A 72,089-nucleotide genomic window follows, 5' to 3' on the forward strand; every position below is an offset into this window, starting at 1 on the left:
TGACAAATGACACCCCAAACACCAGTGTGCTGGAGTGTGATAAGAGCGATCAATGGAGAAAGTGTTAGGACTTGTCTCCTGATGCTAAGACCAAAGCTTCCCATTAACCTGTAATTACTGAGGGCCATTCATTTTCTGCTTGCAGATTAGATCACTATTGATAGGAACAAGTGCAGTCCGAGTAGTGGCTGAAAAGACCTCCACAGGTGGATGGATGGCTGGTCTTTGGGCCTCATGGCTGTAACATGGATTCCATAGATTAGTTAAATATTGTATTTCTCTTTCTATTTATCTTTTTCCCCCTTAACTTTACCATTCTCTTTAGAGACAGAAAACAACACCGTGATGAGACATGTTACAATTTAGTTTTCCGGTAAATTTGCTATCAAATTTTTTTAAGAGTTCTATTTTACATCATTGATACATATTTTTATAAATTATAATTGTGTCTGACATATTTTTCGCACTAAATGATAGCAAAAAGTACAGGCAGGTTGGAGTGCTGTAGTTGCTTAGGAAACCATGGCCATGTACTAATTTCATCCATTCAGGGTTTGAGCTGGGTGGAATTCACTGTCACCACCTATTTTTGCGGGAATGAATACCAACATTCCCCTCAGAGGACTTTCATCTGCAAGAGCTGAAGGGCTGAAAAGTTGTCTGGCTGCCTTCTGAGAGACACCTATGGAAGATGAAGCGTGCCTGTCAGTGTCAGGCCGGTTTGTGCTCCAGGTGATCCGAATCCATCAGAGAGGATGACGGAGGCAGCTGGAGATGGAGAATGCGTTCCTTCATCCCGTGATTTAATTAGATGGAGGCCCCCTGGAGAGCCACCTCCTCCACCCCCTACTCCGCCAAGCTCAAACACAAAGTGGTGGAATAATGGAAACCAAATTACTGGGTACAGCCGTGTAATTTAAATGTCATTACCACCCGAGCGATGAGCGCGTCAATGTAAGTCATAACCAAATTAAAGTTGAAAGATTGTGTGAGCAGCACCTTCAGGATGTGTTCAGTTCGACTTTCGAGTATTACTACGACTCCGAGTGCAACTACAGGCACTGATCTTTCGAGTATTACTACGACTCCGAGTGCAACTACAGGCACTGATCTTTTGAGTATTGCTATGACTCCGAGTGCAACTACAGGCACTGATGCTGTCATGCTCCCTAAGTGTACAATCAACCATCAGCGGGGCGCTCAGCCAAAGGCCTTACAGATTTATGTTATAACAACTGCCTAACAAAAATCACACAGATGATAAAAACCTATTCGCCTATCTGGCCATTGGAGTTGGAACTGCAGTTGTACCAGTATCTTACTTGGCCTTTGATTTAATTTTGATTTATTATTACCGTTTTCAATAAAAAAAGATGGCGTTTGGGTATGGGTTTTCAGATAGTGTAAAGGTATCTGAAGCTGTTTAAAAATGCATCAGCAGTGATGTGTTATAAAATATTGAAAAGTAGGTGTTTGGCATTGATCTCACCTCTTTGACTGCAACAGCAAGTACCACAGCTCACATTACATTATATCTTAAATAAATAACCAGCTAAAGTGATTTCAAGAGAGGATGAATAAGGATTTAAAGGCCATATGAAAATAAGCACAAAAAAATGTAAGAGTTTAGAAAAAATATTGATTTGTCAAGGACATGCTGAAAATGCACTGACAAGCTTTGTAGAAACTCTTGCAAACGGTGTCAGTGAGGGAAAAAATTTGCTCTAACTGATCGAGTGAAAATGTCAAGGCTTGATGAATTCAGTTTGAAGAGGAAACTTTGCTTTGTAAACTTTCCTCTCTGTCATTTACAGTGCATCAAGTGAATTTCCTCAGAGATCAAAAGCAATTTCCTGCTTCTCAATGATAACAGTTATTTTTACAGCAGCATTCTTCTGCTGTGGCTCCCTTTGATGATTGATAGTCAAGTGATATGACTGTTTTGTCAACAATATTCCGTAATAGCAAAAACAATACCCTTTGAAGTTAATCCATCTATTCGACCATAGCTTCTGATCTTAAGCTATATGTCATTTTTAAATTAAGAATCAATAGTGAAGCTAGGCATTGTTTTATTAAAACTGCCTTCGCTGAATGAGGAACACTGTCTGGTACATGTACTGCATACCTGAAGGCAGAATCCTATGAGGGCGTCTGCACAACCTATTGATTTTCGGGGGTCCTCCCAGAGGGTTACACAAGGGGCATTGTGCTTTTGACAGCTCCCCAATAAACGTCTTTTTCATTTGATTGGAATGAACGGAAATGGTGTGGATGGAAATGGTCTTCTTTGATAAAATCTACACGAAAGCAACATTTTGGGGGGCTAAACCAATGGAAAAATGGGCATCTCATCTAATTTGACTGCTTTTAGTGCGTCTTCTTTCGGTTCTGTGACCTACTGACCTTGGTAAGACTATTATCCAACACATATGTGCAACATTAGAGTACTACTGGCATTTCTGGCAAAACCCATGTGCAGCACAGTGAATCTCCCTTTCCCACAAATGAGATTCAGATTGGCGGGTGCAATCAAATGTACCTGTTTACTTTGACATGTGGCTTCATCTGACTGACCTAACTAAGTTCTTATGGCTGGCTGATATCATGGCCCTAGTATTCCATGACCTCACTGTAACGTGTCTGAAATGTATAGCACCACGACTAATGTAACTCTTTCTGTGCTTGCACTGTATCTGTGTGCTGTAACTAAGCCACTTCTGAAAGAAAGGGTGTTCATCCGCCGATGTGTTGAGCCCCATGAGTGCAGCTGTGCTGCTCCAGTGTGCTGTGAGCACCATGCAGCTCCCTGGGCTGCACCCAGCGCATGGTGTCAGTGGGCAGATGGAGCTGGCGCATCATTAGTGCAGTCCGACTGCAGGAGAGTAGGGCTGCTCAGCCTGCTGCTCTCTGCTTCATTACTGTCCTTTTCGCTTCGCTTGTCGGCCTAATCCCCGTCGCCAGAAGCGCCGAAGCCTCACGCACCCCCAGTCCCAGAGGCCTGACACACTTCTCTCGACCCCTATCCTACCATCGCTCGTTCCTCTCCACTGCTATCTGTTGCTCTCTCTCTTTCTATCTCTCGCTCTCTTTATCTGTCTCTTTCTGCCAGTCTCGGCTGTGCTCTTTTTTTGTTCTGTTCTCTCGTGATTTCTCATTTTTCAGCTCATCTCTTGTCATCTTTTTATGAGCCCCCTGTCCTGAAAACAAGCATGTTCCAAGTGAATTTTATTTTGACTTAAATTTAAAACAAATTGATTTATTTGGATAATCCTCTTGTACCGAATGGAATTCAAAGGCACAAATCAGTGGTTAATCCCAAATATTTTCACAGGAGTAGTAAATATTTTGCTGCTCAGTTTTTGTGCCCAAAGGACACTATACCCACTGATAGACTCTCTCTCTCCACTGACCCAGGAGGTCATTCGCTGATGGTCAAACCACGGCATCCATCTTGTGGCAAGCTCCCTCCATCATCCATATCAACCCTCCCTCATAGGACAAATACATACACATTCTCTTTGGTACACCACCGCACACTTAGACTGAGTCTCACTCTCTCTCTCTCTCTCTCTGTCTCACACACACACACAGCCTCTTTCACTAATTAATTGTCTAATACACATTCATACACTGTGATGTGTATAGCAATTGCTGAGTGTAATTTATTTTTGATTATTATTTTCTCAGGTTACATTGAGCTTTTAACTGGATAATCCTCTTATATAAATTCAATTTGTGACAGGCTAGAGAGCAGTGCAGAGCCAAGAGAGTGAAGTACTGTCCCCTGTGCTTCTCCCTCTCAGTGTAAAAGCATGACAAACAAGCCAAACTAAAAAGAAAGCCAACTGGCTCAGATGTTATGAACATATGATAATACAAGCACTCACTAATCATCAGACATCTTCATACAGCTGATACTATTTGTGTATGATCATTTTGAACAAAATACCAGACCAGTTCATTAGCAAAAAAAACATTTTGTTTTCATGGGGAATAAGTGTGCACAAGGTGCAAATTAGTGTGGAATGGAAAAATGGTCATCACGGTGTCCAAAGTCATTAACTGATGACATGAACTAGTAGTACTCCATCAGCCATCAGGGTGTGTGTGTGTGGTTGTACTGCCCCTGCATCCATTTTTCAGCAACTGCATTTCACATGTTCATCTGTGTCTCCTCATCCGTTTTCACTCAGATTTTTTAGTGCTGAATTATGACCGGAAAGACTTGACCAGCGCTGGCACAGTTTCTCTCCATGTCTGCACACAGACTTTATGAGCTCCCAAAATACGTTTTAAAGCCGTAACGTTTCAGCCCGGAGGGGCCCTCCGAGTCAGGCCCAGGCCATGAAGTCAGAGAGCAGATATTCTTGCTTTTCATGTTCAGCAACATTTTATTATGTTCCTGCACCTGTTTCCAACCTCTAAACGTTTTAATGCGTTCATTTCTACCTTCTTGCCTGCTTTCCTGTGGTATTTCTGTACAATATTCAGATCTCCACACTTCTAAAGGACCTCTCATACCTCATACCAGATACTATAATTGAAGCTGATATGATAATTGTGATGTATGGGTTTGATCACACATCTATGATCAGTAGAGCCTGTGAACCATGAACATCCGATCATTTATACACACCAGTCAGCACCAAAGGCCAGTCAGAGGAGACACGTAACTCGTCTTCCTGGTCTGCAGTGGACAGAGACGTAGAAGAGTGCAGGGTGGGACAGAGGCGGAGTAAGATGAGATGGGGGTGTGGTGGGACTGTGATGAGCAGGATGAGCTGAAATGCAGCGGAGCCACGCTGGGTTTAATCACTAGGCTGTAATTAGAATGTGTTTGCAGAGGGTGCACTCGAACTGCATGGCTGGACCTGTATTATTCTAGAGAGCGTGTAAGTCAAATAATAATGTGTACTCTCCACATACCTGCAGAAAAATTGTATTTCACTAAATTTTGCATATTATATTATTATATGAGCCACACTCATAGAAGAGGGAGAAAACCAAAAAACCAACCAGTTTAAAACCAAAGCAAAATACTGACATAAATGTAGACCTGAACTTAACATATCACAACCAATAAAGCGTTATAGACAGGAACTGAGGTTGGCTCCTGAACAAAATGCTATGATAATTGTATTCGTCACTGAGAACAAAGTTTGACTTGATTGTGTTTTTTGTAAATTGGAAAAAAAAAATGTTACAGTGCACTGATCAGGCAATCCTACTGTGAAATCCCCAAAAGGATATTGAAATATGAGGCTGAGGGCTCTACATGGTTATAACCATATATGGTGTAATCTAGTCTAAACTTGTCTTACCTCCCACGCAGATAGTTCCAGTTTGACACGGCTGGCATAGCAAGATGAAGGTATGGATCTCTGTGTTTGTCGAGAATATTTCACTCAGCACTTACGTACATAGTTCATACATACATGCATACATAATATGAATAAATTAATCAGAATACATGAGCACACTGCCAGCTCTTCACTGACAGGTCTACATCACACTGGTGTCTGGTCCAGTGATTTTGTGCTTTCGAGAATTTTATACGCCATCTGGCCTGCAGAGTATCATGATGTGAAATGGCCATCTCTGTCTTTAAGCGCCTTGAGAGTATCATGATGTGAAATGGCCATCTCTGTCTTTAAGCGCCTTGTAAAAGCTAGATGGAACAGATCAAATGTCTTTGTTCAATCACCCATCTCAACAGCTCCTATTCCATTCTAATCAGACTCTATTATGTTCCTCACATTGGCTTCAGGTCAGTCTGCCTGAGGAACACAATGCAGACCAGATTAGGTCATTTCAATGCAGGACCTTTATTGAAATGGACAGGCTGGCTCACTCCCTATGATTTTTTCTTCCACTGCAGATGGAACTGAGATGCAATACACACTGGAGACATTTAAGTAGGGTGGATGGTGTAGGCCTGACACATTTTTGTAGGGTGGATGGTGTATGCTGGAACTTTCTATTTGAAGCAACATTGGAAAATGCTGGAGTTGACTGCCACACAGAGACAGGTCATTTCTGACCGTACACTCCTTGCATTCATCAGCATTGTCAACATTTTTCTTTGACAACATTTCCTCTTTTATCATTTTGAACATCATCTTTGTGCATCATCTTTATCTCTGCCATATCATCTGGTGTCATCATCAGCCATTCAATTTCTGTCTCTGACATCAGTCTGTATTGTGATCATCCATATTGTGACCGTCATCATACACACTCCAATGCAGCTCACATCCAAAAATGCTTTTACATAAACACACACACACACACACACACACACACACATACACACACTCATGATACACTACAGTATAGAAACAGCTCCAGCAAGACACAATAATTCAGACATCCTCATAGGATGTCATAGAGCTTTGCTCATCCTCCGCTGAAACAGGATTGCTTTTTTCTTTTTTCTCCACACCACTAGGATGCTACTGACTCAGGGGACAGATTAACCATGAAGCACAGTCTGTGTTGCCAATACACTGCTCATCCTACGCCATATTTAACGAACGTGGTTGGAGCTGCGGAACAAAATAATGTTTGGTTTTTCCTGTGGATAATCGGATGAGTCCCATTTGCATAATTCCCAGTGGTGGATTATTAACGTGTATCACAGCGACAACTGAAATGAAATTTTGGACACTGCGTGGGATTTGTGGGTAAGAGCTGTCATAAACTTGCCATGGCTGTGCCCTCCCGCAATGCCATGCCGTGAAAGGAGGTCTCACGTGGGTCTCAACGATTTCACATTCCTTTTTCTCACCGGTTCCCTCTCTCTCACTCACTCACGGACTCTCTCTCTCTCTCTCTCTCATGACCCTACTCTTCCACTCTTTACCTCTCCACACCTGTGCTCCTTCCCTGAGGGGAAAGCAGCCCTCACTGGGAAACTGTTGCTACATTATTATCACGTGAGACAGGAATGGTTTACACACTGCCTGCAGATAACACGTGTGAACACACACGCACGCACGCACGCACACACACACACACACACACACACACACACACACACACACACACAGATGCACACACTTGTTTCCTCATAGGTTTGGTGAACATGTTGGCCTATTGCATGTAAGCTGCAGAAGCCACATGTGATTCCACAGCAGATAGGATGCATCTTCAGCAGTACACTGGAGAATGGGAATGGTCCCCCGTGTTGTTTTCCTCTGAGCACCTGGTGCCATATCTTCTTCTCACCTCTCTACCTCCACCACACGTTCTCTCTCTCTCTCTCCAGCCTGTCTTGACTTTCTCTCACAGTTTTAGTTTTGCAGCATCTCTCTCTCTCTCTCTCACTGTCTCCGACTTCTTCTTTGGATGTGTGACAAGTAATTCGAGCTGAAGGGATATCTCTCAGACATGTGTGTCTCTGCTGTGATCTCTGTGGGTCTCAGAGGTCATTCCTCTTCCTCCTCTACTCTCACCAGTGGATGGGTTGAGTAGTTGCTTTGGCACTCCGGCACAGGCACGTAAAAATCCTTTCCCATCATGTCCTGATTCATTCTGCTCAGCAGTCATCATCTGAAAGCAAACACATTTACCACATTCATCGTTCAGTATCAGCTTTGCACTGAGGGGTGTGTTGTCATTAAACATTTTACATTTAAAACTGACCAGTATACCTTCACTTAATAACTGGATACTATTATGGTAATTAGTGGGTAAAATCATGGCAATTAAATTATTTTGTTGTTTCTTACTCTTACCGTGTTTCCATCACAATAAGCTACAGTTTGTACGACAAATCAGTTTATGGACCAGCATTCAAGGCTACTCATAGCTATTACAGAATAGGAAATTCAGCATTTTACAGCCCTTTTACAGCCCATGAAAGCCATTTGTTTCAAGGTAATGACTGGAGAAAAAACTGTATCTTACCATTTCATTACAACATTTAATACATTTAAGAAGTTCCATATGTTCCATATCGTTCCACTTCCAGTTCCATTTGGTTACAGGCTTGTCACCACAATAAATGGTGGATTATTGTTTAGAAACAATTTGGCAACTAAAAAGTAATTTGTTGGTTGTTATGAGTTGTTATCATGACTTTACCTGTCTGTAAAGTAAAGTGCTTCCAACAAACCAAAGTAAAAGTTAGTGCTACAGTCACACACTGATAGACATGTGTCAGATAAATATATTAGCATTCACAGAAGAATGTGCTCTTAAAAAAAATCAGATCGGAATACAAGTTGATGAGCATGAAAATATTCTTGGAGCCTACTGTGTGGACACCGGCCTTAAAATATTATATGCGGTTACAAAATGATTAACTCTGCACACACATAAAACACGCACATACACAACTCAAAGTTTCTTTCCAGCAAGACAGTCCCCTATTACTCTTGCTATGGCCTCGCTCTTAGGGGTTTTAAGAGCTTGAGGTAATGCTCATGTCTAATGCTACCCTATAAATAAATACATTTGAAACTTGGACAACGCCTGTGGGGCCAAGAGTTCATGCCCTGCCTAGTTGAGGAGGCAAGGTGTTGATTGGATGGCCCGACACCTTACAGTAAAATGTTTCAAAAGGGCTTATTGGTGCCGTATAGATCCATATAGATCCTGTCCGTATCCTGTCCTTATCCGTACCGTATCTTAAGTTCTTGTCCCTTGCACTTCCTACAGTTTTCCAACATTTTTGTTTCTGTTTTAGTTTAGTTTAGTTAAGTTTTAGTTTTTATTCTGACCCAAATGCTGTATATAGTCGTCTTGAGTAAATGTGTGCTTGTGTCGTAGTCCACCTAATTCATGTAATTTTGCACTGAATTGATTGTACGGTTGCACAATAGTCCATCAGACTCAAGGACATTCCGTCCGTTGTGCAGAAAGGCCTGTGGTTCCCTAATAACCAGGCTGGTCTACTGTTGGCAGACCTGTTTGTCACAGCTCTCAGAGTGTGCAGCACTGGCAGGCACAGGAGACAGCTATGCTATTTCACATGGTCTGTGATGATTAGCAGTGGGCTGGTTGTAGCGTGTGATAGTGAGTGTCTCCCACAAAGACTGCACACTGGCAATAATGGGGAGACACAGTGTCTGCATTCCTGCAGATATTTTTAGAAGGAGAACAAATAGCCCCTGTCTCTCCCTGCAGAAAGGGGCGATAAGACTTGGTGTTTTTCTCAAGGCTGGCAAGGCTTAGCCATATTCCTGTTTTGTCTTTATTCATTTGTTGATTTATTTAGACTTGTCATATGCTAAAGTGCACCTGAGTCGCCATGTTTCCACTATTGGGCCAGTGAGAGCTATGACTATCTTCGGACTAACTGGGGTTAATGGCCTGGAGCTTCAAGCAACAAAAACAAAAATTATTTGCAGTTCTACTACTGGGTCAATAGCCACGCAGTAAATTGCCTAAAAGCCGCAAACAAAATGCCGCCTTGGTGTAAATTTCACAAGCAAGTACATGGGAAGTCAGACAGACATTACTGATATCATGCGATAAAGTCTGGATGCCAGGCACCTGCAACCTACAGCAGAAGTAGTTTTTAAAAAGGAATATAATGGAAACCAATGACCTACAGCAGAAGTAGTTTTTAAAAAAGAATATACTGGAAACAGCAGAAGTAGTTTAAAAAAAGGAATATACTGGAAACAGCAGAAGTAGTTTTTAAAACGGAAAATACTGGAAACTGGAGTGGCTGTTTGTTTGCTGTAGCAGATCTCCATTGGGTGGAATGCTCAGTGCTGTAACACTGAAATAAAGAGTGTCCTTCATAATGTCAACAGACTCATCAGACTCCTCTATTGCTTAAAACGGTCATGTACTGGAATAGTTCATTTACAGTAGAATCCATATCACATAATTCTTCATCTTTTTATTTATGTTAAGGTTATTTGGTAGTGTGTAGGTTATTTGATTTGATGGGTATAGTTATCTTGTTGTTTTGGTGCTGAACCTCTCTTACTCCGTTAACCCCACCTTTCACCACCTCAAGCACCAGTTTACCCCTGTCTGGCCCAAGTGATCAGCGGGCCAAAAGCCCCCGGCCGCTGGTCCAGGGAGAGCCCCGAGCAAGCACAAGCCCCAGAAGTGACAATGGGAACGCAACCGGCCTTGGCACGCACCAGTTCCCCCGCATTTGGCCTGATAATAATAATAATTATTATTATTTTTTATATAGGGCTTATCTAGACACTCAAAGACACTTTACATAGGGCAAAGACAAACAAACAATACAACAACAAACAAAAAATAAATGGTGGAAAACACAGCTATTGTGAAACATTGAGTAAGAGATAAAGGTTCAGAGAGTCATCAAATTTACAGAGATACTAAAGGTCACTGCTGTCCCTCGAACATCTTGCAAGGGTTTGTTGTGAATGTTGCAGCCAAAAGTGACTACTTTTGCTGTGCTCTCTAAAATCGCAGTAAAAATTGCAGTGATTATTATTAATTAAAGTTGAAATATGTAGGATTCAGTGGCATCTAAATCCCTCACCACTCCCTTTCCAAGTGTGTAGAAGAATGTACGGTATCAGTCAGGTGCCAGTAGCTACTTTCAAAATGATCTTGTCTAAAATCAATAAATTAGCTCCATGATTGACATGTTGTGTGTCAGCCATTAAGTTTCTTCAAATCGATGTCTGTCTTGTAGATGGCCACAAGCTACAAATGTGTCTTTACAACATAGGACCTTGATTTCACTATCTAGTCATTTCATTTACAACACATTATTGAAAAGTGATTGCTATATTCTGTACTCACCCCCACCAAGTCAGTGCACTGCAGTCAGCGTTGGTTTGAACTACTCAGATACAGATATTGGCATCTCTGTGCACCTCTAGCCAGTGCATCCCTTAAAAAGTCAGTCAGTGATATTTAATTTAATGTTGGAAACAACCGTGCTTCTTGAGTAAGTCTGTATCAGGGGTTGAGTCTGCCACTATACTGGCCTTTGTAGTCCAGGCCTCTGTATTGCATGATGTGTTTTAAGAGGATTATTCTGGACCTCTGGTGAATAATTGAGGCGGCGGCGTCCTGCGTGGTAGTCACTGTTGATTTCGCAGTGCTATCGTGGCCTGATTAGCCTGGCCTGTGTCATCTCCCGTGGCGAGCCATTAGTTCCAATTACCGTCACAGGGAATTCCGTGCTATTACACGCCTTTACATCAGATCAGGGGCATTCTCTGAGGGACCAGCCTTTATTCTCCTCCCTCTACCAATCTGACATGCCATAACCACCACCCATCTGATTTCAGTAAGCTTTACACTATTCCATGGACTGCACATGAATCTCAGTTTCTTTCTCTTTCTCTGTATCTCTCTCTCTTTCTCTCTCTCTCTCTCGCACGCTCTTTCCTTTGCCTACTCTCACTGTACGCCTGTGTCTTTCTCATACATGTACTTTTAATTTTTTTTCGCTATCTCTCTTCTTCTCCACCTCTCTCCATTGCACTATATCTTCAAAGGAACTACCGCAGTAGGACTTGAAGGATGGCTAAAGAGACTTAAAAGTGACAGTTAACTTAAGCTTTTTATTCCTTAATGTTCCTGGGTCTTGAAGGCATTTCTAAGCAGGAGTGTGCATTTGCTCCTATTCCTGCCGCAGAAACAGGAAGATGCTGGGTTCCATTTGCTCGGTGTGCATGCGAAGGACGCACGCAATATGTCCTATCGTGGGGTGAATCTCTTCACAGCCACCTAAAGCAAGCTGAACAAAGTAATACTGGAAATGGACGTTGAGGTTTTTTCCTCATCAGTGCATGTTAAGTTGAGGGATGTTGTGTAATTTGCCTTGCATGAGCCTCCCCATATGCATTATGGCGTGTTTGCTGGTAATGCCTCATTTAGAAGGGGGCCTTCTGACAAAGGAGCTAAGAGTGGTTTCTCATTAAAACCCGCCCATGAAAATTTCAGGGCCATCTGATCTACGTCAATTAATATTCATGAATTATTGAAATGCAGAGGGTGGGGTGGGGGGGTTATTGCCAAAGTGGGTTGCAATGCAAATGGAAGAGAGAGGATGGCTTTCATGCACAAGCCACTAAAAATAGATGATGAGGCTCTGAGAGCACAAGCATGGGGGAGGGAGAGATGAAGAGGTGAAGGGAGGAGAAGAAATGAAAGAGAGGAAAGAGGGGAGGGGGGTGAGACGAAGAGATTGAGGGGAAATGATTGGTGGAAGTTGGATAGATGAAAAGAGAGATGGATTTTGGGGAGGAAAGGGTTTCTTTGGTTTGATGAAATGTTCTGAGAGATTTAGGTCGTTCTTCTATTTTAAGAAGTTGGACAGGAGCACGGATTGAATGTAATGAAGGTCTGAGATACTCTGCTATATGTTTACGCAAATCTCAAACATGTGAGCGCAGTAGTTGAAGATGAGATAGTCGATTACATTAGTTTTATTTGTAAATGATTGCTTCATAGGAGACCAAGAAACGTTGATTTCTTGTAAACACATTCAACATTACAGTTTCATCCCCGATACTTTCTGTAGAATGTTTTCACATGGATTCACATGGACACCGTCAGAGCCCTGTCATTTAAAACATGTATGTTTAACAGCATAATAAACACCAGCTTTCAAAGTGATTCTTCTCCAATTCAACAAGAGTCTGACACATATTATTATTCTTGGGCAAGGCTTGTGAGGAGATGTAAATCTCACTGCAAGAAACACATTTATTTTGGTAGTTGAACATATAGCCTTGGCTATACATATGGAGGTTTAACTTAAATTCAAAGCCATTAGATCTTACCAGCAAGCACTCCAACAGAATAGTAGTATTTCACATGTGCCTGGCAAAACAGGAAATGCATTTCCTTACCAGCATCAGGACAAATAGCCAATCCACCTGCACAAGGTCAGCAAGGACATTATTTCATCAGTCTCAAACGTGGGCTTTGTCTCCTATCATTTATGTCAAGACAGAGATTTATTGGTGTCAAGTCATCAACTTAACATGCATCTGATTAGAACCCTCATTTATAATCTCACCAAATGAATCCTCCACAAGGACTTCAAAGGCAAATGTGAGGAGAGATCTAAATTGCCATCAATCTTTGTGCCAACTACCTGAATGCGGTGTTTTGCTAAGCTCAGAAAGGATTGGTATCCACCACTCACTTCTTCTTTGAGTAAACCTGATGAGGAGTGAACCTGATGTGTAATTGCCAGTGCGCCAGTACACAAACAAACTCAGTGGCACTTTGGGTAAAGCTCTGTGGGTGATTAATTCTAAAAGAGACATGATGTTGCATATGTGAACCCTGGGTCCTCATGTTTGAAATCAAATCAAATCAAATGCTCCATGAATATTCATATGGCACTGGCACCAACTACTGGTGAGGCACTATGCAAAGACTCCTGTTATCCTTTACCTATACTTCACTCTGGCACTCGCACACACCCAACCCCGCCAGTCCCTGTTCAACACGATGTAAACCAATCCGAATTTCACTCAGTGCTGCGGCAAAAAAAGGGGATTTTAGGGAACAATGTTGAACTTGTGGACACGCTCGGCCAATCTTCTCTCAGAAGGAGATTGATTTGAACCTGAGAGATTAATGGAATTGCATTTTCATTAAGCAGAAGACTAACATCGCACGGGCTGTTATACATTCGGGGTGAAACAGAGATTAACCAGAGATAATTAGCCTTGGTGCGGCGCTGACACACTCGACAGAGCCCTGCCAGGATGGACCGGTGTTTACTTTTAAGACAAATACAAAGGGCCGCATTGGTATTCCGTGGCTGGTCTCATAATGGTTGAAAGGACAATATTCTCTCTTTGAGAGGCATACTTGGAATTCAAAGGACTTTTTTTTGTCACAGCAAACAATGCACTGAGCTTAAAAAAAAACAGTTTTTGTAGTTGATAGACTCATTTTAGATAATACACCATTGTTTAGGTGCAGCTGTCTTTTGCAAAGTGTCAAGGCAAGGTCAAAAGTTGTTTGTTTATTTCTCAATCTCTTTGCCATATTTCGTAAAACTTCTCCTTTGATATCATGTGCACATAACCACTGACACACTGTATACAGCCTGGGAAGATCTGCAGAATGAACGCTTCTCAGCTTCACTGTAAACATAATCAAATCAAAGCTTCAGAGCATCGTAAAGGAAAACACACGTCATTATGGTGACGATGAATTTGAAAGTTTTCTACAGGATTATTCCCTGGACATTTTTTTATCCAAGTCTTTAGTACCTCCTTTACATAAGCACTGAGCATTGCAGCATGGGAATATATAATTCACTCCACAAATGGCAGGGACCCGAAACAGGCTAATTCAGAGGTACATTATGGCTCTCTGGCGTCCATTAAGATAGCATATCTGTTTCCTGGATGAAGCCTACTCCCACCTACACATTCACACACATTACACAGATGTATCCACTGTAAAACAACACACATCAGCATATCTGTATGAAAAACAGAGAGGGAGAGAGAGGGTGACAGTGGCTTCCTTAAAAATAGCTATATTTATTTACACAGGGTTATTTAAAACCCCAAAACATATCAACCCAAACTGAACAAACTAAAGCCCTATACCAGACAAGGCACAACTCTGTGCTTACAGGTTTTGTCTAGTACCTTCTCCAAGCTTTCATCCAGTATGTTCAGTCTGTCCTCTCCCTCATGCAACAATGAGGTGCACCTTAAGTAAGGCCGCCCATTGGGCTAAATTGGTCAAATTAAAAGGTAATTGGACCCCTCCACAGGGGTGGGGGAATCCGGACCCAACCATTCAGGTAGGGGAGTCCAGTCCTTCTTACCCCTTAGGGCCACAGTGAGAAGGGGGAGGGATTTCACCTTCTCACAGACATCTAAATTCGATTTACTGGTAAGATGTTGTATATATACCTGCTGATAGATTTGTCCTATCCAGCCAGGAGAGCTCAGGTGATCAGAATTATTTGGTTCAGCATTTTATTTGAGATTAATGGTAAAAAATTAAAAAATACTCAGTAGCCTTTTCCCCCAAAAGCTACAATTAGCATGTTAGACCAACCCAAGATGTACTGAAAAACTTATAAGGTAAACCGTACGAGTGATTCTTTTCCACTGTTTGTACCCCCGTTATGAGCCTACAATTTCTGTGCATCTCCGCGGGGTTCATCGCTGACTCCGTTCCAGCAAAACACATAAATCATCCAAAAGTGTGAGGTCTGGGAGCTAATAGGCAACAAGCACTGAAGTATTTTCAATTCACTCTGAACTGTCTGCAGGGCCCACACTGTGTCACTGATATGGCAGACTGACGACGACCCCCCCACCCCACCCCCCCCTTCTCTCTCTGTCAGTGGCTGAGATTAACGTGGGTGTTGTGCAGCAAGTTTCTGGCGTTTCCATTCTGAGATGCCCTCTCTGGTCCAATCTACACAGCCTTCCATCACCAGTCAGACAAAACAGAGAAATACCCTCTGCACAGCATGTCTTCTTGGGAGGTCACTGCATGGCATCAATACCCTACAGACATTTGGCTGAAACGTACAGTCTCTGATCGATTGCATCCAAATATAAAATGTTCAAAAAAGCTAATTCTACAAAATCTGAGCTATTACGAAAAGAAAAACAAAAATAATAAAACAAGAGTTTCCTGCAGAAGAGCAACAAAAAGCAACACAGTATCTGTGTTGTTGAGAGTCAATTCAATATGCATATTTTTATTTGTGAATGACAATACATTCTTTTAAACCAATTAGAAATATCAAGTTCCCTGTGACGTTTTGACTATGTCAGAAGGTCAGGTGACGAAGGACAAATCAAAACATTGCCGGAGTGAGAGTTTGGGTATGGTGGGAGTATTTAGAGAGGTTTGTTCATATGGACTTTGTATATCACACTAACTGATCAACGTCACAACCCACTCATTGCCATCATTTACAAGCACATTGAATGCACTGCAAGTTTGTGAGACCTTAGCAACGTGGACCATCTGGTCTCATGCTGTTTTATTGGCTCTGTCCGCTCTGAACTCCCTTTCCCACAATATGTATTTGATTTTCTAGGCAATGTTGGCGCAGTCTTTCTAGTGCCCATTTCAATTAGGCGAAATATCCATCTGCAATCATTGTCAAACGTGCCTTTGCAGGTTAACTGAAATAACAAAACCCTCTAGGATTGTAAAAAAAAAAGCTAATTGGAAAAAAATCATCTTTTGCAGTGAACAGGATTAATACTCTACAACAAAACTCTTGAAATGAAACATTGTCTCTTACATGAAGAGTTTACATGTTACAGGTACATCTCTCCAGTCGGTATAGACCAGTAAGCCAGTTTGCAGCTGTCTGCAATGTAGCAAACAGCACCAGCCCAGACAAGTTTTCTGAGGTAATTTGCAGGTCTTCTCTGCATTTACCAATGTAACAAAATGCGCTATCATTCTCCTCTCTTTATATAAACTGCAGCAGTGATCCCTGCTTGGAAAAGCTGTGACAGATATAGAGTTAAACACCCCCAACAACCTTTAACTGCAAGGTGTGATGGCTTGGGCAACTGTAGCGACAAGCTTACAACAGCTCCAAGTGGTAAATATGTCAACTTGTATGTCCATCAAAGAACTCATTGGGAGTTGATGTGAGTCAGAATGCACAAGTTATGGTTCCATTATTAAATTAATAAAAAAAAAAAAATGAAGGTACATTTAAAAGATACAGGTGTAGATATTTCAGGCATTGTTACGACTTTGTAAAGTGATTCAAAAATGTCTAAAGTACAGTCCTCAACAAGTAATTGTGCACTCTTTGAGTGCTCTTGCTTTTTTACAGTGACAGAGTACTAACAGAGTACTAAATTCACACAAATAGTGAATTCAAACTTAGAAATGAAAGAATGATTAAGCAGCATATTTTCAAATTCTAAACATCAGATATTCAAACTTACCAAATTAAAACATTTTAAAGGGTTAACGATAAGGAGCCCAATGACTAACAAAGTTTTCTTCATTTTATTCACAGACAAAACAAGTGAGAGTAAATCCTGAATACTACCTCTGACTACTGAACACTGCGTTACTGAACACTGGCTTAACACTGTATCCTAACAGTCATGCTAATAAAGCAACTTGAATGTAGTGGATGAGTGGGGGAGATGCGTGAGTAAGCGAGGTGTGTGTGGGTGATTGAATGAGTGAGTGAAGTAAGGGGTTGCATAGAGCACTCAAATATTTGAGTAATTGAGCAGCTACAGCAATTCTCGAGAGTCTACATGGAGTACCTATTAATCACGTGATACTATTGTAAGAACTGAAAATGGGTCTATTTCTAAATACTGCTCATTGTTAGTATTGACACTTCTGTGTTTGGAGTCTGGGGGTGGGGGGGGGGGGCAGGTTTTGGAGGGAGTTGAGAGCAGAGGGGAAGAGTTGATGTGGGTAAGAGTGTTTTGTTTGGCGCTGGAGAAGTTAAACATTTCAGTTCAGAACTCATCTGTCTCCGTGAAATGATTGCCTTATCACATAGTAACCCCTCCCGAGGATCTCAAGTTGTACCCTAGCTCTCACGCACACTCAGTTTTTAGTTAGAGCCCTGGGTAAACAACAGAAAGGATGGTGACAGCAGAAATCAATTGTTTAGAAGTTCTTTGAAATGCAGCAATAGTGAATTGTGGGCGGATTTCACAACGATGGCTCCAACAATGAGACTGTCGTAGAAAAGATTAGGCTACTACCCTAACGTGGCAAAACAAATTAATGTTGTTAAAAAAATACAAGCAGATATGACTGACAGACAGGCAAATATGATTTTTAATCAGTTGGGCTTACTAATGAGGAGCAGGTTTCACTGAATTTACAAAAACACATCCGCTATATGTTTTATCTTGGGCTACTGGAGAATGTTGTAGGTGAAACCGGGGTTGTTACATTAGTTTAATTAACCCTCCTATTATGTTTGGGGTCAATTTGACCCCATTCAATGTTTAACGTCTCTAAATAAATGTTTGACATCATTTTTTTTGCTTCATATTTAATGACTTTTCCTAATTTAATGGGGACAACTGGGTAAAGACAAAATTAACATGATGATATGTTTTCAATGTCCTGTACACATACTTTACGCATAGGTGTTGTTTGGGGTCAATTTGACCCCAGGCTGTTTTAATTGTATAAAATATACAAGAAATATCAACTTTTTTCATCACATTGTTACTTTTCTTGATAAAAGAAATAGTTTTTTACTCCAAATGTTATAGATAGCAACAATATGTACTTAGAAATAATATGAAGCCATAAAAACACCAGAAGGATATCTCTTTCCAATTTTAGGTCAATCAGTGAGATTTTATGGGGATCTGCATATTTCTCCATAGTCGCGTAACATGTATTCTGGATGTATAAAGAGGGTGGGTGGGGGTATTGTTTTATTTTTAAGGGCTATTTAGGTAGTCAACAAACAAACCTAAAGTACCTGACACAAAAACTTGGGTAAAAAAAAGAATTATAATAATTTTTTGGAGGTTTAAATTGCTGGGGTCAAATTGACCCCAAGCATAATAGATGTGGGTAAAATTTGAACATAATAGGAGGGTTAAATCAGTCTCATAAAATGTGTGAGTGGGTGCGTGTGTGGGTATTTGCAGTTGCGAGTAAACGCAGTTGCGCGCTCAATGGAGAGATGGGGGAAGTGAGAGGGAGGCTATGCGCAAGCGCACAGTCGATGGAGTAAACAGTGCGTCAGGCACCAACTAGATTGGGAATGGTCAGTCACTGGATGTGGCTGCGAGTCCGAGACCTGAACTCTGTGTTCTTAGGCACCAATTTAGTTGGGGGGAGGTGCACAGAGTGTAATGAATGCCTGAACAAAGGATTCTTGCCTTAAGGTCTAAATCCAAGCTAGGCCTTAACTCAATACAAGATATTTAACAACACTGAAATCGCAATGTGTACATGTATACAGTATGTTCAGGTGGTGATGTAAAGGGAGTCAGAGAGAGAGAGAGAGAGAGAGATGTTGCATGCACAATCTATCTAACAATAGCAAAAGAACAAAGCAAGATTATCAGCGGTCAAGGACCATGTAGACTGTGAATTTCAGATGGCATTTAGATCTTAATGAAATAAAAGTATAGCAGTATAGTACTGCTGCAGCATAGTACTATCGACGTAAACTCAGGTTGCAACTAAACGATTTCAAGTAGATTGGAACTTTGATCAGAAGTTGTATAGGCTACGTGTCGTCGTTGCATCGTCCTTTGTCCTGATGAAGATTCTTCTGTAGAGTCGGGTATCTCTTTTTGTGAATGGAGTTCACTGCTGCAAAAACCAACGTGCGAGAGAAAGAAATTCGGGTTTGCCGCTGTTTTAAAAGGAAAAATGCGTCACCCTTTTTTATCACCTTGCTGCGACCAATGCTGTGTCAATGAAATGTAGATAAGGAATTAAGGTGATAAGGGAACTCTGGGCAATGTTGAATCGTTGGTATCATTCATACTTCATCATTGCCTAAGGTAAGACCAAGAGACCAAGATGTTCATATTTTATGCTTTGCTCTTTGAACTGAGACCAACCCCATCATAGTTACATAGTCTTTTAATTGACACAAGACACCTGCCACGCAAATCATCTATTTTGAAAAAAAAAAAAAACAGGTAAAAAAAAAAAAAACTGTAGATTAACCGCACTCTATGTTGCCCTTTGACCCCATATGTAAACTGCTCAGTGTAGGCCATATTGGATGGATTTGAATAGTGACGGGTCTTCGTTGTGGTGACAGTTCGTATTTCTCCCACTGCACATATTTGATGTGGAGCTAGCATCAAATAAACATTTTTAAAAAGTTTCATCAGGAGACACTCAACCTTGCCTCATCCCTCTTGAACTATAACATATATTTGTATATTACAAAAGCACTCGTCTCTTCATCCATCTTCCAGGGTATAGAGTTTTAAATTCATTATTCCATGCCTTCATATTGTCACCCATTTATTTACCAAATCATTTCCCTGGAATTTCAAACTGCAAATGTGATGATTAAAAGAATAAATGTAATGTGATCTATATGTAAGACCAGTACAACATAAAAATAAAACTTGTATTCTACTATAAATGGGCTGGCTGAGTAGGATCAGAGGACATCCGTCAGTCAGAAACAACATGTGTGCACCAATTTATCTTTTAAATTCAATTGTAGAATTCTATTCTATTAAGTTCTATTGTTATATCGATGTACTGTGTGTGTGTGTGTGTGTGTGTGTGTGTGTGTGTGTGTGTGTGTGTGTGTGTGTGTGAGTGTGTGTGTGTGTGTGTGTGTGTGTGTGTTTGTGTGTGTGTGTGTGTGTGTGTGTGTGTGTGTGTTTTGTGTGTGTGTGTGTGTGTGAATGAGAATTAGGGCTGCCCATCATGGTGGAGTCAGGTAGTCCCAGAAGGTTTGGGGGAGCATCATGTTCACTGGACTGGAGGAAGCCAGCCCATGGAATCCTGACAGCTGTGATGTGATGTAATACAGCCTGGAGCAGAGCTGTGTGTGCCCTACCCACTGCCTGTGTTTGTGTAAGAGCACTCGTATTTGTGTATATGTTAACGATTGCTTGAGTGCATATCTGTAAATTGCAGTAAGCTATTCAGGCAGATTTACAGTATGAAGGAGATTGTGTCTCGTTACCAAGTTCACAAGCATGTTTATGAGTTACCGATGGGAATCCTGAAGCTATTTATCCATTCTGATTAACTTTGTTTCTCCACCTCGCTTGAATTCTCATTTTCCACTGGTTACAGAGTAATGGATTTGACTCCCAAAACAATTAGTAATGTCCTCTCCCTATTAATGGGATTTGTTGTAGATTTCTGCATGGTTGAGAAGGGAAACACTGAAATGGACCATTTTTACACACAATAAAGCTGGTGCATAAACCCTATTGTGTGTCAAAGCCTCGGGCTAATGAACAGACTTCCCATGGACTAGGTTATTTTAAAATAACAGAAATATTAGGTGTGTGTATGTGTGTATGTGTGTGTGTGTGTGTGTGTGTGTGTGTGTGTGTGTGTGTGTATGTATGTGTGTGTGTGTGTGTGTGTGTGTGTGTGTGTGTGCTTGCTGTGTTCATCACTCTTGAATCTTACTGCCACCCTGCTGTCCCTCCACCTGTTTCAGAGCTGTGAGGTTTCCAGTCGCAGTGTCTGCAGGTGGCAGGGCCCAGAATCAGCATCATCCCTCTTTCTAGCACATGCACGCACACACACACACACACACACACACACACACACACACACACACACACACACACACACACACACACACACACACACACACACACACACACACACACACACACACACACACACACACACACACACACACACACACACACACACACACACAAACACACCAGAGTCAAACATCAGTGATGCTATTGATCACAAGCCGGCCCCTTCAGTACTCTGTATGAACTATGTCGATATGAGGATGTGTGGACACGGTGACAAATAACAGAACTGCTCTCTGTTTACTGTACCTGCAACACAAACACTGCAATTACGGTGTGTGTGTGTGTGTGTGTGTGTGTGTGTGTGTGTGTGTGTGTGTGTGTGTGTGTGCGCGTGTGTGTGACCGTGCGTGTGTGCATTTGAAGCTGATTCGCCCACCCAGTTAGCAAAACTGCCAGTGTTATATTTTCCCCAAGAAAAAAAAAGGATCAGCTCCCAACAGAATTGCTGGAGCAAAAAAAAAAACAGAAACCTGAGCATTGGAATAATCTCCTCAGACAGATTGATGACTCAGGGAAAAATATTGTACGTCTCACCGTGCGTGTGTTTGCTTTGACGACGCTGTTGTACGTGCGTTGTTTCGCTGTCAAGTGCATTTCTCTCTCGCCGCGCCACCATAGAAGTGCCAGTCTGTCTGAGACGTATGCTGTGTGGTGACAGGTAGCTGACAGTCATTGACAGTGAACAACAACTCGTGAAGTCAGAAGGAAGGACGGAAGGCAGTGGGTGACAGGAAGCAGGCCTGGCAAGTCAGCAGTGTGTCTCCTGGGTCGGGACGCTCAGTCAACAAGAGAGGGAAACCCACTGCGTTGGTCAAACAACACCCTGGTCACTTTGGCTCTTGTTAAAGGTGGATAAGGTCACTGCACTATTTCAGGAGACAGCAACCATCCTACAACAATGCCATGCATTTTCAATAAGGCTACAGACAGAGTATAACACCAAGACTTTTTATGCATGAATGCATAGTGAGATATGAACACGTGCGCACACACACACACACACACACACAGGAGGCCACAGTGTGCTGTCCTTGATCTTGTGATTGTGTTAGTGCAGGGCAGAGGGCAGTTTTGCTGATGCTGGTCAGGGAGAGTGGAGAGGGGCAGCCATGTGTGTTAATGTCAGTCATGGGGCCATTTGCCACAGATCCCTGAGCAGCACGTTTGGGACACACAACCCCACGCCTGTCATCATGTCAGGACGTGTGCCTGCTCAGCTGCCCATCCCTTAGCTGTGTACCACTGGGGGTCTGTCATGATCTCTCTCTCTCTCTCCCTCTCTCTCTCTCTCCCTCTCTCTCTCTCTCTCCCTCTTTCTTTCTCGGTCTAACTGGACATGCATACAAACCATTTCTGCTGTGAAAGGAAGTGTAAAATCTTAGTAGGGATTTATGAGTCATGGATTGATATTTGTTCTGTTCTTACTTGTGCGTTAAGTATGAAGAACAAAGGTAGGAATGGCATTTGTAATCGGTTAACTTCATCGCCAATGCAGACTCAGAAAATAAACAAAGATATAGGTCAGAAAAAGGAAAATAAACCAACACTCCAACAATTAAAGCAAATCAGTGGATCAACTGGTGTAGAATCTGGTGTAGATAATGGACTGTTCTGGGGAACCTTGAAGCCTGTTGGGAGAGCAGCTTTTGAAAAGCTTCTTATGAGATGAGTTAAGCTGGGTATATGAATATTTGAAACCTCCTCTCCCACAAATTAGAAACAACCGCACAAAAACTATGTTTAATGTTTATTATAAATGTTGTGAGATAATAACAACAATGGTTAATAACGTTGATGAATAATATGCACAACATTTGTTTCACACAACATGTGTTTCTAAAATAGATATCAGGACTTTTAAGCAGACTCAATGTGGACACACACACACACACACACACACACATAAACACATGCATGCACACTCACACACACAAACGGCACTCTAAATAAACTGCTATCTCACTTAACCCTGATACATGCATAAAAACACCCTGAACAAAACATGCTATTTTCATCATGCATGACGTTGCAAGACACACACTCTCTGTTTGTGAACCTAAGAAAACTCTCTGAACATCTCGTACTCTACCTTCACCTCTCCATATGTCTCCCGCCTGCTTTTTCTGTCTCTTTTTCACAGGTGTGTGTGTGTGTGTGTGTGTGTGAGATTGAGAGAATGTGTTGTTCGCGCACATATTTGTGTGTGTGTGTGTGTGTGTGTGCATGTGCGTGTGCGTGTGCGTGTGCGTGTGCGTGTGCGTGTGCGTGAGCGTGCGCGTGTGCGTGTGAGTGTGCGTGCGTTTGTTCACAAGGCCCATATATATCTCACTGCCTGTGCAGAACTCCAGGTCCTTGCCTTTTCATGTGTGAATGACTGCCGACAGGTAGCCGGAGAAGCAGGTAGCTCTGGCTCCAGCAGCCTCAGTGCTGCAGTGAGAGCAGACATGATGTAGGGGCGTAGAAACACCCCTCTAGCAGCAGAAGTACCCCCTCTCAGCTCTACTCAATAACACCATGTTTTCATCCATGCATCCACTCACTGTCTGCAGGTCTCTGTCTATGTACTCTCTTGGCCACATGTTTATGCTTATGCATACAGTGTTTCAACAATCAGGTGATTGTTTAGTTCTTTATTTATGGGATTATATTTCTGCATTTGTTTGAAAGAAATCACACGTTTAAAATAACAGATTTCAGAAATAGTGTGAAACAGTGTAACATGTACCTTTGTCACTGGGCAGTTTAGCATGTCCTGTTTGTTTGGGCTTTTAACTCCATGTACATCTGCATGCCATATTAAGTCTAATCGTCGTTTGAGCGGGAAATGGAAATCTTGGTATGTCTACCCATTTAGCCTGAGTCAAATGGGTTTGGGTTGGGGGGGGGGGGGGGGGTGTAGCCTTGCCAGGCGGAGTTTTGCCAGTTCCCTATCCCAGCAGCGGACAGTGTGGAGCCAAGCCCAGTAAGCCGTGTAGAGAAAGCGGATAATTACTGGGCTCTCGACCCGACTCGGCACAGGGAAAAAAACTTCATTTCAACCACACAGTGCTACCAGCACACATTAAAAATAGCTTTGGAGCCTGGGCTGTAGTACAGAAAGTTAATGAGGTAAGAACGTGAATGAGCATTTCCAAAAACAAAGGGAACACAGTTTGCAGCCAGTGTCTATTATTTATATCTGCCCTGTTTCAGTATGTACTGCCGTTGGTTGCCAGTGGGTGAAAATACATAACGCACTGGACAACAAAACCCTGCACTCTCTTGTTAGGTGAGTGTTCTCTCATGAATAATGGACTCTGTCCATACCATCAGCATACAACAACATGGGAGGTCCACCTGTCGCTTCTCCTGCTGCCTTGTCTAGGTTGAGGTGATATGTGGGCAGAATTTAAATTCACTGAAAAGCTTAAAAGCCCACCTGTATCATTTCAAACAAACACAATCTATAAACTGGCTAACATTTTCCACGTAGAGGCATTATTGTTTTTGGCTCTTTAGTCTCTGATTGGTCTCCATGGTCTGAATAGTCTTCCATTTGTTAATTAAATATAAACCCGGATGGGGGGGGGGGGGGGGGGGCTGTCATTATTTCCTCATTCAGGCAGCATAATGGGGTCATTCAATCCAGACACGGAAACCTAAACTGATTGCTTATCCATGAGCATCATGAGGAAAATGCCTGATGTTCCATAATTCAAAATAAGCAGAAGGTAGGCGGGCATCATCGCCATTATTGCAGCGATGAGATAAAGCATTATTATGGCTCTTTGTGCGTGGATGAGTTTATCACAACATATTTTCTGCGGTGATGATCTGCCGGCGGTGATTATGCAGGTGGGAGATAACAATGTTATTTGGCTGCCTCCACACACCCTTTCCCTGTTGCTGCCTGCCCTGATGAACTGGAGGAAGACAGAACTGGGAGACAAATCCAGGCCTGGAAACAGGAGTAATAACGTTCAAATGGGAAACATTTTGCCTAGGGAAAAAGGGTCAGCATATTCAGTTTTCAAATTTCTCTTGGACTTATACTCGGCTGTTGAATAAGATAAATATGCTGCCCTTCATCTATTTAACCACCATCCGTTTAACCACAATGACCACTTGGGTATGATACTTATTGATAGAGAAGATCGGGGGTAGAAGAAGAAGAGTGACTTTTTGTGCTGTCTAGTGTTATAGAATAAGAAAATGTGTCAAAGTTGTTTGCTGTATGTGGAGATCACATTAGGAAACTCAACAGTTTGGGCTTTTTTTCCCTTTGTTGTCCGAAACCCCAAAACCGACCATTGTCTTATTTTTTATATGGTGGCTTTATTGTGAGCCCTCTGTAAGTGTAACTTTGATCAACAAGTTTCCTTTGGAAACCTTTCTTATGCTCTTTGTATTGCTTGGAGAACAACATAAGATTTGAGATTTAATGAAATGTTTCCCTTCACTGCCTCGCAGTCTCCATTCCCTTTTACTGTGACCTTTTGCATACAGCATGGATGAATTTCAGGTCCCACTCTTTTGAAAATCCACAGATTTAAAACTGAAGTCCCCACCCCTGGAGCAACACTCCACCCCCCCCCCCCAAAAAAAATCAATTTATTTGTTTATGTTCTACAAAATGTTATTCATTTCACATCTCCTTCCTTCTGCACACACCTAAAATGGAGCAAAGGCCTTATCGCTGTGCACTCATGAACGGCAAACTCTCCGTCTCTACCTGCTCAGAATAATAAGCACCTCTATTCTGTGAGACTGAATACCTCACTGGGGTAGGATAAAAGAACCAGATAGCCTACTCAGGCAACCGTTGAGAAGTAAACAGTGTGGCATTATCCTGAAGCTAACATCTCTGCTGTGTGTTTATTCTAGCGGCAAAAAGCCGGCCCTACCTGCAGAGACTGAGCTTGCTTATGCAACACCCCCCTGCCTGGAGTACACCTGTAAAAGGAATCTCATCAAGGGCTACAAAACACAAAGACACAAAGGCCTGATGCTCAGAGTTGGACAATGATGAGTAAGAGTGACACGCACTTCAGTGGGGTGACATACACGGAAAAAAAGGATTCTCAGTCTTTCTCCACACCAGTGCCACAACATGGAGGTTATTAATGAATAAAAAATAAATAAATCGCAAGTCACCTTGTCAGTCACATTCACATGGCAGGTTTGATGGAGCTGCTGGTCACAGTCCTCACATGGCTGGCTGTGTGGCTGTCCTGAAGGGTCGCCTGCTCTTTCAGCCCCATCCTCGCGGAGCTCCAGTCGGGTCTCACCACAGTGCCCTTTTCACATCAGCTTAATTTCAGACGATCAGTGAGGACAAGCTAGGCAAAGCGCTCCGCTCCCCTGAACGGGGCCACACATGGTGGGAAGGGGAGCCTGTCCTGATGGGCCCCGGCCAGCTCCTCTAGCGCGGGTAGGTTTCTCTCTGACCTCAGCCAGGGCCAGGGGAGGCTGGCTATTCATCCACACACTGGAGCTGAAAAGACACCTATAGTAAGCCTTGACAAAACCCCTTCACAACAAACAAGATTCTGTTTGGAGAGTTGTTGGTGAAAATACCATAATTAAACCAAAACAACATTGTTGAAAATCTCACAAATAATAAGGAAAATGTCCATTTTCTAACTTTAATGATTACTTCTGGTTGTGGGTATTTCCAGAGTTTTGCTATGTGATCATGTGCTGGTGTGAAAAACAGTATTTGGCTTCCCTACTGTGTCCTGTTCTGCACAGAAGCAAAGAGAGTTCACCACACAGCAGACATAAACACTGAAGGCCTATGGCAGACACACTGGGCCCTCCCTCTTTATTTTCTCTGCACATAAAATCACATAATGGATTATTCAAACCCAGCTCCAGGCAGAGCCCTTGCCTAAAAAAACATAAATATATGTAACAGCGCTGTCTCTCCGTTACCTCCCGCCGAAGAGAGCAAAATGAAACATGCTGTTTCTACTTGTAATTCTTTTTTTTTACACCATCTTTTTCTTAAATCTCTTTTTCTTTCCTCGAATCACCACTAACATAACACTTGCTGGGGAGTTCCGTTCATTAAATCATTCAAACACAATTTTTGCTCCAGAAAAAAAAAGGGAGAGAGATAAAAAAAAAAAACGACAAGGAAAGACTTTTAAAACCCAAATAGCCCCGAGTGAATTTCTGTCATAATTTTTTGCTGCTGCCTCAGTGAGGAGACGCTGGCTCAGCCACTGCTGCTGGAGGGGTGGCAATGCGGGCTCATTAGGACGGCCCGGCCCACATTACAGAGTGCTCCCCTGGGACCGCCGTCAGCCTGCTTTCCAACAGAGATCGAGGGAGAGGGAGGAAGAGTGAGATAGGGTGAAAAGTGGTGGCGGAAGACCGCATATATCAGACAGCAGCTGTGGCAGTGGCTTCTCTCTCTCTCTCTATCTCTCTCTCTCTCTCTCTCCCTCTTTCCCTCTCCCTCACACTCTCTGTCATGATCATCATTCGGCACACACTGCCCATTGTAAACAACATTGGAGGAGACACGCGTTTCGATTTCCTCCTCAACACATGTTTCGAAGCCATCACATTACCTTAAATGAGAGTCATTTATAAGAGGCGGCGACCCAGATCCATAGAGGAGCAAGCGGCCCCCATACAGAATCAGAGGACAACTGAAGGGTGTTTTTGGAGAGGCGGAAAGGATAGAAAGAGAGAGAGAGGAGACAGAGAGAGAGCGAATGCGATTAAAATGCCAATCAGAAAATATGTGGATAGATAAGCTGGTCGTCTCCAAGGGTGAGCCAATCAATAGTAAACGTTTTATTAAGAGTAATTTAAGTCGCACCTCAGAGATAACGGGACTGAGGGAGTAACAGAGAGACTCTGCCTCAAGGTTGGTGACAACTTGTAAGTTTCCGTCAAACTCTGAGACCAGTTGAAATCTTTTTGCAGTCCATAAGAGAGCCAACATGATGGATGACTCGGAAGGAATAAACATCAATCAACCCCCCCCGCCCCCACCCCACCCCAAAAAAACGGTTGTTAATTTCTTTATTTATTTGTCTGATCCTTACTCTATCCTTGAAATTCATTTAAAGAACCTTTCCCCTAGAAATAACTAGTAAACTCCTTCATGATGAATCAGCCCCAGGCAGGATTTTTCCACAGCTCTGCCACCTACTGTGGTGAGTTATAGCCCTCGATGTGAACGCAAGCAGGGTCACAACTGGAACCCCCAGGTGTACTTATTCTATTATCTGCACTAAGCAAGATCTCTCTGGCTAAGTAGGCCATTAATTGGATAATAAATGAGCAAGACGGCTAACTGTGCTAAGTCACCCACGATGTGGCCCTGGCTCTTTGAGTAAATTATGAGAGGGATTTAAAGGCCTAGAGAAATGATCAGGGGCATGAATTTGAGCCTAAAGCAGATAAGAGGCAAGCTTACAGACACACAAAGCCAGGGAATACGACAGGTGGACTAATGGAAGAGCTTTATTCTGGCCTATGATTACAAAACAAAACTCCCACGTAGCTCTGGTGGTCATCGAGTGATATTTGCCCATATTAGCATGTCAGACTCAATCTCTTGATTAGCCTCTGATCTTTACCAATCAGAATGTTAAAAGCAACCTTCAAGGTCTTAAGTACAGACATTTTACTGCAATCATAGTAAATGGCAATGTGCTCTCCTGTGCGTTCAGCGGGCTAATGTTGCCATTTTAAACTCGTTACTCACCAGTGAGACCCCTGGCTCTGACACCCCTGAAATATCTCCAGCACAGGCCCCTTTCACTGCCACACACATGATAATTAGCATGGCTATGCTGACAGAATGAAATGGTATTGGCCGTATTAATCATTCAGTAATGTACATGAGGTACTATAACTCAGCCTCCATGCCGTTAAGCTTGTCAGCATATATTGACTGTATGCACCTTTGTATTTGCATGAGCGTGCATGTGTGTGTGTGTGTGTGTGTGTGTGTGTGTATTATAAAGCATATTATTTATGTTGATGTTACTATTAGGCACTGTGTCAAGTGCACAAATCTCCCCCCTCTTCATTAAATAGACCATTAAAAACAATATTTAGTGGTTTCTGTGTTACACTGGGCATGATACACTGGCCTAGGTATTTCTCTGACACACACAACTGTGTGTGTGTGTGTGTGTGTGTGTGTGTGTGTGTGTGTGTGTGTGTGTGTGTGTGTGTGTGTGTGTGTGTGTGTGTGTGTGTGTGTGTGTGTGTGTGAGAGAGAGAGAGTGCATTTGTGTCTGTGTTCATGTGTTTACCTGGATGTGCATACAGTGTCTACATACTGTGATAGTGTTGGCCATATGCAATCTTTTAGATCTCCATGAATCTCTGTACACAAAACTGTTATGCTCAATGCTTCCCTCCATAGCAACATGGGCATCTGTGTGCTTCATCTGTGTTGCTCTCTGTCAAGCACAAGAGTGTGTGTATGTGCATGTGTGTGTGTGTGTGTGTGTGTGAGTGTGAATGTGTGTGTGTGCGTGTCCAAGTGCAAGTGTGTGTGTGTATGTGTGTACTGCATTTGTAAGAATTTAACACTTTTGAGTGTATCAGAGTTTGGTGTTGTGACTGAGTGCATTTCTGAAAGTAAATATGTGTATCTACCATATCTATGTTTAAGAAACAACACAAAATCAAACTACCATTGTGTGTGTGTGCAACAAGAGTGAGATTATACTTGTGTGTGTGTGTGTGTGCAGCGAGAGTGAGATTATACTTGTGTGTGTGCAGCGAGAGTGAGATTCTACTTAAGTGTGTGTGCAACGAGAGTGAGATTATACTTGTGTGTGTGTGTGTGTGCAGCGAGAGTGAGATTATACTTGTGTATGTGTGTGTGTGCAGCGAGAGTGAGATTATACTTGTGTGTGTGTGTGTGTGTGTGTGTGTGCAGCGAGAGTGAGATTATACTTGTGTGTGTGTGTGTGTGTGTGTGTGTGTGTGCAACGAGAGTGAGATTATACTTGTGTGTGTGCAGCGAGAGTGAGATTATACTTGTGTGTGTGTGTGTGTGTGCAGCGAGAGTGAGATTATACTTGTGTGTGTGTGTGTGTGTGTGTGTGTGTGTGTGTGTGCAGCGAGAGTGAGATTATACTTGTGTGTGTATCTGTGTGCAACGAGAGTGAGATTATACTTGTGTGTGTGTGTGCAGCGAGAGTGAGATTATACTTGTCTGTGTGTGTGTGCAGCGAGAGTGAGATTATACTTGTGTGTGTGTGTGTGTGCAGCGAGAGTGAGATTATACTTGTGTGTGTGTGTGTGTGCAGCCCTGCAGTCTGCCCCTCGGATGGTCCAAGTCCCCCCAGCAGGTGACCATAACACCTTGCAGAGGCGCCTTTAAACAGATCTACCCTGAATATATATATATATATATATATATATATATATTAGTGCTGTCAGTTTAACGCGTTATTAACGGCGTTAACGCAAACCCATTTTAACGCCGTTAATTTTTTTATCGCGAGATTAACGCGAATTTTTTTTATAATTTTTTTTTTTTTTTTTTTAGATAAACATTCTTTTTGGCCTCGCAAACTGTGTAGTAGGCGAACGTTACGGTTTGAGTGAATGGTGAGCGCGATACCGCGAAATGGATGATAAAAAGCTTCTGAATGGAAAGTTTACTTTTAAAAGTTGTGTTGTGCAAAAGAAGCGAGCTTCACTGTTGTCTGAAAATGTCAACAGGCAGCTGGCTGAAAGCAAAGAAGTAGTAGGCTTACCTTTTATTGGTAACCTAACTGTTACGGTTCAATGTTTCTGAAATAAGAGGGCTGACTGCTATGTTCCCAGCAAACTTGAAAAAAAGAAAATATTAAGCCATGGTTTAACTGCACTATAGGCTGAGTCCTTGTTTACCTGAAATGTGCACTTTATAATTTTATTTTGTACCGCCCTGTTTGGCAATATTGGTTTTCAATAAAATAAAACATTTGCATAAAGCAAGCCAATCAACTTTTCCATGTTGATAAGGGCATTCAAATAAAAATAAAAAGATGGAAAAAATAAATAAACGAAGGGACATTTAGAATAGATAAAAATTTGCGATTAATCGCGATTCATTTTGAGTTAACTATGACATAAATGCGATTAATCGCGATTAAATATTTTAATCGTTTGACAGCACTAATATATATATAATATAATCAGTCTGACAGGCCCAGGAAATGCACTGATTTATGGGGGGCTCCGCTGCGCTGAGGAATGGAAAGGTACTATGGTACCAGGCAGGTTCTCCATCACTAACCCACATCCAAGATGAACGGATGTGGTTGAGCAGGCAAGTAGAACGCAGGTCTACTGCAGCTCAAGTAAACTCGAACATCTGCGTGATGCCTATGCAAGTGGTTACATTGATTTAACAAACTCTCAAACCCTCCCACTGATGATGTGCAACAGTGGTATAGTAGGCTCTTTAGTAGTCCATCGATAGTTTGTTCATGTTTATTTTTATCTTCTTTCTATCAAGGGTATCATTTACCTGGTTATAAGTGTCTGCTATGTTAATGTAACATAAAGAGCATCTTTACAGTGCGGTCAATTTTAAATATCTCCACAGACTGCAAATAAGACCACGCGGGTCAAGTACCCCACCGAGTGCTAATGTGGCTCATCAGAATGTAGACTGCAGAGCAGACTGGGAGCCATGCCTTCACCTGATCAGCATTCTGCAGAGAGAAGACTAGCAGCAACTTGACCTTTCCCATTATGGCATATTGACAGGCAGTTGACAAACATATTTATCAAGCTCTTCAGTCACCTGCGCGAGCGTCAGAACACAGATCAATACATTTACATGTGGTACACACAGGGAATTCTAAACACTCAGCAAAGGACCTTCACCTGCAAGTTTCACTCTGCATATATTGGCCATTAAATGTAGTCTTGCACTCCAACAAGTATGCATTAACCACGATAAACCATCTCACTACCTCAAGTGTTGTTCCAAATGTAAAACTACGTAGAATATATTTGTACATGCTGAATGTTTAATACAAATAAAAGGACGAATTCCTGGATGAAATTCAGGTGCATGTAGTATTTAAGAATGTTTTTTCTGAGTAAGTCTGTAAGTCTCTGTAAACCTCAATCGCAGGCCCACCTGCCCCTAAGCCAAAGCTCCACAATACTGAGCCTGAAGTTGGATGTGAGACTATAGGAATACAACAATACAAACATAAACAAACAGCCTTCCTGACTGAGAGGGCTTGAGCTAGAATACGTCGGCATCGAGAATAATCGCGTGGGGCACTCGGATCGCAAGCAAGAATTCACAATGAGAGGATTTGCAAAGAACATTAATCAGTTAGGCTGAACAGAGCTATTTCAGAAAGAGAATCTTTGTGTTTCATGATGAGAAGTTGTACTACTCTAGAAGCTGATTAATAATTGGCCCATGAATACCCCCTCGGTGTGTACTGCCTTTGTGGAAGGGGCAGACAGGAGGGGGATTTCTGCTTTAGTGTCCTAAAACATTCCAGGTAGAAATAACATACAAAAAATGTACATGTAATTTTTTTTTCTAGCACACTATTGTTTTTTGTGCTAAATATGAGTGCATCTTAATGGTGTCTCAAAATAGTACAGTCAAGTACATTTAGTTGTATTGAAGTTTATCTTTAGTATCACTAATGATATATCATTAGTATACTTAGTAAATAATTATTACTTGAAAATATCACACTTTTATAACATTAATTATGAGTGTATGGAAATATACTAATTAAGTATACTTCAGTGTACTTTTTTTCCCAGGGTTACATGTGTGTGTATGTGTATGTGCAGGCCTTTCGTGTATGTTTATCTCAGCGGGATTCCTGTGCAGTTAATTTTGGTAGTATTATCATCTGGTTGTTTTTCCAAAAGATACTGGAACTAATTAAAGATAAAAGACCTTTGTTTTTGTTCATCTATTACTCATGGAAAGGTCACCGGCTGCTATGTTGGCTTGTGCATATGTGATCTTCCCGCAAAGTGTTGCATATGATACAGTATGTAAGCCATTCTGTGTAGGTGGGGATTGTGGCAAAACATCCATGCAGCCATTGGCCTTATTACCTCAGCGAAACATAAGTTTGCATTCACATAGCTAATTTAGCCATTTACCTCCAGCTTTTATCTATGGCAGCTTACAAATGGCAGTTTATGGAGCCCAGCTGGTTGAGTACAGGGCTAGAATCACCTAGGGTCAAGGCCTCTATTTTCTCATTACGCCCAATAAGAGAACAACAAATGCAGACAATCATGGTGTGGTGTACATTACGATACACTGAATGGGCGCACTGTGTCTTCTTTCAACTTTTGCATATATTACAGATTCACACCATCAAGAGACATTGTTAAGCTGCAATATTTCAACTTAACACTATACTGTGTTGATATAACTGCATATAACACATACATTTAATTTAATATATTGGCCATTAAATCAGGCCGTACCTAACCCAGTATGCCAACCAGCTGCTGGTGCAAACCTTGGTGAGTTCCCGCCTTGGCTACTGCAACGCCCTCCTAACGGGCCTGCCGGCTTGCGTGGTGAAACCACTACAGATGATCCAGAACGCGGCAGCGTGTCTGGTGTTCAACCAACCAACGAGGGCACACGTCACCCCGCTACTCATTGAGCTCCACTGGCTGCCTGTAGCTGCTCGCATTAAGTTCAAGTCACTTATGCTTGCCTACAGAGTGATTGCTGGTTCTGCTCCCACCTACCTAAATGCTCTTGTAAGGGCAAATTTTACACCCAGGATGCTGCGCTCGTCTAGTGAGCGTTGTTTGGCACTGCCGTCTGTGCAAGTACGGCAATCCAGACTATTCTCATTTGTAGTTCCACGTTGGTGGAATGAACTGCCTAGCACTACCAGAGCAGGGGCGTCCCTCTCTATCTTTAAGAAGCTTTTGAAGACCCAACTCTACATACAGCGAGCGCACCTCCCTTCCTAACTGGCACTTCGACTAGTGCTTAACTTGCACTTACAGCAGTTACATTCCTGCACTTCTTTTTCTTTTCTATTTCTTTTTTCTATTTCTTATGTAAAGAAGTATTTATTGTTACACTAGGTCTCTATTGCTCGTAGGTTGACTGTTCTCTCCCTTGTACGTCGCTTTGGACAAAAGCGTCTGCTAAATGACTAAATGTAAATATATTGGCATTGAACCAGGAGTTACATGGAAATAGAGGGCATTTCAAATTCTCCATCTGAAGTAGGCCTTTCTACTGTAGATATCCAGGGTCTTTACAGACTTTGCATTGTATTTTGATCAATTCACTATGATCTTGGGTTGGCACAGGCATTCACAGTTCTACAAGGCCTGTCCTGTTCGGCTTTATTCATTTAGCACCTTCTCTAGCGTGCCTTTACAGCCATCTTGGTCGGTTGAACTTTTTGCTTTTGCTGTGTTTCAAAATCTACCAGTGCCCTTTGAGAAAGGTCTCTCTTTTCAGTTGAACAATGTATGGTAAAATAAGCTGGCAATTGGGGTGGTGTGTCTACAATTTGAAGAGTGCTGTATACTGAAAGACAGGTCTTACCATAGTAACCTATGCCCTGATCAGTGTTGTGCACGTTCACACCTCTCATGAACTAGTTAAAAGTTCAGTTCATACAAGTAAACATGAATCGTTCACGTTCATAGTTCACCATTTAAATTCTGAACTAGTTCATAGTTCAGTTCATTTTCATTTTTTTTTTTAATTAGTATGTAGTACCATTTAAATAATGAATTATACAGGGAACTAATAATAATAACTTGCTCTTCAGCAATGATATGCTACTGGCTTAATCTCAGATCAACAAGGGCATGTACACTAAATGAAAGACCGCTCAAAAGTTAGCATAGGTAAACCCTGTAACACTCGTATTTGTACATTAGCTTCTTATGCTAAGCGAGTTCACGAACAGTGCATCATGCTAGATCTATTAAGTGACAGTGCTCGTAACAATGATGAGAAAGCTAAACTATAACAAACACATAATGACAAGGTAGGCTACAAAGTCAAACTCACGTATACATGGACGCACACAACTTCAACAAAGTGCAACGTTCAATTATGTGAAAATATGCCCGAAGTTAACTGCTACTCCATCTAAATATGCCATGAAGCGATATCAAAACATTGCACCGTGAGAAGTGGAGTCACATGACCAACGCAATTACCAAATATGGTCATTTACCGAAACATGGTCTGTCTGGGCAATTTAACAAATAATTACTATGGCCTTTTTAACAGGTACTGAGCAACGACATGGTACAAGCATTCGATTTAAACAGCGTCTTTCCTCAGCAGAAGGAAAACATTCCGTAATGTTTTAGCTAGACCTCAGTGGCGCTGGACCTCAGATAATATGAACGTGTTCACCGTTCAAATTCATTATTTGTCATGAAGTTGCGTTCAGTTCATCGTTCTCATAAAAATGAACGTGTTCAATGAACGCGTTCTTTTGAACGCGTTCATGCACAACACTGGCCCTGATATCAAAGTCCACAGGAACCCGCAAATAAAAAGTGCTAGGAGGTGACCAGCTCATATACTCATATACATTGACTTACTTGTATTCTGTTGCAGGTCAAAAACAACAAAAAACTAATCTCAAGCAAAGTGTTTTTCATGACCATCAAAATATGGAATTAGAGTACCTTTGAGTGCCACAATTATCTTGTTTGTGTGTTGTTGTTTTTCTCTCTCTTTCCCTATACCTCACCCTTTTCTGAAGTGTTTTTTGTGTGGGCCTGGGTCTGTCATCAAAGCAAGTACTTGACTGCTGAACTAAAGAGAGGGTGCATTTAGTTTGTTTCCATCAGACCACTTCTTACAAAGGCACAAGCCGCACCACTTGGCAGTGTCAGTCATCACAATACTGGGCCAACAACAGCAGCTCTGAGTTGGGTGAGACAGAAAGTAAGGAAAGAGGTCTGGAATGTCACAAAACATGTCCTGAGATTATTGTTCAATAGATTTGTGACTGAAAATGACTAACATCCGTCAGTGTAACACAGTAATATAAGTAAGACCTATCTATCTACATATATTGCACTTGCTCAGTACAGTATAACATAACTACCGAGTGTTAAAGTGCTGATACTCTCTGATAGTTAATGTCTTACTCTGTACTCAATGTTAATAATGTTAGTATTGTATAATAACAATGTATAATAATGCAATGTATGACGAGGCGTATGGTGTGTAAAGTGTTCCCTTTAATCTATATTGCTATGTGCACATTCCTAATTCCTAACACATTTCTAATACACAATAATTGATTCATAACTAGTGCTCATTTCTTGACAGCATACATTCGTAAGTCGCCCCGTTGAATTTTTCGTAGATGAGAAAAGCAATAAAGCCATTACTTTTCCACTCCAGAGAGGTAATGTAAATAAGCCCTTGGTCTGTTCATCAATATTTCCCATGGTTCCTAGGGGATGGAAGAACCTCACTGATAAGGCTTCTGTATTTCCCCTCAGTCATTAATCAAACCCCTGACAGCTCCTGTTTCTGTCTCTCGGTAGACATCTTCTGATGAGACCATCAGTCCCACGTTCCTGCAGGAGGAGGAGGATAAGGCAGAAAAACCTTTTACACAATGTTCTGTCCGGGTATTATTAATTCGTTAATTAGCTGACTAATTAGCAGAGGGTAATTCATTTTCCGCTGAGCTGGTGCTGTATGTTGAAAAAACGTCATCGTTAATGTGTAGTAGTGCTTGGGTAGTTTATCGTAGTATAGTGGTTTCTCTGAATTTCAACTACAGCTGAGAAAGACGGACAGTATGTGAAACCAATATGTAAATCTCAGTAAAGATCTAGAGGTAGCATAGTTCAAAGGCAGACAGTCTTGTTAGGTTAGCTGTGGTGCTGCTTAAGTGCTGGCTGCCTGCTGAACATTGGGTAGCAGATGGTCCATGGATCATGCCTGTCTGTTTGGGACCACGGCCTGTCAGAACCGATCACCATTTGGGAGGGACTTCCAAAAGCACCTCTTAAGTTGGCCCACTGAAGCAGCTGCTGCCTTTTAGGTTCAGGCAAATTTGTCAGTGCTGATTTAGTTCAGCCTAGTATTAGCATTAGCAGGAGCCAGTGGAGGTTCCCCCACATCAAAATATTTGATATGAATATTGAATGAGTCTCAGCCAATCGCAGACAAGAGTATGCAACAGATGTCATGTTCATGCAGCAGATGATTGACTGCTTGTCAAAATGTGTCAGAATGACTCTCTCGGCACACACTCATTCACATGCACAAACACTCCCTCTCATTCTCCATCTCTGTCACCCCTCTGCATCGATCCTCTCTCTCTCACGTTCCAAGACACCTGAGTATCATACTTTCAGATGTAATCATTTCCACTTGGCTGTATGCAGCTTTAAAGTCTTTGATCATGCTGTCACTCACAAGCTGTTCAGCACTGCAGGCAAATTTGTCCCATTTTGCTTCATTACAAAATAGTGTGCTGTGATTTCTATTGTCATTGTGCTGTTTCAAAGAGATAAGACAAATTCTCCTTAGTGTGTCGAACTCTTTATGACACTATCATGTGTTGCTTGCTTGTAATCACTGTGAATGAGATCTTCATATTTTGGTTGCCCAAGGCCAAAAAAATCAGACGCATTCCATGTTCTCTTGTAATCCCGAACCAGGCTCAATCATCTGATTTTCATCAACTTCATGGTTTTTACCTCCTTCACCATCATTTCTTTTCTCCATGCGAGGAGTCATTTCCATACTCTAATTGATGACATGTGTCAGCTGATTTTACTGGAAAGTTAAAGGTAATTGAGTCGGTGTCCCTGTAAGAGAACCTGGGCCCGCTTTGATCCACTCAGCTCTCTGGAGCTCTTAAAGCTGTGCTGGGGTGGAGTGAGGGGGAGAGATGTGTTAATAATTAAGCCGCAGCCCTGCGGGAGGCTCGTCTCCCTGCGAGACCCCTCCACTCCACCAGCTGCTCTCCTCCCGCCACCTCCTTTGATGGCTCTCGCCGATGTTGTCTTCCATGTGTTACACCAAAGTGGGCGACAAAGCTGTCATCAAAAGCAATTTTTTCTAGCTGAGTGGGTCTGTGCCGTGTGTTTACCAGCTGCAAGGCGTACGTGCACACAACCACTTCGCTGCTCTGACTGTAAAAATAAATGATGCAATTACGTAGACATAAATAAATCAAATCAATTTCATGTGGTCTTCCTTTTCTTCCCAGCCAACACCGAGCATTCTCATACTTACTAACCTACTCAGATGCTTGATGTATAATTATAGCTTTTGCCAAATGACCCTGAATCATTTCATTAGTTTGACAGTAACTTTGAAAGAATGTGCCCAGAGGATACTCAGTCCTCAGACTCAGAAGGTGTCTAATTCTTTTTAGTCATGAGCATGCACACATATCTGAGGTGGACCTGTTGCGTGATGTTCATAAATCTAGGTGGATTTCGATATGAACCTAAGTGGAGCGGTGCTTTGTAGTCTATGGAGGTGTAACTGAAGGAAAACTGAAGGAAAACCTTTTCGATGTCTACTAGGTACAGATGCAGTACAGTAACACAAATGAGTGCAGGTGTGGATGAGTGCACTGGACTGTGAATGCTGCCTGTGAGAGATACGTTGTTGTTTGTCTATGATCTACATGCTAGACAAGATTGCAGGCTCTGATTGTCATATCTAACAGCATGTCTGCTATGAATTCTATGAATTCATTTATTTTCTTTCTTTCTTTCTTTTCTTTCTTTCTTTCTTTGTCTTTTTTCCTGCCTTTAATGACTTGTTCATTATTGATTACACCAAAGTTTGCTGAAAAGTTGAACTCTTTCCATCTCACATCCCCTCTGCTCGCTCGCTTCTTTGTAGTACATGGTGTCCAGCATCTCAACATTTCTTGAGTCTGAGTGTCTTTGCTTGACTTTGATCTCAGAATGATGAGAGTCTGAGGTGATTTAAGCGAGCGCAGGCCCAGGCTTTAGGGATGACTCATGCGATGGATGCTCATTTCCTCTCAGAAATGCAGAGCAGACGATCTCCCCCGTGTCTGTGCAACGTCGGGTTTTGGGGAGGGAAGTTATAATTGAACGTTTTGCATAAGCAAACACGCTCTAATTCTCTGCAGGGAATTCTCTCAGGTGCTTTAAGACAAACATGGCCGGCCATTTTTGTAATACCACAAAGGGGATTGGCCTTCGGCTTTAATGTAGAGGTTGTTTAAAAGTCACCTTTCTCCTGGGTTTTGCTGAACAAGCAGTCTGCCTGATAGTGAGTCACACCTCTGAAATGTAATTAGGCATCTCCCCTGAATGGCAAACAGTCCGTGAACACTTCTGTGGGCCCTTTGGCCATGGGCGGAATCATTGAGACTCTATTAGAAGCCCGTACACCGCACTTTTGAGCAACACAATGTGAGCATCTTACCGTGTGCTGTTTCTTTTTTTTAATCGTAGTCGTGCCTCTGTCAGTTTGACAACATTTCGATTTAAAGGTCAGCGCCTCACCTCCATTCATAGTACAAATATCGCCACTGGCTGTGACATTTCCTCATTTAATATCATTTCATGGCTACTCTCCCACTCGCTCCGTCTGAGTAAGTCTCACGTCTTGCTGTTTATTCCAGGGGGTCAACCCACTGTCACCTTCGTTTCCTCTTGATGGAGCAGCTGGGACCGCAGACTAGGCACTTTTCTTTTCAGGTGACATGAACAGGTGCTTCTCCGTGTCGTTTATTTGACCCTTTACAAAGAATAACCCTGGCATAAATGCTCTCTCTCCTTCTCTCACTCTTTCTATATTTGTTCCGCTCTCTCTCTCTCTCTCTCTCTCTCTCTCTCTTTCTCTTTCTCTTTCTTTCTCTCTCTTACTCTCTCTCCTGCGCTGAAATAAATATGTTGTTTCTGTCCTTTGATAAAAAGAGACCCATATGTCATTCTATCAAATCTGTGCCTTGGGTTAGGGATTGCGTTGGTCTTGCAAAGGCATGATAGGAAATTGGTAGCAGCAGGTCGGACCTTTTTGCAATCCAATCTGTATGCACAAACATACAGCAGTCAGAGTAGCTGTGCTGTAAAGTGAAAATAATATGTTTACTGCGCAGCCTACAGAAATAAATGTATGTATCCCCACACAGACACCCCCAACCTCCACATTTTGACAGGGGTGTAATGGCGTATCCATGTGTACTTCCTAAATGTCATCATACAGGGCACACGTACAACATGTGTTAGGGGAACAGCCGTCTCCTCAGAGAAATGGTGATAAATAGATTGCCTATCACACACAGTCATTAATAATTTAGCCACCATATCTCATCATGTGTACTACTTTCATGTCTCCATGTGCTCCCCTGCATAATTTATTGGATAATTTATCAGCGGTACAGTCAGGTCATTCATGCCACGCTATCCCCAATCCTTTTTTTATTATAGTTTTCCCCAGTGTTATTTAAAGGGAGTCATATTTAGCAGCATAGTGCAGGACATTTAAATATAAATGTTAACCGCTTCCTACTCCTTTGCACTGACACACGCTCTGCGACGGCACACTATGTAAATAGTAAGTGTATATGTCATTGTGTGTGTGACTGTGTGTATACGTGTCACTGTGTGTGTGTGTGTGTGTGTGTGTGTGTGTGTGTGTGTGTGTGTGTGTGTGTGTGTGTGTGCGTGTGTGCGTGTGTGACTGTGTGTGCGTGTTACCAGGCAAAGGAAAGGAAGTGTGGGCTGGGTTTGGGCTGGAGAGAGTTCGAGGTGATCATGCCAGTGCCTTACTAGAGCCCTATGAGGTTTCACTGACACACATACCAGATGGACCGCATCGACAAGAACAGCAACAGAGGAAGGAAGCAACAGCCAAGGCCTACGTGTATAAAGCCGTAAATATCTACTGGTCATGTACAACCAATCACAGCTCTGTCCCTCTAAGAGATTCTCACACACCAAGATAAGCACTAGCTGGTACTACTCTCTGTGTATCTTGGCTGTACATGCAACTCCAAATCCAGTGAAACTAGAGTGATCCAGCAGACAAGGCCGAGAGAAGTGGATGCCTTTTCACTATTTCTGACGTGTGGAAGCAAATCAGATGAGAGCCTGCAGTGACAGAGCTGTCAGTTTTAGTTTCACTGCTGTGATTGTCACATTAATGAAGTTACAACCCTCTTATTTGACTCCCTGGGAGCTAATTTAAAAGGGCAAGGCACTTGGTGCACACGCATTCGCTACAGCAACAGCAAAGGGAGGGGTTGAGCAGAACTCTCATTGTGAAATAACTGAATATTTTGTGTTGGTTATACAACGGCCAAGTTAAGCACAAGCGGACTGTATATACAGTTAAGGATCTAGTTTGCTTGATAATAACATACTAGAATAGCCCGACGATGTAAATGCTGATTGGTAATAAATAATGATGGTATATGATGATGCATATCAGGCTAATTGAATGGAAATCGACAGGCTTGATGTGAATTACACTGTGTAAATGCCAATTACAATCGACAAAAATGCCTTGCAACATTACGTGGAGCTCAAAGGTTTCGGCTCAGACACACCAAATAAGGAAACAATCCATCCACACGAGATGTCATGCCTGGAAATGACAAACATGTAAACACCTCCTAACTGTGTTGAGAAACTGATATTCATATACTTATATCTGATACGCACTTGTATACAGCCAAATACAGCTAAATCAATATCTTCTAGCTCAAACAGGATATCAACACTATATCAATGTCAGTTCAAACAAAGGATATCACTACATGTGTTCCCATTTCTCAAAACTGTAACGTCATGCTTGATTTGTAAATAATTTGTTTGTGAAAAATCACTTGTTTTTGTCCTGTCCCATTTCTGCTGTCCAATTGATCAAATAAAAGGTGACTGAGTAGACAATTGATTTTTTAGTATAAATTGTGAGGCTGTAGGGCCGAAATATGCTTCTACGATTTCGTTACTGTGTGGCCACGCAGTTGCTTCGATGGACTTGTGAACCTTTATAGTTCGGTTGCTGGGTTTCTAGCAAAGAAATTCAAAAAAGGTGGCGGACCAAACTCCGTATATGGACGTATTTCGTAAATAAAAGTTGTTTGTTTTGTTTTTTGCTTAGATTTTTTTAAAGAAATCGACACTGTGCAATGTAAAAACCCCGTTATTGTAACTGATAAATACGTCTGAGGGGATTTGCAAGGTGTCTGAGCCAGCTATCTAATGTTAGCATGCTACTACCCAGAAGGTATAAGGCGATAAAAGTTGTTTGTTTCACTCTTTTTTTGCTTGGACTTTTTTTAAGTTACCGAGAAATAGACACTGTGAAATGTAAAAACCCCGTTATTGTAACTGATAAATATGTCTGAGGGGATTTGCGAGGTGTCTGAGCCAGCTATCTAATGTTAGCATGCTACTACCCACAAGGTAAACAGCATGGGTTGGACCAATCACAGACACACAGACATTGACGCTCTGTAAACATCACCACTATGCCTGTTCTGTGGTGGGCAGAGCTGCTCCAGCCTCATCAGGCTGGAGAGTGACCACTCGGACCTAACTTGGAAAACACATCCATGGGAGGACGAGGCAGTCAGACTATAGTGTGCATGGTGCCAGAGTGCTGAATATCCACTGCTAGCAGTCCTTCAACAAACACAGTCACAGCCCATCAAGTGCTAAGCCAGTGTAAGACACAGGCACTAACACATCCGGGGGTGGCCAGGGCTTGTCGAAATCACCTCTGGAATAAGAGTGACTATCCAGTTATCCAGGTTTTTTTTTCTGAGCCTGTCCCACATCCTGCACTCATCGCACAAGCTTAGCTCTGTCACTCAACACTATGTCCCTCTCTGGACACCGTCCTAAAACCTCATGCATGGAACTCTGTCCCTGGACCGCCTTTAAACGTTTATATATACACACACATGCACTGTTTTATTGTATTCTATGACTTATATTTCCCTCTGATTGTAGCCTGTGAGTATAGTGGACCTCAATTAAAAGTCCATAGAAGTCTGGAGATCGAGTCCTCTGAGATTTGCATTCTGTTGGGAATCTCTGTTTTTCACTTACTGTTTATTTACTTGGCCACAAGTGAAAGGAGGTTTAAAGAATAGGCTGTCAAAATGTTGCTGTTTATTTCCCTTTTTCTTTTGGATGCACTTGCTAAACAGCTCCTGTTTCAGATATTCTAAGTGGCATAGTTTGACATCTAAAAGACACTTTTTCCCTTGTTAAAGGGAGACTGATAGTTTCAATTTGCATCACAAAAAAATGAGCGGGTTGATTTAACAATTGTAACAGTGCAATGTCCTCCCACAGAACATCCACTATCAATGACTAAGAGAAGGAGAGAAGGAGAGACAGAGAGAGAGAGAGAGCGAGAGAGATAAACTCAACCTCTAGCTCAACTGTGTGTGAGAGAGAGAATGGAAGGCAATTCTCACAAGGACTTTTGGGGCGGCAAATTGAGTTTGTGCCTGGTGTGCAGTGAATGTTAATGCACCTATGTGGATGAGCGAGCCCCCGACAAGAGGATGAACTGTCCGTCCAGCTGCGATGATTAATAAAATAATAGCCACTGCTGCGGCCCCTCCCCTCCATGATCCAAACACGATTCATATCCCTGCCGGCCGCTGTCTCCTCTTCCGCAGAGGCTAACAGGGCTGCACCACTGAAAACAACACCGCAGATCCATTATAAAGGGGTCAGATTTATTATAGCCTGCCGGCACGATACATGCTGAATGGGTTTTAACGGCAACCAAGCCTGTGATTGGTGCAGAGCCAACCGCTGGTTTACTATACACCTGCAGCATTTTTGTCCGTGATGAGTTTTGAATTATCTGACCCACTGCGTCTTGTGTTCTAGGTGTTTTTTTCTTGAAGTTGGGTGAGGAAGTAGAAGAGTGTGTGTGTGTGTGTTTGTGGTATCTGATCAGGAGGATGCATTGTCACTCGTCACTGTCAAGTGTCATAATTGGAAGAGCAATGACATCTGTTTTCCTGCAGGCTAGAGATGAAAGTGTTCTCTTTGCGTTTTTTGTTGTTGTTTTTTTTGGGTGGGGGGAGGGGGGGGCTTGTGGGGGCGCCTTGACTCCTTACACCACCATTTGGCTGTCAACTTGTGTTTGTAATGAGCTGTTAGCTGTAGAATCACATGGGCCTGTTGGGGAAATACTGTCAGCATGCTATTGATTTTTCTCAAGCTTGACAGAACTTTTGTGTGTTTGTGTGTATGTGCGTGTCCGTGTGTGTGTGTGTGTGTGTGTGCGTGTGAATGTCTGTGTGAGTGATTTTTGTGTGTATTCTTTATCTATATCAGTGTGAGGGACCGAGGCAGCCACCCCACATTTTGGGATGTGGACGACTGCAGTCAGTGGTGAAGTTAGGAAGAACACGGTGCAGGAGATGGTGGCTTTCTTATAAAAAATATATGTATTTATTTTACACGAGGACTCTCTGGTATCGACCACAAAACACATATACAAAATAAACAAACATAAATCAAAAACACAAACTGTACTCACAAAACAAGGCAAACTCTAGGTACAAATTTGTATTAATTGTATATTTCACTTAACCTCACACCAGGTAAGTGTTCTTTCTCTCATGCCTTCCATGCCTCTCCAATCTCTCTTCCAATGCTTCTCCCTGGCTAGGAATGAGGCACCTTTTCAATAGGCTGCCACTTGGGCTTAACTGGTCCAATCAAGCCAATTGGACCCAACCATTGTAGTGGGAGGGGTCCAAGTCTCTCCTGCTCTTTTACGGCAACATGAGTCCACCTCCCTTTTGGTGCCACGGCGAGAAGTGGGGATTTCACCTTCTCACAATCAGTATTTGGTCATGTATGTTTGTGTGCACGTGTATGTGCATGTGTATGTGCATGTGTGTATTTGTGTGTATGTGCATGTGCATGTGTGTGTGTGTTTGTGTTTGTGTTTGTGTGCATGTGTGTGTTTGTGTGTATGTGCATGTGTATGTGCATGTGTGGGTTTGTGTGTATGTGTGTGTTTGTGTGTATGTGCATGTATTTGTTTGTGTTTGTGTGCATGTGTGTGTTTGCTAAGGCTCTTAAATACCAAGAGGGCCACAAGGGTTTGCCCTTTTCATCTGTTCCTTCACTGAAGAGGTTGCACTTGATCCGTCCCACATCTGAGCTGTCAAACAGCTAGCCATTTGATATGTGCAGTGTGTCTGGGAGCGTCAACAGAGCACTTGGTCCCGGAGAGTGACAGATTCATTTTGGCTCAAACGGAGCTAGAGCTTTTTGGACAAACACTTTACAGTCTGGAGGTCATCCGGGGACCATGAGAAAGACAGAAGAGGAACAACGGAAAAGAAACAGTATCGAGCCTCCACAATCCAGTTAATTGTTTTGTAATCTGTGGTTTTCGAGTGCGAAAGATTTTCTGCCACTCTTCAGCGCTTGCTCTGCACTCCAAAAGACAGATGTAACAACTGCACTATCTAACAACTGCACAGCACATACATGCATACACACACATGCACACACAGACACACAGATGCACACTAAAAATGCAATTCGTACACACATTCACGCACATACACACTTCATCAGAAGTTGGCTTTCACTGAGAAGAATCAGGAGGTCATAGAGTTGAACGGCAGTCTGTTCAGACACTCATCTAACCTCTCAATCACACAGACACACACACAGACACACACACACACACACACACACACACACACACACACACTTGCGCACACTGTCTGCATTGTTTACCTTCAAAACTGTTTCAGCTTGGTCTCTGGGAGGAAATCTGTTTGTCCCAATGTCATTTGTTTGAGCCACTCATAGCAAGTGGCAGTAATTATTGTGGATGACCCTCGTCCCAGGGAGACGCCATGTTTAATGTGGCGTGTGGAATGGTTGTTTTGTCTCTTGTTTGGGAGCAGTGCCAGACGAGATATCAGTGAAATATGTGTTTATGGTGCGAGGATAAGTACTGACTGTCACACGCAGGAAAATAAATATTAGTATGTGTCTGTGGTTATGCTGCATCGGTGTATGTGTGAGAGACAGAAATGTAATAGATAGTGTGTATGTATGTGTGTGTGTGTGTGTGTGTGTGTGTGTGTGTGTGTGTGTGTGTGTGTGTGTGTGTGTGTGTGTGTGTGTGTGTGTGTGTGTGTGTGTGTGTGAAAAGAGAGAGAGGAACATCTGCATCCTGGTAAACTTTTGAATGCTCTTTCATATAAAAACAGAACACACACAATCTGACCAAAACTGCAGCCGTTATCTTTATTTCAAAATGGCTGCAACATTTCACGCTGCCAGGGCATAAATTAGCTGATATAATCATTTATATCTATGAATAAAATGTATAATCGTATGTTTTCGTACAAAAGGAGTTAAATGCCAACAGTGTTCTGTTCCACCTAATGAAATTACGATAATATATACACAGAGACAACTTTTATACACAGTACTTAAAACGATGCAAACTGAAAAAAGACTCAAGAATGGATTGTTGGCAGATTGTCATAGAGCACTAACAATCACTCTGTACGATGGCACATTCCTGCAAAAATGTAGTGCATGTGAGTGCTGCATTGAAACACTTGCAAGGAGGCTTTTCATGCGTTTTTGCAGCTGCATTTGATGAGTTTCTTGCATAATTGGGCTGGCTCTGGAAGTGTTGTCCAGAGAGGAATCCACCGACCACTGGAGTCCATGGTCCAGCCCCACTCAGATGGAATTGGTAAGTGCTGTTTAGCCACAGCTAACTGACCCCAAATATGAGCTGCTTGGTATGCAGCTCTCTTGATGTGCTCCCCTTGGCAAACAAACGTGTTTCTGCCTGATTCACCTGTGTTCTTTCGCTTGTCCTCTTGTAAAGAAGTATAATAAATACTTCGAGCTGGCAAATGTTGTCATCTGTGATGCAGATGTTTGAGACAGACTTTTCAACATCTGGTGAAATGTTGTAGCTTTGGTACGCAGATATCTGTAGAATGTAGGGCTGCTGCCCTAATTTTTTGTACATACCTTGTGACCTCATGTGCAGTCCTTTCAAGACTGTGGCATCTCGACCAGCAGTTGTGACTTCTGTCAGGGCAATAATTGTTGTCTATCCACTTCCAGTTAAAAAACATCGGCAAGCAATTTAATAGCATTCATCTCGATAAGGAGGCCTCCTATTACCACAACAAAATGTGTCCACATCTGGCCATACCTATTGGATTTGATTAGCGATACATTGACCATTTTGAAATCAAGATTACCGCTACCATGGTGGTCAGATCGCATATGTCATATGTCGCATATATTTTCACACTTTTTTCAGGAACGATTTTTGCCTAATCCTCGGTACTAGAATGGGAAGGAAGGAATGATGGGTGACATGCTTTTATTTTTGATTTACACTCGGATGAAGCTACAAAGCCTATTCTCTTTGATGTTCTCCTTTGCATTGACTGTCAATACAGAGTTGTCTACAGTTATGACTTCTAACATATTGATGTGTTGTAATCTACCCTTGTTGGTCTAACAAGACCGGTATAAGCTTGGGAATAATTCTGTGCCTTGTGCAAAAAACAAATCAATATGGCTCTTCACATCTCTCTCTCTTTTTCACTCTCTTGCTTTCTCTCTTTCCACAAAGCTGAATGTGACTGTTCGACAGCAAGTCTTGCTCTCCTTCTCTCTCTTTATCTCACTCTGTGTCACAGGGACATTTTTCTTCAATGGCTGCCCACATCTCTGTGTTTTTTGATTACTAGAGGGTGTGCGGCAGGAGCAATGTGAGACATGGGTTCGTGTCATCGCGTAATATCAGGGTAAGTGACTTTGGAATGAGCAAAACTTATGATTCCCCAGATGACTGTAAGAGAGAAGAGTAAGAGAGAAGTTATTTGCTTATTTACAGACTTTTCCATTGTCACTATTACCACTACTTCTGTCTGTATTGGTATTCTGTCAGTCTTACAAGCAGAGTTACTACTGCCATGATGATAGGTGTCCTTGAATGAGCTCATATGAATGAGAGTGACTGGAACTAGTCAGTGTGTTCAAACATGATTATTCAAAAAGAAATGTATCTTTTTCAGTCAGTTGAATGGACAGTCTGAAAAGAGACTCTTGGCAAGACTGATGGAGTGTGAGAACTTCTCCTTTTAAAAGCCCAAGGCCAGAGCTCTCTATGTCACATCTGAAGGCCTGTTCTCTGCTTCCGATTATTCTACTGTTGCACTGATAACTAGTTTTTAAAATGTGAGTGTGGCTTGCTGTTTGTGTGTGTGTACATTTGTGTTTGTCTGTGTGTGTGTGTGTGTGTGTGTGTGTGTGTGTGTGTGTGTGTGTGTGTGTGTGTGTGTGTGTGTGTGTGTGTGTAGTGTGTGGTTTCTATGGTGTAGCAGCATATTCATTTTTTCGCTGGCTATGACTGAGCTCTTCAAAGTCTAAATCCTAATTGTTTGAGAAGGCTAATAGACAAAGAATTAAGAATGATCCAGAACTGCAACTTAAAAGGAAGATTGCTACCACATGCTTGGCCCCCCTGGTACAAAGCCTGCTGATTTAATTGATTACTTCCTGTCTGGCCAGGGAACTGTGCTCATTACCACATTTTTTACTGCACCTGCAGTGTCCACTTTTGTTTTTTTGCAAGACAGAGGAACCAGAGTGATGATTCAACACCTAAAAAGCTGAAGAAACCAATGGCTTCAGGTGCCTGTGACATGTACGACAGGACCGTGCTTGTCTTTTTTTAGGGCTGTCAATCGATTAAAAAATAATTAACTAATTAATCTCACATTTTGAAATTAATTAATTGCGATTAATCGCGATTAAAAGTTGTTTTTTCTTCTTAAGACTAAATCTTATAAATTAACGAGTAGTCACTTCATACAGCGTGTATTTTAGACACTGTTGTTTAATTGTATTTTTTTTAAACACAATGGTGCCCCTCGACGGTAAATCGATCATCTAACCTGGGACTGCTTTATGTCGGGTGCTTTGCATTAAGGTGATAGCTAAATTCAGCTTGACAAATGCTACATACAACTTCAGTTTTGTCGATTGTTCCGTCATTTTGGCTCTTAAACAGAGACTTTCCGCCCAACAATCCCTCAGCTCTCTCCATCTTCAACTACCGCAGTGGTTCTCAAACTATGGTAGGCCAAGCTTAAAATGGTCAATTATTGAAATAGCCTCAAGTAATAACAAACAGCATCTTATTTAGGTCAGCAAATGTATATTGCTTGGAGTGATTTAATGTTTCATGTTGTAGTGTATTGTTGCTATGGACACGCACACATGGACCGATTATGAAACCATTGGTCAGGACGTGTAACAAAATAGGCTACACCGCTTCCAACCACAAATAAGAGATACATTTAAGCCACTTCTGATATTAACAAATACAAAGTCTAAAAACAATTGACAGCAAGCAAAGTTAATAACAGCGACTTCACGCAGAGGCTCTGGTTTAGGGCCCCCCTGAGCTCAGGGGCCCTTGGGCCTGGGCCCGTTCGGTAATCCATCCTTGCACGCACACAGTATTGTATTTCTTTCTGTTGACAGACTTTTACTTAGACAACTGTGACAGTTAGTAAGGCACATGTCTAGTAAGCCTCTATTAAATTATGCTTTCCCTCGCATGCTCAAAAGCAATGACTAAGTTATTTAGCTGTCTCACACTGTGATAAATATGTTTAAGTGACCTATGTTTAAACTCTATGAACTGTGTTAGTTCGTTGTAACGTAAAATGTAATTATTATTCATTTAGATACGTTACGTTCTAATATGTGACCGTTAGCACACCATTCATTCATAACTCAGTTGGTGGCAGACGTTAGCACTTATTAGCCAGCTGTGTTGTAATCTGTTGTTGCTCTGATTCTTGGTGTAATGAATCTAATAGTAACTTGCTGTGTTTCGTTAAGATACCTTCTAAGTATTTTCCGTTTCTTGTGTATTATTGTTTCACTCATAAGTTTTCACCTGACATCAATAAAGGAGCAAGGCGAGTTAACCGTAGCCTACACAGCCCTAACTAAACTAAAGTAAAAAAAAAAAAAAATTATAATTTTTTATCGCGTTAATCGCGGCCGTATTAATCGCATAGATCGCATAGATTAACGCCTTAACGCTGACAGCCCTACTTTTTTTACTCCTTCCCCTTTCCCCTTCTTCTGAAAACCCCAACAGAAGTTATGGACAGCAGGGCTGTTAAAATATAGATCCATGGGTAAATAAATCTGCTCATTCCCCTTATTTACACACACAAAGCACTTTCCTGAATCTGTTGCTGCATAAATTAGCCTCACTAATTATCCTTATTGCGGGGGAGGGGGGTGGAGGGGCGCCTCTGCTGGAGTCCTCAGGCGCTGGGCGGCCATATCCCATGCTGGCTGTGCTGTGCTGTGAATAATACAGCAGACAGCTTCAGCGTTGCATCTCAGCCACTACCTGCCCACCATGTGTCTCTGCTGGGGCCCTACTCACAGACTGGAGTCCTTCAGAAATGAGTGCCTCAGCACCAGCAAACACCAGCAGGCCCACGGCTCTGCCTGCTCCAGTCAGACATGGCTGCTTGGGCCCATGATTGCTACAGGTGTTACTCTGTCCTCAGCGAGCAGAATGGAGACTGGTGAGAAAATTGGCCTATTTAAAGACTATGGGATGTTCAGGGTCTTCAGGGTAATACACATGTTAACTTGGTAAAGTTGTTCCATGAATTTACACAATAGTTCCGTTACATTTTTGTCCCCTTTTGGTATTGTATTTTTGCCATTCTACATCTTTCCAAATCAGGTGTTTCGCCTTTGATGGAGATGAACATGACATCTACATGACACGACATCTACGACGATATGTGAGTCTTTCCTGTCAGTTGGCTGGTGACAGTGGAGGTGTTCCCTACTCACAGTGAAGCCTCCTGCAGAGGTGCTGGGCTGCCCGTCCCTCGGTGCTGCAGTGGCTTGTGAGCTGTGCTGGGTGAAATGCAGTGAAGGGGAACCGCAGACACAGCAGCACAGATGGGGGGCTGGAGGCTGCTTCCCCGTTTCATTATAAATATCTGACCCCAGGGCTGCGCCTGTAAGGTTGGACAAGCTGGTGTGTGTGTGTGTGTGTGTGTGTGTGTGTGTGTGTGTGTGTGTGTGTGTGTGTGTGTGTGTGTGTGTGTGTGTGTGTTTGTACGCTGCTAAAAGGGCATTTGGGGATCCGAATAAACAAGCCCTGAAGCTGTCCCCTCTGCCTCTGTGCGAAATTAATTTGGCGCTAAGCAGATTTGAGACCCGCAAGACCGCTAGCTACCCAAGCAACTCCCCACACCTGCTAACGCACTCTGCATTTGTGTGCAGGTAAGTGTGACAATTTGCTGTGTGTCATATTTAAACGACAAGCGGGGAATGTCATTCCCACAGCTGAGAGAGACAACTCTGAAAGAAGGGAAAATTGGATTTTTTTTGTGTTGTTATTAAAGATAATATAACACAAGGGAACTGGGGAAATCTAGTTGTGTATGGCCTCAAAAGACCATTCTAATAGCTTCCTTTCAAAAAAGATTCCCCAGCCCCAGCCATGAAAACAATTTCCACACCACCTACTGTCACATAAATGGGTTTACTGGATAGCTTTTGATACGGACCAGTTAACTAATAGATGGACTCTGCCAACATACAGTATGGTGCAGTAATTAGTTATACAGTAGTGAGCTACATTATTATTCCCATGAATGGAGAGTAAACAGGTGCAGGGAAATTGAGCTGATTTCAGGGCCAGATGTCTAACATTAGTTTTCTGGACTCAGACTGAAAACATTTACATGGAAATGCAAACCTTCGCTGCTGAACTCTTCACTGAAGATGACTGGTGAATTCTCACATCTCCAATCTGATGAACCCAATGCCTCTGTTGCTTTGGCTTCTTTTGCACCTTTAACACCTTTTCCTTTGAATGACAGGGTACAGAGGCTGTGAACATTCTCTCCCTCCCTCACCCCTAGCTTTCCAAGCATGTAGGAGAATGTACAGTGTTTGCCAGGTGCCAGTAGCCACATCCAAAATGAGGTCTTCATCTATGACCACATTGAGAAGCCATAATATGTGATGAGGTTGCTTTAGATAGATATTTTAGAAGGTGTATTTAGTTATTTAGTCTGTAAAACTATAGGTTATAGCTTCCACGGACTGTAAAGTGTGGAGTTTGGCCATTTGTTAGTTGTTGGCTGACATGAGCTTCAAAGCTTTTTCTGTTAAATGTTACACCTTTATTGGCGATGATCTTCTTACATATTTTTCAGCATTGACACAAACACACACATATTGATCTTCAGCAGCTGTGGGCTGATCTCGGTAACGTTGCCAGGTCTTTTGGGCCCAAATAACTGAGATGAATTATAGTTTTGTCGCATAAATGTAAAATTGCAATCCTTGTAGCAATAACATATTTTTCAGCATTGAAACAGGAAAAGGTTACTTGTGTTGGTTACTATGCCCATGACCACTGAATATGCTCTGTGGGGCTACGTTATCCGTTATGGATGACCGAGATGTGGAGAAAGATGTGACTCCTGTAAACACAAAAACATGCAACGGCTGATAATCGTAGAATATAATATGGTAAAGATATATGCATCATCCTGTTGCAAAAACTGTGTGGTGATAATACTATGACAGAAACATTAAGAAAGCCAAAGCAGGTGGCTTTGTTATGTGTGTTAGCCCACTACCATCTCTGTTTAACTGGTGCAGTTTCCTTGCAATAATATTGCGTTCATCACCCGTCTGTCTTCAAACTACATGCACACACATACTGTGCTTAACAGATGCAAGAGCACACCAACAGCTTGCTCTCATACCTACACAAGAGGTATTGATGAACACAAATCAGTTGTGTTTTGGAGACACAGAAAATGCACATTAATGCGATGCGTGCGTGTGCACCGCTGTCCCTGGAGAGGAGAGGCTGACAGATGTTGAGTGACTTATTGATGTCTCTTTTCTGTTGTCTTCATTTGCACATTTGGCATTGAGGTAATCCAAAAGTAACGGAAAGTAATCAGGTTACATTACTTTAATATTGTCATACTTGGATTAGGTTACTGAATACAATTTTTAACAGGTAATCAGTAATTGTATCGAAATACATTTTTAAAGTAATCCTCTCAACCCTGGTTGAGTGACTGTAGTCTCTATTTATCGATGTTATGTGTGTTCTTGTATAGTTTGTTCAACACAATTATGTCACAATTTTCCTGTGCACTGCTTTTATTCCCATGTCTGATCTGTGCATTTACTGTTAGTGACGCTCTACCACTGCTGAGTAGTCATGCTTGCAAAGTTCAAGCAGCCTTTGCTTATTTTGATGGACTGCTTTCTGTATTGGACCAAAGCTCTTTCATTCACATCATACATTCAGTCCTCTGGTAAAAGTGGACTAAATTAACATTTAGTATCATGTAATGATCCCATTCGATTTTCATCAAGTTGATTTTTCAAACTTGTGCAAACAGCAGGCTTGTCCCTCCTCAAATTGAAACAAAATAGGTTTTTTACATTATTCCACTTCGTTCTGACTCCAGATGCCTTTTAGCCGCCTGTGGACTCCTGCTGAGTCACTTGAGGACAAATGGGCTTTTGAGATTGCAAATGGGCACTCTTACAGCAAACAGGATGGCAACTGTGATTTCCCCCTCACTTTTTGGAGAAGCAAATCTCAACTCCCTGTCACACTGATCAAAAGGCTTTTTTTGTGATGACGTCCTCATCTCATTCCTTCAGATTTTGATCAAACACCTTGGGATATACTTTGAGAGTGGCATAGTGTTTGTTAGTATGTGTAAGCTAATACTAAAACTAACTCCATTTTATGTAGCTCTTAAATATTTACATCCTCACAGGTAGTCATGCTAATACAAGTCCCTTTACTCCTCCTGAAGCAGTGCAAATACTACAAATCAAGGGAGGTTTTAAGCCTGGGGCAGATATTTTCCCAGTTCAAAAGGGAAAAATCTGGGCAATCATTAGATAACTGAGTCGGCAGAGTGGATGAACATTTTTGAACCGGACCCAGAGTCACTCATTAAAACTGTGATGCCTTTAATATCAGGGACATATTCCCGGCCCAAACGGATGATGGCTGCCAAGAGCAGATGGCCTCCATCACCCCTACCCTCCAGTAGTTAATTAATGTGTGATGTGATGATTTGCCACAAACAGCAGACTTGTATGGGGTAATGCCTGCAGCACCCGTGATTCAACAGAGATCATATGCAGGCCAATCCATGTTTCTGAGCCATTATATTTTGTATATGTAGAAAAAGGGCTAGAGGTTTAACACTGTTCATTCAACATGGGATCTAAAGAATCCTGATTCTTAAGCTGAATATCATCACATTAATCCTAAAGTAAGTTTTAGCCTTTTCATCTTACATATTGTAATGTGGTAGGGAAGCTTCCGCATTACGGAGGAAGGAGACTTGGTGTTACTCCCTTCATGCTATGCGGTGAAATAGTGGGGTAGAACTGTGTAAATGTTCTAAGTTAGAATCTTGTTTTATGCCTTCCTTTTGGTTCTAGTGTTAGCGTGTATGACTGTTATCATTTCATCCGTGCGTTGTGTTGTAAAACCTGTGTTAGCCATGTGTTAGCGTTATCTGCGCACCGCTAGGGCGTCCTGTTTCTCTCAGTGTGTATCAGTGTTTCCTGCCTGTATGTCTTTTCGAAATGAAAGACTTGTAGCCAAAGAACACAACCCTTGCAATTTGTCTTCTTTGAAGAGCCCACCGATGCTAAAATATATTCTCTGGAGTAGAGAAGTAACCCAACAATAACTGTCAGTGTTGAAATGCTGAACTGCCAAACTGATTTTTAGAACACAGTGTTTATCAGAGTGGATATGTAGTTTGTTGGAAGTGGGAAAAGTAATTGAACTGCTGGGCGTATCAGTACAATAGTGTCTTTGTATCTGTGCGGGGAAAAGTTCCAAGATAATAGTGAACACCATATATAACTTGTTTTTTGTGCTCCTACATATCTATGATTAGGTTTTTATCTATAAATGACACACAATAAGATATCAATGACAATAATCAATAATAAAATAAAACAGTTGTAACAACATACTGTAATAAAAGTGATTTGAATGTGGTCTCTCTCTCGAATGAACGGGATTGTGACATTGTTGCTTTTCCCCTCAACGGACGATGGATGGGCAATGAAAAATATCTTGTATACATTTTTACGCTTTACCTTCCTTCCCTCCATCCTACCTTTGGTTATGTCCTAACCGCTCCCTTTGATAAAAACCATGAAGGGAAGGAGGACGGAATTCAATGAGGATGGAGGAATCAAGGACAGATCATTTCATGTTTGGAATTTTCCACTTCCACTTAACTGAAACCGTGGTTACCGAATCAGCGGATACCAATGGGGTTCCAATGTATTGGTGTTTATCTGTGAATGGAATATCCATCACATCTCTCAGAAGTTCAATTTCAGTCTCTCTGCCAGCTTGCCTCAGGGAACATATGAAATTAAAATGTATAGATTTCGGCCTCCTGCAAGTAAACATCGACCACATGTTTAGCATAGATATGCAATCACTACATCTTCCATTAGGAATATCACTTGGTTGGTTGGACATCACTGGTGTACAATCCTGACTCTTAAAGCATGCCTGTGAAGTCGTCATGAATGATATGCAGTACGGCTAAGCCTACCCACTTCGTCTGTCTGTTCACAGACACCCCCTCCACAGGCATTTACACAGTTTCACTGAAAACTGCATTCAGAAAGCTGCCTCAAAAAGCTATCCATCATTTTTTATTTTACGATTTTTTTTATTTGGAGCTCGACTTTCAGTGCGTAAGCGACTTTCCTGGACTGGACTCTCGGGGCCTTTCAACCACTAATCCTGTTTCATGATGACTCCGCAGCTTTCCCAAGTCTGACCCAAATAAACACAACACAACCATCAGTCATGGTGCTGCTACGGAATTAGAGATACAAATACCACCAAGGAAATAGGCACGTATTTATATTGCCTTACATACTGATTTGTCGGTATCAATGTATTCTAAAATCAGTCAGTTTGTCTGTTTCTTTGCATACAAACACTACAGAACATCCACACAAACCATTCCCACTGGTGTTTTTGGACTCCCAGCAATCCAAGCTCGTGCAGTGACTAATCCACCTTTCCTTTCATGTTCTAAATGCGGGACTAAATGGTACCAATTACCCGGTCACTGAGCCCCAATGTGACAGCACGCTGGGCCCACCCCTGCTCTGATCAGCACTCTGCGTGTGGCGCACTACTGATGCAGATTGCCACTTTATTAGTCACTGATTACACGGCTAATCTGGGCGAGTGTGTCGGCCCAAGTGGCTTATGGGTAAGAGTGGGGCGTGCGTCCCCCTTCCAGGCGCTGCAGAGACGTGGTGGCAGATGGCAGGGGGGGCAACTCTCAGCAGCTGCCCTCCAGAGGATTTTAGGGGTTAAACTGTAGAGGCCAGAGACGTCTAATCCCACCACCACTGGCAAAGAGCTTCCAACAGAGATGTTTAATACGCATAAAGCGGCATTTACCCCACACACTCACCAGGAGGGGAGGTCAGGGATCACTACTGTAGTGGCTGGTCTTCTTCACTTTGTCCGCTTTGTGGAGGAAGGGCTCCCAGGAAAGCACTGGTCATGAATGCAAACAAAACATTACTGCTCTCAACATGACCCTTACATGGAAGAGCTCTCTAAGGTGCTACCCCTGATAAACAATTTATTTATTTTGGTCTTTATATGAGAAAGCATTCAGAAAGCTGGTGGGTGGTAAGTGGCTGATGTTGTCGGTAATGTAATAGAGGGCTGGTGAGTGTTTGTAGATGATGTCTGCTGTTGTGTCTCTGGTGACAGGCTTGTCTTTATCACCCAGGGCTCATTGAGGTGAAAAGAGCTCAGACTCGGTGAGGCACAACAGACAGCAGCCTTGCACTCAACACCAGCCAATGGCGCACAAATAACCCAAGCTAATCAATATCAGCGTGTGACCATGTTGAATAATGACGTTTTATTTTTTTCCTCTGACCTCACAGCCTCTCCTTATCTGTCCACCCCTGCAGGAAACTCTGATCAGACTAGAGAGTTTCCACTCTTCAGTCTTCCATTTGTGCTCCTCGCCTCTCTCAGCTTTCTGCCAACGGGCTGTGAGCTTCCCACACTGTAAGGCTGCTCTCTCCCCGATCCCCACAGACAAACCACCAGCTCCACTGCTGGGTGATTAATCATAGGGGCTCATGTGTGGGCTTCAATGCCACCTTTCTTCCAGCACAGAAGCACCCAGATCAATGGGATGTTTCATCAATGTTGCCATACATTCTCATCGCTCATCTCTCTCTCTCTCTGTCTGTCTGTCTGTCTGTCTCTCTCTCTCTCTCTCTCTCTCTCTCTCTCTCTGTCTGTCTGTCTGTCTCTCTCTCTCTCTCTCTCTGTCTGTCTGTCTGTCTCTCTCTCTCTCTCTCTCTCTCTCTCTCTCTCTCTCTCTCTCTCTGTCTGTCTTCTTCCCTTTTTCCTCCATTGTCTGTGGAGCTAAAAAAACAGCGCCAGTGCTACAGTCAGCGTGGTCATGAGCACATTTCAGGGGATGCCAGTGTATCCCCATCGCTAGCGGAGACACAAACCTCAAGGCGTCAAATCATCTGTGGGTTGTGCAGAAAATACAGGCCTCTTGTCATCATCACCACCATTCTCTTTTTTTTCCTTCACATTTCAGTTTGGGGATATGTGGCTCAGTTTGTGATGTGCTTGACATGTTCTGGTTCTTTTCTCAAGGAGCTGACAAAGGCTTTTTCAGCACCGGAAGCGCTGCAAAGACCCCCAGTGCCCTTTCATTCGCAACCCAAAGATTGAATATTCATCACACAATTTGACAAATGGAGTGCAAATCACAAGTGGGCATTGTGTATTTTTTTTTCCTACCCAGTACATCCACTTCACAATGGCAAATGCATGAGATTTAATTATGCCGTCTTTTTAAACCAAGTGCCCATTGATTAATTCATCACCGTGGCACAAGCTTCAATTAAATTCAGCTGCAATTACCCAAAAAATTATTACAATAATCATAATTACAGCATGTCAACGATTTTTGACCCTAGATGTTGTTTTTTTTTTTATAGAAAGTACAAAAACATTTGTTGGAGCATGTTCCCTTTCATAATGCCTGTTTTGATTGATGAAGACATTTGGTTCTGCGTGGTTGAGCTTTCACTCTGTCTCAACAGGAGAAGAGGACACAGTGCTCGACATCTTTGTGTATGAATGGGTAGATGTCTGAGGCATTGTTGTGTAAAGTGCTTTGAGTACTCCAAGAATAAAAAAGTGTCCATTCACCATTTACCATTCTTCCAGGAAAAGTCAAACTGATAGAGAACTGAGAAGCTGACGTGGTGTTCAGAGAACTACACTCACTCTGCAGGTTGAAGCAAGCCAGCAATTACTGCATGACCATTTGTATTGCTTCATGACAGCTTGTCATTGAACAGGAGGACTTATCTTTCACTTAGGCACTGGTATACTGTAAATGTGCCAGAAAGTTCCAGAAAGTGTGAGTTGCCTGGAGTACTAATTGTGAGTTGCCTGGTTCTTTCGATGCATGTGGCAAGACCCAACAACAGTTTGAGGAGAAAACACAGGAAAGCTTTACTAATAAAGACTAGATACATTTCTCAAATCACCTGGTCTATGCAAAAGAAGCACTCTAAACAGGCAAATTCACCTGTCCTGCACGTCCTGTGTATGATGTTTACTTGGGCTGGCTAACATCAGCAATATACAGCTATTTCATTCTATAAGCACTGCTGCATACAGATTTGTGCATTAACATGTCTTTGTCATGCTACTGTGTTCCCATGTCGTGTACACACAGTGCATTGAGACCACCTGGTCTGTGTGAGCTGCAAGTTATGCAGGAGAGCAGTAGCTCTGCTCCCTCCCACCCAAACCTCTGAATAAAACATGGCCACCATGTCAACCTTTGATCTCCTGTAGAAACCCCATCGCTGGATTATCCTTGAAAAGAGGAAGGATTTGTTGTCATTTCCTCCACAGTTTTTTCTCTGTCTGTCCTTCTTTGACTCAAGTGAGATTGCTGGATGACTCAGAACCATTGCTCTGAATTCAGTTGATTCTGTTTTACAGTACTCACATTTCTTGTCTTAAACGTCCAGTGTTTCTTCCAGTAATCCCAGCGCAGCGTCATTGTTGTGGCATGATTTATTTGAAATACTTCTTACTCAGTGGCACTTGTCTACGGATTAGACAGCGGATGAGGATGAGGATGAGCTTAAATGTAAGTTAGGGGTGTGCAGTCTTTATATGGCCTTTGGACAATAGCGTAGAACATGTTTACCCATGTGTTCAAGAGAGACAGATAATCATTTTCATTCGATCATATCTCCTTGGACAAATGGTACAAATTATTTTGGAGAAGCTTTCCTCTGTCTTAAATCTAATGTCCTTAACTCGAACCTCCACAGATGGCAGAGGACATCTATGGGCTGTTTTTAAACCAAAATAAAAAACATCTTATTTTGGGAAAGCTATGCTTATTGAATTCTTGTTTTGAACAACAGTATTAGTACATACGATTGTTTTTTCTAAATGGGGGAGGGACGGTGAATAGAAATTCACAAATAAACAAACAAGTAGGCAAAAATAAATAAATAAACCAGTATGTGAGTAGTAACACAAATAAAAAAATCAAATTTTCCATGTATATTTCTGGGGTGTTTGACAGGGAAGTTCACCCCTCCACTCTGAGTCCCTTCCTTCTCCTTATTGGTATTCTGTGCGATAGGGATCTCTGATGGGCTCCTGGTAAAGTCCTCAGCATGGATGTGTGCATCTGTTTTCCTTTGTAGTCCCTTCAAACAGGGGATTTTTGTAGGACATCCACAGGCCTTGCAAGCTAAATGCTGTCAACTTTTGAAGGTTCTTCAACCATGTTTCCTACTTACTGAAATGCAGAAAAAAAGGGTGGGGGATTGTAGGAGCTAATGGGGAATTCACAAAAAAATGTAACATTGTTTTGAAAACCTGTCAGTGCTTGTTTCAGCAACCTGGATGTGGAGGTGCTCTGTACTTGCCGTAAGTCAGGTGCTTTCACGGTGGCGGCAGCGGCGACGGCAGGTGTGAAATGAGCTGAACAGGTGGGCAAAGGATCACAGTCTCGCTGAGCCCCGATTACCAGCCGTAAGCCTCGCCGATGCCCGTCTCAGCCGTTCATCTCTGGGGCGCCTCGTGCGCTTGCCGCACACGCGCTGACGGCCACCAAAGAGGATTCACCTTCACTGAGGATGCAGATCAATCCAGGCTAATCTTTTGGGAAAGGGCAGATTGGTTGACTAATCTTGTGTGGAGATCCCCTTACTCCGGAGCTCTGTCACCAGAGCTTCTCATGGCCTGGGGGTGGGCCGAGACACCAGACTCAGACGCTCCCTAAATATCCCTTGATGAAAGTGCTAATTGCTACTTGAGGGGTGTGGGGAAGATGGACACAGTAACAAAAGGGGTGCTGCTAAATTGCAAAATGTCACATTTGTGTGGTTTCCTCTTTGTGTTCACACTGCATGGATATTATCTAGCTTCATATTGGAATATGGAATACTGTCAAATGAACAGGTGAACACCTGAAAGAAAATCATATGTGTGTTTCCATAAGTAGTCTTAGGTACAATGTGCTTGTATGCATTGAGCAATCTATGATGAACAACAGCTGAATAACAACTGACGATTTGTTACTTGAACTCAAATCAATCCTCATCCAAAAATGGTAATATGCACTTACAAGTTACAAGTTTTTTATTGTCAGATGCACAGAATAACACAGGGTCAGACTGGGCACTGAAATTCTTAAGACAAGGCACCGCACAACAACCTACCATAACATAACATAGTTTAACATAACATGACATATACTCTGTACAAGTACTCTGAACATAATTTACATGTGTTAAACATACAATAACCCTATCTAATACTTAGAGCATAGAGATAGCATTGTCCAATAAACCAATTTATGTCAACAATCTGTGAATGCTGAATGCCTTGGAGGCTTTTCAAGTGTCAAGTGTGAGTGTACACATTGTATCAATTTAAAGTCAGTGCCCATAAGGTACTGCACAACATGGTTGTCAGGCTGGAAATGTGTTGCCGGCAGCCAGCCTAATAACTTCTAATGGCAACATTCTATTATAAGATAGCATGTCATATGTCTTCATTAAATTCAACTCACTTTCTTTCAATAAGGTGTCCAAGTGCACTGGCATAAAACGATACTTAAATTTGTTTCTTTGCACTCACCTGTTCACTTGTTAAATGTTCCCAAGGAGAGACATCAAACTTTATCTCAGACATAAAGAAGGCTAAAGGCAGAGATGAAATGAGAAGAGGACGAGATGGCAGAAGCAGAATGAGAGGGAGAGAGAGAAAGAGAGGACTCTCTTCTGACTGGTATTAATGTGTTGCTTAAGGTGATTCTGGTGGAAGTGAAAATGGCCATTCTGACCAGGACTGTCGACTCTAGGGTGTGTGAGAGAGAGGAGACCACGTGTGTGTGTGTGTATGTGAGTGTGTAAGAGACAGAGAGAGGGAGGGAGAAAGATTACATTTTTAAACCTTTTAGGGGTTAAGGCACATCATAGGTCAAACCAAAACTTCAAGGCACACCACATTTCGTTATCAATTATGAAGAATGTCACACATTGGCTATAATATTGTCATTATATATTGCACTACAGCAGACAGTCAGATTATTATCAAATAGATAGCTAAATCAGACATGCAATTTTATAACTTATAAAAAATGCATTGAAGTGCATCAGAGCAAGAACTTGCCCTACATGGTGTGGCATCATGAAGTCTTTATACTCTCAAATTTCAATTTTATTTTTTTAACTGTCGGTGGACCATCTACCTGTTGTGTTGCACGTTGGGGTAGCTGTGAAAGAAACCTCTCCATTCTGTCCACTCAAAATGTAAAAGTAGGTGACTATGGTGATTATGCGACGTTTTAGCAAATATTAACAGTCTCCTAAGACTTTGCACTCATTGGTGTGCTTACAAATACTGTTTCATGAGCCTGTCCAAAAACGCACTGGGTTCCACAGCACACTTCACTTTGTCTCACTGCACACCGTTGATTCACACAGATGAGAACCACTGCTCTAGATGACTGAACAAGGTAAATTACAGATCTTGTCGTTCAATGAAATACAAATCACAGAGTTCCTTATTTTAGCGCTTTTCATGCCTATTACAAAGGTATGACGCGACCATTCTGAATCACTGACTAGAGCCCACGCTCATTCTGAAGAACAGCCCTCATGTAAAATCACAGAAATTATTCTTGAAGGCTTTGGTGTTCACAGACAATAGTCCCGTTTTTTGTTGAAGTAGTCATTTGTTCAGACATGGTATTACTATGACATCTTCCCTCATTAAATGTGCCAATCCTGTCGGCAGGATGAACTTGTTTTTTTTTTATCAAGTTAATAGAGTATAATTGTGGAGAATATGACAAAACATTCTACACAGGGTGCTGGAGTGTGGGTCGTCATTTGCATTCAGACTGATTGTGAGAGGAGCGCTATTCCCAATTTGGCCCTGAAAGCCCACCTCCTCAGATAAACACTCACAATTGTCTCATCAAAAGAAAAAGATGGCACAATTATCAGTCATTTGTCATTGACACAGCTGATGTGTATCATCCATAAATGCCTGATGTTTTTCATCCACAAATGCTTTTGTCTACCCCTGCCTTATTTCAAACATCGGCCATTCCAAAAAATCCCATAGATTTGTATTCCGAACTATGGCACTGTGATCACTGTGAAAGGTCATGAGTGCCTGAACACTGAACTAGATAGATGAAGGATTCAACTATTAGAGCTTATTACAGCTGCAGCAGTGGCAACACCAAGGGCAGGCCATTGTCCGCCGTCTCCTCGATGCCACTGTGACGGATTTGGCGAGCATGCAGCAACAACACTTACTGCGGGGGAAAGCATATCCATCACCAGGATTAAGCACTGTTATTCTCGGGGAAACATCTATATCTATACCCCTCGCCCCTCTCTGTCCTCCTCCCTCCCCCTCACCACCCCCTTAAGTGGGGTATGCTGGCAGGTGTGCTTTTTCTCATCTCAGATAAAGACATTGCCGCTATGAATCATAGGATGCTGTGTTCTTGTGCTTGTGGTAAGCCGAGAGATATGATCGCCGCTCAAAACTAAGGTCGCCGATATTCTTCACACACAACACAACACGCATAAGCCAGCACTCCGCGCAAGCCATCCAGGGCCCGTGTGCTTAGAGGAAAGCGAAAAGTCAACTCACCTTCTTATTTTACAAAATGATAGGCTCAAGTGTCTCCGACCTCCAAGGTTAAATGAGACGACGACGAAAAGCGTAGAGACCGGAAATTATTTTTCAGACCCCCACACAGAGACTCACAGACCTGCTTGCAGTAATAAGGCAGGTCATGGCAGATCACCTTTACCCTTTTGGTAAAACGCTTGTGCATGGCACTGAAATGAAGGGCTGTCAAGAGGAGAACAATTCCCCTCATCCAGAATAGCGTTACTGTCCAGTCTCTGCATCTCAGGAATAATTTCCTTCCAATTAGTTAAATGCCAAATGATTTTTGTGATTAATGAGAACAAGTCAAGCTGCGCTCCATTCGGACGTTAGGTTCAATTAGATGGCCATCAATGCCTGAACATTATTGATGGCCTTATGTCTTCCTCCATGATGATTGCAGGAGCAGACTAATATGGTGGAGGAAGCTGATGTATACTCATCGTCTGGAGCTTAAGGAGGTCTGGTTAACACAGACTGGATTCACTGTGGTACTTTTTGTTGGTTTGTATCTAAAAGCATCTCTGTCCAGATCATTTCCTGGAGTTAAATTAGAAGTGAGACATTCAAATTCATTTTATGTTTGATATTGTATAAACACAAAGAATAATGCTCTGTTGATGTTTCTCTCTTGGGGGTTGGGGGCAGTGATAAAGAGGCATTAAAAACATCAACATAACCCCTCGTGGTAATCCCTGTTTCCGGCTGTGCATGATGGGAAGTGGGCTCCTAAATTATTGCATGTCAGTCTGCTCTGTGTCGCAAAACACACACACAGCCTCATGACAATTTACTTGGAACTGTTAATTACACAGACAAACACACACACACACACACACACACACGCACACACAAACACACACACACACACACAATTTCATTAAATAATTAATTTCGACTAACTAATTATTGACTCCCAGTGGGGAAACGCACTATGCATTCACAAACAACACACACACATTTCCATTAACTAATTAATAATAATTATCTAATTTGTCGCCCAGAAGGGAAATAAACACACACATACAGACCTGTAATCAATTCATTCAACTCCAAATTCTGAAACATTACTTTTACAATTACGAAAACAAAAACCCAACCAAAAACAGAGATATAAACAAAATACAAACAATCAGAGATATTATTGTCTGGAACATATGGCGCCGTGGCAACAGCACACTGGGGTGGTGGAAGCGGAGCTGCAGCAGGTCTAATCCCCGGGGGGAGGGAGGTGGGAGTAGAGTTTAATTTTATTTCCCTCATATGTCTGAAGCGATCCAGAGCCAAACACACAATCAGGATAATGAGCCAGATAGGAGTGGGCGGAGGCGGCATCGTGTGAGATAGCATCCAGCTCCCAGGTCATGCTGGCTCTCTGGGGGAGCTGTGTTTGTCATCAGTGGCCCACACAGCGCCCCATAATTAGGAATCACACAGACCCCCCGCCCCCAACACACACACACACACACACACACATACATGCACACATCCTCTCCACCACCACACAGCAGACCTCTCTGAGTGGGTTCTCTGTGAACCTGTCAGTCCGTGTGTCAGAGGTGGAGCTGCAACAAAAGTCGCTACTGTGTGAGGAGACCTGCAGGGCTGATGAATGAGCTCCTCAATTAGAGGACACATCAGGAACAATGGCACGGAGTGGCGCGCTCACAGATGTGTGGCGCTGCTGCCTGCTAAAAGCAACACACTTCATTCTAATTCACACAGTGTTCATTCCCCTCAGAAGCAATGCCACGTCCACATATCAGGTGACACTGGCAATACATTTCAGAAGCAAAGCACTGTGACTTGGGTATACCTTTGGTTATTTGAATCTATGAATGTATTATGGAATGCGTTCTGGAAGGCACAAACAGACATACCGTGAAATACCTACACACATCTAAAGACATGCATAGACACAACCAAACTTAACACATCACAACTGCATAATATCTCGCTATGGAATTGCAAGTTCATCAGAACATTCTCATTATATTATGAATAAATAAGTAAATAAATAAATAAATAGAACTATTTATGCCAGTGAGACCTACACAAGCGAAATGAGTGAGCAAACACTCCTGCACACTCATCAGATGGGTGTACTTCCTGCTTTGACACCACGCTGAGTGTGACCATACTCACCATCACTTGCTCTGCCTTCACACAAACACAAATAGCACACACAAAAGTGTGAGATGAGATATGCAAGAGAGAGTGTGAGCTCTCTCCGCTGCGCATCGGGATCCTGTTCGTCCCGTTGGGATTTATTTTTTGATAATGACCGCCGGACTATACATTATCCCTTACTTAATTGTATGTATTAAACTGTTCTTTAATGGATCTGTGTGTGTGTGTGTGTGTGTGTGTGTGTGTGTATGTGTGTGTGTGTGTGTGTGTGTGTGTGTTTGCTTATTTGTTTGTTTTTGTTGAACAACAGAACAACTTTGATGAACAAACCACTCATAAGAACACTACAACTGGGGTTTCAAAGGGTCATTAACACAGCAATCCTTTTTTCTATTATCCTTTTTTGTTTCTTGCTTTTTTTTTCTGTTTTCCTTTTCTCTCCTCCATAGAACTCACTGTACAGTTTTACCATTTGCCCTTAGAGTTAAAAAAAAATGCCTTGACCCAGGTGTGTGGGTGTGTATGGTGTGCGTGTGTGTGCACTCCACACATGAGCATATCCCTCTGGGCATGGAGAGGTGAAGTGAGGGTCAGGTGAATTTAAAGTTTGAGGGTCACATGAGGTCAGAGCACCTGTGTGTGCCTCCCCTAAGCTGGGGTCTCTCATAAGCGCCCTGCTGAAGGATCTACACCTGGGACTCCCCCTCCAGATGATTACTGGCATCCATCAGGGAGAGATGCTGACTTCAGTGAAGCTTTACTGCGCAGACTAGAGAGAATCAATCAGCAGGACTGAAAATGCCACAGATAGAATGGGAACGCCAAACAGTGTTACTGTTTCAGCTTGGTTTGGTTCACCTTGTGTCACATCAGGCATTTAAGCAGGGACGTCAGAACATGGAGAGCAGTCATAGGGAGGCTACTAGCAAGAATGGAAAATGGGGCGCTGTGTTCTGGACTATGTCAGGGTCAGGGTGCGTTAAGGTAGGAGCTGGGTGAGCGAGCTCGCAGCGTAAATGGACGTGTTCAGCCAGAGCTGATTTCAAGGCTGAGTGACATGCCGCTCGCAGCGCTGCCGTTCAGGGCAGACTCCCTGTGGAGTCCCCGGAGGGAGAAAAGGGAAAAGCTCTAGCGAGCGTGAGAGAGGAGCAGCAGGGAAATTACAGCTCAGACTGCTGCCGTAGAGTAGGCACCGTCCAACCACCATCATCAGCACCCACCAGCACCCCCCCCCCCCCCCCCCACACACACACACACATACGCCCACAGACTGCAGCTTTAATTGGAGATGCACAGGTGTGCTTCAAATACAGAGAGCAGGGCTGCTGCTGGTGCAGGAGGCCAGAGTCTCTAGCCCAGTGTCTTCATCAGAGCCAGAGAAGACCCACAGCTCTGGGAGCAGCTCTAATTTAAAATCCAACATCAACTCTCCAGTCACGCATCCTGCGCATGATACGAACTAGACACTGTGTTTACTCAGGCGTACAGTCGTGTCAGTGAGCACAGGGGATTTGCAAGGCAAGCCTCAAATTTGTTTCTTTTCTCACTAGACAAATCAGGGACTAAACTAAAATATGAGAAAAAGAACTGTGGTGTCTGAAATGTGGAAAACAATTCAGAATAGCGTGGAAATGATACGTTTTAAGATCAGGCTCATTTCCATTGCTGTCTCCTCGCTGTCTGCTCTCCCTGTGCAGGCTGTAGGTTATGGTGTTGCAGCTGGTACGGGGAGCTGCTCTGTGCTCTAAATGAGGACTCTTGGTGACGTTGTGTCTTTTTACTGATCATGAACATCAAGCAGGAGAGGAGAGAATGCGAAGTTTAGACGCCACACACTATTCTTTAGTTCCGTTCCAATTTCCACTTGACGTTCTGTTTAGAGGCAATGCTTTTTTTTGGCCTTGTCGTCTCTTCCCTCTCTATCTGAGGCATATTGGTCTTGCAGCATTCATGACATGTCTGACATCTGTGAGTGAAATTAGTTTTTTTTTTCCTTGTTTGTAGAATCAGCCGATCTGTATCTTTTCACAGCAGCTCCTAACCAGGTGCCAGGACTCCACACCTCGTTGCTTTAGCTACCCGAGGCTAGCATCCATCATAAGAGGGCCTTATAAATGGTGCACCTTCCTGAAGCAAGAAGAGCTCAGAGTTTTTGCTCTCTATTCAATCTGTCTGAAAACACTATTTTAAATTCTAACAAATTATGTTTGGTGACTTGTTATGATGTTTTTATCGCTTATCGATTCGTTAATTCATTACTGACTTATTACTTATGACATAGAGAGGTGAGAAATGTGAGGAAGGAGGGAATGAGAGACAGAGAGGAAGGGAGAGAGTCACCATGTAGAGAGAAAACATAGTTTTGAGCTTCCAGTTTATGAGGCATTTGGATGTTACCGCTGTCGGACAGCACGGCCCATAAAACCCTTTTGGTATGCAGTGAGTGGCCATTAGTGGTCCCCACTGGGCACGGGGAGGAAGACTGGCGGTGTCGGGCATGACAGCACCGGACACTGGTGGGCAGCTGTGGGAGGGAGTGCAGTTCAGGGAGGTGTGGGTCCGGTCCAGGGGCATGATGCCCAGTCCAAACGGACACGCGGTGCCCAGCTGGAGGCCTCCGTCTCCGGGTTTGTTCTCACCGCAGTCACTGCCCCCTCCAGTTGTGACTGCAAACAGGAAATAACTGCACCAGAGGTTGGCATCTCTCTCTCTCTCTCTGGATGCTCACTCGCCTTCTTGCTTGTTCGACATCTTTCTGTCTTTTGCCCCGTTTTTCTTTCCCTCTTTCACTGCTTCTCTCTCATTCTCTCCAGGTTTCTCATTTTCTACTTATTCTTCTCAGCCATCACATTGTCTCTCTCTTCTTGTCAAAAGTTCCATCTCTCTGTCACATACAATCAAAATGGTTCACTGTCTTCGTTTTTCTATCTTTCTCTGTCTTATTGGTTGTATTCTTCGGGCGCTGTGTACTGCAGCTCTTCTGTTTGTTCTCAGCTCCCTGTCACTCACTTGTTTACCCCTCTATCTGTCCCCTTTCCCATTTCTTTCTAAATAGAATTTTCTTTTTGTACGACTTCTCCCTATTGTTTTGGCTATCTGTAGTAAAAAAAAAAGATTTCCCAAGTTCTCAGTGACATTGGGGGTGTGTGCATGTCAATGGAGTGTTTGTGTGTGTGAGTGTGTGTGTGTGTGTGTGTGTTAGAGCAACGGCAAAGGTGGACTGTGTGAGTTATGCCCCATTGTGGCAGTGTGTCACATTTAGCAAGATGAACGATCACAACAATGTATTCATTCCCCCCGCGCCCATTCATCAGCTGTCACTCTGGCTAAAGGGAAGAGATTCTCCTTCTCTCCTCCTCGCTTTCTTTCCCCTCTCCCCACACTATCTCCTACCAACAAAGAAAAACAGAAACAAAAGACGAAACAAACAAATTATTAGCTAATGCGAAACTCGCAGCGGAACAGGTATTCCAACTATGCAGAATTTACATGTCCCATTAAACTGCATTAGTGCTACGCTAATCTCAGTCATAAGAGAGGGCAAGCAGTCTCCTTTGGTGCAAGTAGCACTCTGGCCTAAATTGAAAGCACTCGTGTCTTATTAGGCTGTCTTGCGCTGATGTGGTAATAGCCATGGACCTGGTCATTCCAGTGCTCAATGCTGGCATGGCTAGAGGAATTCCTGGATTGATCATGCGGCTATAAAGGCCACATTCACCCATACCGTTGTTTGGAGCAAGACTGAAAATCCCCTTAATCTCAGAGAATGTTGAAGACACACACAAACACATTTGCTTTTCCATTTTTCACGCACACTCATTCCCTCTCTCTCCTTCCTCTTTCTGCTCACGTCTCGCTGTTCATTCACCTACTCTCTCCATCCCCCTTACCCTTTCTGACTGTCTTTCAAACGTCTCTGTTGATTCATCCCCCGCCCCCTTGTCTCATTCGCTCTGTTCTCTGGTTCCTCACTTCACTTTTCATTTCTCTTCCCCCCTCTCTCTCTCTCTCTCTCTCTCTCTCTCTCACTCAGTCTGACTGCTCCGGTGGAAGGCCATCCAAAACCAACACATTCCTCTTTCCTTTCCCCCTTTCTTCTGCTCTCCACTGCGCGCACCTCTGAGTTCTGCTAACCAGATGCACAGCAGGCGTTACATGCTGTTGACCACAGCCAAGGCACAGGTCTCCAGCTAACTCAAGGAATTCCACCACTCCACAATGTCCAGGTGGTTAGATGATTGACATATGTCAAAGACAACTGACAGATGTCAGAAATAAATTCAATTCCTCTGGCATTCTTCTATGTTTTAACTTGGCTGATATAATGGGCCCAGTAGTTCTATCTACCTCTGACTCAGACGTGTGTGAGCTTTAACTGAACGTGGCCACAGACGTCAATACATTAAATGTCAAGAGACAAATAATATGTTAGCATACTGGCACTTTAAAATGCCATGCTCCCCTTCTCTACTGAAAGCTCCTCAGCAATCAGGGGCAGCCTATGAAGAAAATAGGTTTTTTTCTCCATTTGTAAGTTTTATTAATACACTACTCAGTTGGAGGCCGGCTCAGTGGTAAACTTCTGAGTGCAATGGAAAATGCATGTTTTTCTATTAAATGTCACATGATGCATTTGTGGTACTTCCTGGCATTTTGTGGGATTATATTCTAACAGAGTTTCTAAATGTTTCTACCATCGCAGTTTTGGTTTGGTTTGCCAAGTGCAATGAAAAAAAAGTGGTTTTTTTTAAGTCAGATTTAGTGTAATGACAGCAACTCTGGCCAAGCTCATCTCTAACTAGTTATCTTTTAGTTCATAATGTCTAGCATAGCCAACAATATACTTAAAATGTTAAGTGGATACTTTGAAATGATACGTGGATAACTTTCAGTGGACTATATAAAGGTAAGAGGGTTTATTATCAGTAAGCTGTGCTGTGTTTGGTCGGTCACTGACGAAGTGTGCATAGCAAGCTGGTTACAGCTATGTTTGTTGAACATTTGGACCAGTTGAGTTATTGCTAAGTGCATGGATGTCTGTGGCTAACATCATGAAAATGAAAATCATGAAAATCATGTAAAGTGTGCAGGACTTAATTCATGTCATCTGTGGACATAAACTTGGCAAAGTATGCACAGCAGTTTTTAATGGGTTACTCGCTCTGCGATTTTGTAAACAATTAACAGTCCCTCACTGTACTCGAACCCGGACCCTCGGATAGCAGAGGTGGGCATTCTAATGATAAAGCTAACATCCCTGGGTTTCTTGCTTGACGCTAGTTTCAGGGAATTAGTTGCTTTCACCGCACAGTTCTGTATCCAGCTGCCACTTGAGATATATCCCACTTGTTTTTAGCATATTTTAACATTTTAGTTTAAAAGCACTACAAAATCCCACTATCCTATGGGTCTTTTTTTTACATTTGTATTCGGGTAACGCTAATTGTGATAACAAAGGCCACTGAGAGGTAGGCACTTTTCAAACCAAAGTGATGCCCATGGAAGTGGCATTTTAAAACAGACTTATCGAGGAGCAGGGGCCACCGGAACTGAAGAACCATAGTGCCTCTGAGTCACACCAACACGACTGGCAGACAGAGAGACGGAGAGACAGAGAGACAGAGAGACAGAGGGAGAGAGAAAACGCTGCTCTTCTGTACGACCGTACGGCATGCCCGCCCTCCCTCTGTAAATGATAGGAGGATTAGTGTCCCATCCCAAATATTTGCACTCGCCTGCTTCTCTGATCCGGCAGAGTATGCCAAGTCATGCGTGCCTACACACACATGTCCCTATCTCCACTTCCCCTGCTGAAACAATGAAATAAGTTAAGGGATTACTGTGGATATGGGGGCTAAACAAACAGGGGGGAAAGATACAGAGGGAGAATGTGGGAGGAAAAAGAATATTTTTAAAGCAGCAGACCATCTCTGAGAAGAAAAGGAGGAAAAAAAGGGTGCAATTGTTCACTGGTAAATAGATTCATTTACCACCTCTGTAGTCTGGAGATGTGACCTTTCCACTGTGTCTCTGCTCGCTGAGGCATGGGGGAATGGGACTGTATCGTAGAGTGAGGATTTGTTATCTGAAAAAAATATATATGACAAAATTGAATTGGAATGCTTTGGCAGCAGCGCTCTCCGCCAATGACGTCCAAGTCCAATAAGAAACCTGTGTGTGTGTGTGTGTGTGTGTGTGTGTGTGTGTGTGTGTGTGTGTGTGTGTGTGTGTGTGTGTGTGTGTGTGTGTGTGTGTGTGTGTGTGTGTGTGTGTGTGTGTGTGTGTGTGTGTGTGTGTGTGTGTGTGTGTGTGTGTGAGAGAGAGAGAGAGATAGAAATAGAAAGAGAGAGAAGGAGAAACAGAGAGAGGAAGAGCAGGAGAGAGTGAATGAGTGCATTTCTGTGTGCTATGTCTATGAGAAG

Source organism: Clupea harengus, chromosome 22 (assembly GCF_900700415.2).
Source record: "Clupea harengus chromosome 22, Ch_v2.0.2, whole genome shotgun sequence".
NCBI lineage: Eukaryota > Metazoa > Chordata > Actinopteri > Clupeiformes > Clupeidae > Clupea > Clupea harengus.